The sequence below is a fragment of the Lactuca sativa genome, chromosome 4 (assembly GCF_002870075.4).
Source record: "Lactuca sativa cultivar Salinas chromosome 4, Lsat_Salinas_v11, whole genome shotgun sequence".
Classification (NCBI taxonomy): Eukaryota; Viridiplantae; Streptophyta; class Magnoliopsida; order Asterales; family Asteraceae; genus Lactuca; species Lactuca sativa.
In genome coordinates, this window is record NC_056626.2 from 170,377,612 (window position 1) to 170,449,700 (window position 72,089).

Sequence of the window (72,089 nt, forward strand, 5' to 3'; positions counted from 1 at the left end):
AACCACTGAACAACTTGCTGATATTTTTACTAAACCTCTTGATGAAAAATCATTTGTGAGAATTTTAGCAGGTTTAGGGATGATCGATGCGAATTCAGTGCCAAAATCAATCACTCAAGAATGAAAGGTCCATTCAACAGCTCTGAATCAGAATCATTCAGAAGTTACTGTGCGTTAAGCGGCTTCGCATTCGCACATTTGGTAACTGAGGTTCAATTTAATTTTATTCTTTTTTGCTTTGCGAAAAACACGAAAAACCAAAAATATTTTCATTTGTTTGTCTATTTTTTGAAAAAAAAAAATTCAAAAACAACAAAAAGATTTTCTTTTATTTTGTCTTTCATTTTCGAAAAATATAAACTCAAAAATATTTTCTTAAGATTGTTAAAATTAGATTTCGTTTTTGTTCTTTTATATTTGAAAAATACAAAATCACAAAAATATTTTTCTTTTAACTTTGTTCTTTAAGTTTTGTGTGTTTTTAGTATTAGTCAAGAGCAAAATGCGAAGAGGTCATGCTTATGTTTCTATGGGAAGGTATCATTTCTTTCAACTATGTACTAGTTAGGATGTCCCTAGAAACATGTTGCAGCATGATGACCCAAGCCTCATATGACTCTATGTGTGAGAAACGAAAGCCTTAATGAAATTATCTTATGAAAATTTCTTCTAAATCAGGCTTATATTCACATTAGTCAAAAGAGCTACCTTAGTCTTCTCAAATGAGTAAAGAGTTTTCTGTTTGGTCCACAAATAACAGAGGTACATTTGATCTTATAACCAATCTTTTTCATCACAAAATTTCTTAACACGATACACACACAAAAACACATGTCCATGAGGTCACTTGATCAAACCAATCGTGATTTAGACATGTCATCATTATGTGTTAATGATATTGTTTCATGAGTCCGTGAAATAAGTGAAACCTACAAACTTCACAAATTAAGGAATTGACGGGGAACTATGTTCCATATTTTTACGAAACACTTGTTTCTGTACCTAATATTTCATATACTCCAAATTATATTCATTCTTATGAGTGATCCTAATCAAATTTTCGAAGTCCACGAAGTTTGTTTCCCAACAGGGTCCAACACTTAAATTTTTTTTGAATATAATTTCCGTGTGAGTATATATCTGAAATCCTTGTCACTTTTCAAAAATAATCCAAAGCAATCTTGTTCCTGAACACAATGTTCAAACAAGTAATTTCGGTTACAATTACTCACCTTATGTTTAGGATGATATGTAACGAAATTCGCAAACCACCATATTAAGCCTATAAAAGAAGCCCTTCGATACTTCTCTATAAGTATTCGATTGTATGTCACGGGAAAATGTGAAAGCAATTGATTACCTCTCTTGGTAATTAATGAAGTAACCTTTGCCCGGGGTTTTACTGCTTTGTGTCAATAAATTTTGACATCACAGAATCCTAAATTTTTTTTAACTTGCTTCTTATCTCATTTATTTGAATCACATGCACTCACGAAATCCTTGAGGTTCTAAGTAATACCAACTTAGGCTGAAGATTTCGCAAGACTGGTAAATGACTTTGTTTAAAATCCCATGAACAAAGAGCCCAACCTCGATACCGAAGGGTCTTCTTTTACATAGTTGTACTCACGAACAGTTTCCAGTAACCGTTGGCCCAAGTTTCAAGGCACTTTATGGGGCATGATCATTACAACGGCTATTGATTTCACGTTTCCAGGAACACGTAGCCTACTCTATTTTTGGAAACGATTCATCTTTGAGATTAACATATAAAGGGATAATATTTTCTGAGAATCATTACGCGATTCAAAATTCTCAAACGAACAAAAAGCCCTAATCTTTCTTTCAAGAAATTTCTCAGATTAACAATGGCTGCTACTCAATCAAACACAGAAGAAGTTATTTCACAGTCCCTCATGAAGATTCAAAGCATAAATTTCCAAGTTGATCCGAATGTCTCATCTTACCTAGAAGAATTGAATATGTTGATCGTTGCACTGAAAAGATCAGCATTGTCAACTGTTATGTTCAGTTCATTCCCAGTTCCTATGACTTGGTTGTTAACGACGGCATCAACTGCGTCATACAACTATGCAACAGATGTGATAACCTTCAACCTGGTGAATAACAAGAGGGTTCGTCTTACTAAGAACATGTTCACCGACTTCTTGAACATTCCTCATCACCCACCGTTCTTTAAGCCAACCAAATCACATATTATCTTCATGTTCAATGAGATGGGACATCAACCCACTCTTGAAAAGATAAGTGATTTCAGGAAATCAAGCTTACCATGTATTTGGAACTTCTTGTTTGGTATCTTTCTACGATGCTTGACCGGAAGGAGTGTCGGTCTAGACAGGGGAAGAATGGAGGTTTATGCAATGGTTATGGGACTTTACTACGATCTAAGTGTCGATTATGGAACTCAACTTTGGAAAGAGTTCAACAAAAGCTTAGAAAACACCAGTGTTGATAAGGGGATTTCTTGTGCAAGGTACTGAAGTTTGATTTTGGAAAAAGTATATGCGAAAGAAGGAATTCAAGTTCCTGAAGGAGGAGATGTCGCAAAGTTCTCTTTGTATCAATTTCCCAAAGCTGTTGAAGATGATGCGAATATCTTCACAAGTGTTGCAAGAATTCCTGATGCAATGCTTCGCAAAGTGTCCTCTACTCACAAGGTGTTAGTTTGATATATGAAGACTTTTGATCCTAATGTGCAAACTGGAGTGCTACTTGAAGTCAGTGGTGAGTCATCCAAGAAGAAGAAGAAGACTCAAAAGGAGGAAAAACACGAATCTCCAAAAGTATCAAAGGCTGAATAGGTTGAGAAAGTTGAGCCTTCTACCAAACCTGCGAAGGAGATCATACCGACTAAGTCAGGGGTCTTAAAGAAGCTTCACAAGTTGTCACATAAGAAGACTGCCTCTCCTACTATTCGCAAAACTGAAGTGAGTAGTAAGGGGGCTATTTTTAGAGAAATTTCGGCTCCTATTTCTCCTATGTCAAAGAAAAGAGTTGCTCAAGATGTTGCGAAGCACATTACTAAGAAGCTGTACAAGAAAAGGAAGATGATTATTCGCAATGAGTCATCAGAAGATGAAGTGGTTCCTGAGACTCCACCTGTATCAACTGCACCAATGGTAAACATCTCTCTTCCCATTACTTCGCAAATATCCACTACAACAACCATTCCACTCGAAGTAGTCATTACCAAATCAGTTCATGAGGAGGTACCTACTTCTGATATGGTTGTTAACGTATCTGATATGGGGACACCTATCACGAGTGTCGAAACTACAATGTCAATCATTTTATCTACTTCATTACCCATCTCATCTGAAAACCTATCTACTTCATTACCACCATTCATTCTCCCGAATACAAATATAACCACATCATCCTTCTTTGATCATCCTTTACAACATCCCTTCACTACATTGTTTCCATCACAATCCCCTGAAACACCACAACCTATACCTTCGCAAGCTCAGTCTGATGAAGAAACCGAAGGAGGAGGTTTTGGAGGAACATTTGAAGCTTTACACTTTGATTCAGAGGAGGAGTAAATCCCTGATCATATGCTTATGTCAGGTAAGCAATTTAAAATCCTGAATCGAAAGTTAAATGCAATCCTTCAATCACAAGCTGATTCTGATACAAAGTCTTCTATATCGGGTTTGGAGGTTGAAACAATGATCAAAGCTGTAGAGAAAAGAATAGCTGCGAAAGTTGACGACTCTGATAAGAATAATGAGCTTCGCATTCAAGCTCAAGGGAAATCTTTTGATGGTGTTGTAAAAGATCTGACAATTGCTACAAAAGAACGATATGTTCTTTTTGTACAAGACGTGAAGAAGGTCAGGGAAGATGTCAACTTCAAGGTTGAGGAGTTAAAGAAGGAGATTGCAAAAGAGCTTCAAGATCTTAATTCGCAAAACTTGGAAGTGCAAAAACGTGTTGATGTTGTTGCTGAAGAACTTACCAAGATTGTCACTGATTATCAGTCACTTGCTCCAGTTATCGAAGCCAAGCACAAAGAAGATAAGGAGCAGTTCGCAAAACTAATTCAGTTGGTGACTGAATTAAAAAGTTGTGTTTCGAAGCCTTCTCAACAATCAATTCTGACTCCGAAATTCTTAACGCTTAAAGTCAATACTTTGGAGCAAGCTATTCAGAAGGCATTGGCCCCAATAACAAATTTTACTTCCGTTTTACCGAAGAATGCCCCACCTGCTTTCACAGTGGTGCAAGGGGGAGAAAGAAAAGGAAGTAAAGGGGATGATGCAAAAACCGTTGGAAAGCTACATTCGAATCAACTTAAAATAACTTTTCCTGTACTCACGAAACCAATTCCTTCAACAATAGTAACAACAAAGCCATTTACAAAGCCAATTCCTAAGAGAATTATAATTGGTTCAACAGAAGGAGGGAGTTCGAGTGCGAAACCTCAAACAGTGAATACTGGAAAAGGTAAAGAGGTGGCCTATGAAAAGTCGAAAGAAGAAAAGGAAGCAAAGGCTGAAGCTGAAATGGAAAAACAAAGACAGATTCAGAGCATTCTAAGGCAAAGAGCAAATGATCCACCAACTTTGAATAAGGGTGATCCTGCGAAGTTGTACTCATTCGAAACCATTGAATCCAAAGTCTTGGGAAATCACTTGTACGATTTTGAGAAAAAGCCTAGAAGAAGTTATGATGTTGCGAATTCAGACAGATGCCAACTTGACTTCCCGATAAACGAAATGATGTTTATCACAGCGCAGTACAAGATCAGTGAAAAGTTTGAAAATGTTGATGAATACACCTACATGAAAATCAGATTTCATGTTGTACTTGCGAAGGATCAAGAGGAAGTTTGGTCTCTGATGAAGATAAAGAAAGTGCTAACTATCAAGAAGGATGAAATGTTCGAGAACATGCTTCAAAATTTTCGATATTTCGTTGTCCGAGCAGATAACAAGCCTTTCGATTTTACCATTGCTGACTTTCCCTTAATGAATCTAAATGATCTCATTCAAGTGGCTCTTATCCTGAAGGACATGGAAGAAAACAAGCTCAAAGGATATGATACTGATGTGTTCAGATTTGGTTTCGCACATATCAAAATATTCATAGATAACTACTATGATTGTTTGGCGTTAACTGATGAAGAACTCGCATCAGGCCTTGGAAGAAAAGTCACAGATCCTTGGGAATCAACATTGCCTCAACCAGAATTGAAGAAGTTTGCAGACGGGGAGATATGCCTTAAACCTTTTGGCATGGTTTTCGCAGGCAAAGACACCAAGGGGAAGCCTAAAAGATTTTTGTTTCAAGTCTCAGAGATTGAAAGATACACCACTTCGCAAATATACAAATTTCATTGTTCGTATGAATAATTGCACAAATAATAATGAAGGAGACAGGAAGGAGCTTAAAAAGATCATCACTTGGTATTCAGAAATCCGTAGAACAATGCACTCAGTTGTTCAGAATCTCACAAACTGAATAGCTTCGACTGTTTACAAAGGGGGAGAATATAGAGTCTAGAAATTGTAAAAGTCGAAGTGTCTGTTCTTAGTTTCGCATGTTAATTATTTTACTAAGTCTTCATTTGTGCAAAGCGTATTGTTAAGGACTTAGTATATTTTTTGTACACTCATGTTTCCTATAAATAGGGACTGAGGTTAGAAGTAGAGAAAGGATTGATTCAACGAGTGATTCACTAGTCATTCGCATATTTCTCTACTTAAGTCTGTAATCAGTTTCTTCATCAATATAAGATCTGATTAATATTTACTCCTTGTGTTCATACTTTTCATTCATATAATCATGATTGCTTTCTAAATCTCGATTACAATTCTCATCATAAAGTGTTTATCAAACACAAATAGTTGAGCGACTCAGCCAAAATGGTCTGAGTTGACTCAGTCAGACCAATATCAAACACAACCTTAGAAAATGATGACCATAAGATAGATAGTTCCCGAGACAGTATAGTTATGCCATGATATTGAGGGATATTAAATTTTAGGTTTAGTGAGATCCCATACAAATTATGTAATATAGTTTTAACTGTCACATGTTTTTGTTTATGATGATTCTTATACTTTTTCATGTTTAGGATGATTTGGTTGCAACCAAAACATGCTTCATCCTATATTTAGGATATCCCGATCGTGGATAAAAATAAATGTGGTGTTACAGATTACGCTTGTAGTAGTGCACGTAGAAAATTGAATGGGTTAGTTTATTTATGGAACCCTTCAGTTTTTCGTAAGCCAGATGTCATGTGTATTAACAATATGATCATTGTTGAAGGAGAATGTGTATTTTGTAAATTCATATGCTACATGATAAACATTCATGCTTTGAGATGATTTTGCTAAATGTTTGGTGACTTCAATGTAGTAAGGGAGCCGGTTGAGAGACTTGGTTTTGCGTTCTCTCAAAATTCAGCTAATCATTGTAATGATTTTATTATGCAAGCGGTTTTACACGATATAAAAATGAGGAGGGGGAGGGGGGTTCTTTTATGAGAATTAGAAAAAAAAAAAAAAAACTAAGTAAACTTGACAAAGTTTTGGTGTCTGATGGTCACTTGAAATTTTCCATAATATTATTTGTCGAAGCAATTACTAGTTTTGTATCAGATCATCGACTGACTCTCTTGATGAACATGATTAGTGACTATAGAGTTATTCCATTCAAGATCTATAACTCTTCGATAAATATTGAATGCTTTGATGGGATCGTAATATATATATATATATATATATATATATATATATATATATATATATATATATATATATATATATATATATATATATATATATATATATTATAAATTACTATTAAAAAAATTATTGTACGGACCATTCATATAGAATGTTTTAAAATCACCTTAATGTATTCATTATAAACCACTTATCAGAATTAATTAGTATTGTTAACTAAATTTAAATAATATTATTTTATGTTTAAATATATATTTTATTTTTATTTTTACGTTTATTTAACATTAATTAATTAATTTATAATCATTATTAAAAATACAACTAAAAAATCTTAAGAATTTCAAATACATGTCGTGAAAAGAAAAATGTCTTTTACAAAATAGTATATAGTATAGTTATAGATAGATATATAGATTTATTTATTTATTTATTTTCATTTAAGTTTCTTTTAAATCCTTGTAATTAATTAAAGTTATAATTAATCCCATTTTAATTAATTTAATCGCTTAAATACTATTATGCTTTCATCATTTTGTTCATTTTTTTCATCAAAATAATTATTTGTAACATGTTTACTTTTCCTAATTTCCGAAACTCCTAGCTCTAAAGTGTGGGTGTCACATTAGGTATACAAGTTGGTGAAAAATATGGCTAGTTCAAGATTGGAGAAAATTGGTGGATTAGTATTAGAAAAAAAAAAATTATAAATGGAAACTTAATATGCTCTCTACATGTTGTCGATCCATGCTCATGTCTTAGTTCTTGGATAAATAGGAACTTATATATATATATATATATATATATATATATATATATATATATATATATATATATATATATATATATATATATATATATATATATATATATATATATATATATATATATATATATATTGATTTTCCGTGTAGATAAAAAACATATTCCTGGAAGCGCTTAGAGTCATTTTTTTGGGATTAGATGATGAGTCTTGAGTCTTGACAAATGTGTTGGGCTAAATGAGATCTCGTCTTGGCTGGAAAACGAAATAAAGGGATTGATATTTGTGGGATTAAGTCGTTCAATTTGACATTGATTCATAATCTAAATGAAGATTCATTACAAAAGAAGGTGTGTTATGGGTTAATGTTGTGCAAGCTTTACACAATAAGGATGGTGGTTTTCGGTCTGGTGAGTCTTGGGTTCGAGGATCCAGAGTTTGGCATCAGATTGTTACGTCAATTCGCAAAATGAATTCTTTTCTTGTTTACCCTAAGAAAACTGAGTATCGGTGATAAAACAAAATTATGGATCGATCGGTGGGTTGGAGATATCACTTTAAAAAATCGATTTCATAGAACTTTAGCATTAGAGACTAATAAGGAGTGTTTGATTAGAGATAGAAAGGATAATAACTTGTGGAATTGTAGATGGAGGCGTAGTGTTCACGGTGGTATTGAGAAGATACAACTACATGACTTGTTGGAGCTTATTTACGACTTTGTCAAGATTAGGGTAGATGATAGATGGGTTGGGGTTTAGACAGGTCAACTGATTTCATGGTTAAAGATACTAGAAAGTTTATTAGAATATACTAATGGTGAAACAAGGTGGAATTGTTTCATGTAGCAAAAAATAAACATTATAGTTTGGAGGGGTTTGGCGAACTGACTTCCTGCATAACAAAACTTGGTTGATAAAACAGTTGATGTGGCTTCAATCTTATATCTTGTATGTTCTGAGCATGTGGAAAATTTATTGCATTTGTTTGTCAAGTGTGAAGTCGCAACTCACACGTGGACTGCTATTACTCGGTAGATAGATTTTGGGTTACCTTATTGAGATTCGATCTCGGCCATTTTTGAGTGGGTGGATTTGTTGCATTTATTGAGTACAAAAAAGTTACAGTGGTTGCTATTATGATGACTACTTTGTGTGATATGGAAGTTTTGAAATGACATTATCAATCTATTGTTGATTATGTGTGTGTGATTTGCTAATTAGAATCGTAAACTAGTCATAAAGTTCATTGTAATCCCCCACCACCCTCTAACTCATTGATAGTGTGGTATATACTATAAAATTAAATTCTAAGTAGAAGAATATTTATTCCACAAAAGTTAAAATACAAAAGTAACATCAATTATTTGTATTAAGTGAATAACAAAAAGTTTTTCATTATAATAATAAAAATAATACCAATAATTGCATTACACTACATAAACAACATACGTATACATCTACACATATATGAGATATTCATAGCTGCCATATAATTATTTGAGTTGTATTTTTATTATAATAATAAGATCGATAATTTTTATATAAAAAACGCTAATAATTGTCAATATTAATAGTTTTTGTTAAGTAAAAATGCAACCAAATTAGTTTTATCTCAATATGTTATGTTTCATGCTTTCTCCATTCGTGGACTTATAAAAATGTATGAATAAAGATATTTGTATCAATATAGATTGTATTCTTTTATAGAAGGCAAATAAAAATATATTTTAATTATTAATATGTGAATGTTTTCATGTAATTTTATTATTTTAACATGATAAACAGTTAAACACCATAAGAAAAATAACAAATAATTTGATTCGATAAATTATCTAATTTTATATGTTTTTCTGACTTGGCAAAAAGACATGGCTTGATGAGAAAATCTAAGATATTCTCCAATTTCTTACCTGCGCCTAAAATTTACATATTTATTCCTTGTCTTATTTATACACCTCATTTATCTGAATACAAATTTTGTAAATATTATTTAAAAGAAAATTTTAATATCCTCCTTTAAAATTCTGTAAATCCCCAATTGACATTTGACTTTGTAATAAGTTTTTAGGGCAAGTGAACTGAATATCATGTGTTTTTGATGAAAGTAAACCATTCATCTTCAGTTTTCACATATATCCCCATTTCTTTCTACTTCTTTTTTACTACTTCCATATTCTTTCTTCTACTTCGTCCTTCTATTTTCAGCTCTGTTTCCTTGTATAACCCCACTTTCTACTTTCTTCCATAACCCAATAGATCATCACACAACAACAAGTTGCCATCTTTCTTTTCAATTTTCATACATTATCTAGGGTTCATGTATCTTTTAGTTCGTACACATGCTTATACCTCTCAATTTCTTATGATCGAAGCCGAAGAAAATGTATGATCAAGGTCCTAAATACGCAGTTCACCCTTTTCATTAGGTACACATACAGCACTCATGAAGTCAAACCATAGTAAGGTAAGTCCCCAAATTCGGTTTCTTCGTATAAGTTAATTTGTTTGCAATACTAGTTGTTAATTGGAAGGAAGTGAGAATCGATTGGGTATGAATCCTGAATTGGGTGGATATTGAAATTGTACCTGAAGATATGATTAGGGTTTATGCAATTGTTTGTTTTGATTCATAATATTTTCTATGTGAGAGTTTACCTGGACTGAAATTGTCTCTGGATGTTTCGATTTTGAAATATGATTAAGAAAAGTTAGAAGAATGGGGATCAATTATAAGATGGATCAATGATATGCGTTGCCAATTAATGTAAAACCATATGATATGGTTACATAAATGAAAAGTTCAGTTTTTTATTCTATAAGGTATATTACTCTACTGTGTGATGATCTGTTTTACAGCAGCTAGTCAAATTGATTACTTGACTCCTAAATAATTTGATTATCATAGGCAGAAGTAGGTTACCAAACACTAAAAACTAATACCTTAATTCATACAAATGATAGGTTCAATGGATTAGCTTTGGCACCTGATTTTTCTAATTGAAAAGGTGGATAACATAGAAATAAGGGATATCAAATAATCACTTTCAAAACACATTCATAGCTTACAATCAGTGAATACATCCATTCAGTTTTGTATTCATTAAGTCAATGTTGATGTAGCTTGATTATGAAAATTTTCTCCATGATTAATTCCTTATGCATATAAAATGTTTCCAGATCTTCATTTAGCTAAAAAGATTGTATCTTTGATTCTTTTCACTTCTCCAGAGGTAAGAAAACCGAGTGTGGATCACAATTGTGATGCTGAATGTTGCTTCCAGTTGTTGGGTTAGAGATGAATTCTGCAATGGATGACATCAGCATGATTCAACAACGACATCATCTTGTGGTTCGTGAACTCGGTGGAGAAATTGATTTAGAAATTGGGCCTGGTGATGATGACCCTTCATTTTCCCACACCCCTTTAATTACAGTTCCACCACAAGAATCTTCAGCTGATGATCATGAAGAGAACAAGAACATGGCAATTGTGTCCCACCTTCAAAGTGAAGATCAAGAGCTATTGAAATCACTTCCAGCTAAAAGAAAGAAGAAAGTGGTGAAAAGATGGAGAGAGGAATGGGCTGATACGTATAAATGGGCTTATGTTGATGTGAAAGAAGGGACAACAAGGATATTTTGCTCGATTTGTAGGGAGTATGGTAGGAAACATAGAAGAAATCCTTACGGAAATGAAGGAAGTAGAAATATGCAAATGAGTGCTTTAGAAGAACATAACAACAGTTTGCTTCATAAAGAGGCTCTTCGTCTGCAAATGGCTTCTAAAGATAAGATCATTGCTGATAAGCCCATATATGTAAAAGGTTGGTGTCTCTTAAATGAAAAAAAAATAGCAACATTCTACTTTGAAAAGTCTACCAATTATATTAATTTCATCCAAATACAAACCAATTCTCATTGTTGTAAATGGATATACATTATTTACAATTGGTTAAAAATTATACCTTAATAAGAGAAAAATCGAAAGTAGATTGCTATTTCTTGATGGTTTAACTTTTATGACAGCTCTCATGTCAAAATCAGCTGGATCGATTGTTGAAGCTGCACTAAAAAGAGATCCAAATGAGCTTGAGTTCATACAGTCTGTGCAAGAAGTTATTCATGCTCTTGAAAGAGTTATTTCAAAAAACTCCGGGTGAGTTTGAGTTTTCTCATTTGATATTTAGAGAATTAAAGCTACCAATTTTGAGTTTTGACCCATATAACTAAAACGGGTCGATTTGGGTTTAAAATCCAATCCCTAAGAGGCCACATGCGTACAATTACAAAAAAGAATCGTTAAAAGGGAAATAAACTAAATGCCTATAGTGTATTCAAATGCTTACACGCTCGTAAATTGTGTACAAAATTGAAAAAGGTGAATTACCCATTTTGACCTTGACCAATTACAACAGTTATGTGAACACAATGGAGCGATTATTAGAGCCTGAACGCACGATTATCTTCCGAGTTCCATGGGTTGATGATAGAGGTGAAATGCATGTTAATCGAGGTTTTAGGGTTCAATTTAATCAGACATTGGGTCCATGTAGGGGAGGCCTTCGTTTCCACCCTTCTATGAACTTAAGTATTGCCAAGTTTCTCGGTTTTCAACAGGTACTAAACCCTAAACCCTAAACCCAAAACCCTAAACATCTGATGATTTGACATTTTCTTTCTTTTATGTTTCATTTGAAAGACATTAAGAACTGCATTATCTCCTTATCGACTTGGAGGAGCATCAGGGGGAAGTGATTTTGATCCAAAAGGGAAAAGTGACAATGAGGTAGGTTATAGCTCTTGTCTTTAATCTTTACACAAAACTATAATTTTTATTAATAATTTTATTAACTTCTTTTGTAATTTATATATGTAAGATTATGCATTTCTGCCAGAGCTATATGGATGAGCTCTATCGTTACATGGGTCCCGATAAGGTTCTTTTTCTATTAATAAATCAATTATGTTTTCTAAATTTCATTTATTCTAAAAAAATGTAATCTTTTTTTTTTTTTGTTAAAATATCAGGATCTTCCTTCAGAGGAGATGGGTGTTGGTACCCGTGAAATGGGCTTTCTTTATGGTCAATATAGACGCCTAGCTGGACATTCTCAGGTGATGATTTGTTATTTTTATTTTATTGTTTTTGTTTATTATATCTATAATTGGTTAAACTTATGTCTTAATACAAAATGTATTCTTTTTTTTTTTTTTTTTTTTATATATATGATTACACAGGGAAGTTTCACGGGCCCACGTCTTAATTGGTCAGGCTCTAGCTTGCGTACTGAAGCTATGGGTTATGGACTCGTAATCCTTCTCTTTCTCTCTCTCTCTCTCTAATTATGAGATTATGCAATTTGTTGCATTTATGAAGAAAACGGTTTGAGTTTGACTAGTCAACTTGTGTGTGTGTGTGTTTTTTTATAGGTTTTTTTTGCACAACTTATACTAGCAGACATGAATAAAGAACTCAAAGGACTAAGGTTTGACACCTAACTATACTAGGATGATTTAAATTATAATATTATAATAAATAAATAAATACATGAAAGTACGTTGCTATTTCTTGCATTTGATTATAATTTTGTTTTATTTTGTGTTTCCAGATGTGTGGTTAGTGGGTCCGGAAAGATAGCAATGCATGTATTGGAGAAGCTCATTGCATATGGTGCTCTTCCTATAACTGTGTCAGGTAATTAAGCTTCAAGTTCTTGATTTCTAAATATGAAAAAAAAAACAGGCAGGTCGGGCAGGTAGATAACAACTTAAAATGGAACTTCGGGCAGTTAGATTACAGTTAACAAGTTAAGAATTTTCTACAGATTCCAAAGGTTATTTAGTGGATGAAGATGGATTTGATTTCATGAAACTATCTTTCCTTAGAGACATCAAAGCACAACATAGAACTTTAAGGTTCGTATAATCTCGTATTCCTTTACAAAACAACTTCATTTATAATTTATTCATATTTCTTTATTAATTTTTTTTTATTTGTTATATTCAGAGATTATTCAAAAACTTATGCACGTGCTAAGTATTATGATGAAGCAAAACCTTGGAATGAAAGATGTGATGTTGCTTTTCCATGTGCTTCACAAAATGAAATTGACCATAATGATGCCATTACTTTGGTCAACTCTGGTTGTCGTATACTTATTGAAGGTAATTTTCATTTTCATTTTTTTTTAAATTCTTTTGGGCCCCACATTTGTTACGCATGACATGTCATCACGATTCATATGTGTTTTTTAGGTTCCAACATGCCATGTACACCTGAAGCCATGGATGTGTTGAAAGGGGCCAATGTTTTGATTGCTCCTTCCATAGCTGCTGGAACAGGAGGGGTATGCCTGTAATTTTACGTGTTATGATCTTATCTAAAATGGCATTTTACTTTCTTTGAATTGAATCTTTATTTATTTATTTTTTTTGTATAAAAATTGTTCAGGTTGTTGCTGGTGAGCTTGAGCTAAAAGAATATAATTTGAACTGGGCACCCGAGGACTTTGAGTCTAAACTACAGGCAAGAAACAATTTCTCACTCTATTTTTTTTTCTTTATAGGGGCAATTTCGTCCAACTTATGCGAAAGTATAGGTCAACCTTTTAATATGCGAAATGACAAACAACCATTCGTTTCCCATTTTATGAGAAAACTCGAAATGAAAATTGTTGGATTTATTTTGAGATGTATGAAGTTTAAGTTTTTATTTATTTATTTATTTTTGTTAAAATGTTGTTGAAAACAAAAATGGCAGGAAGCAATTAAACAGACGTACCAACGAGCTCTAAAAACAGCAGCCGAATTTGGTTATCAGAAAGAAAGTCCCGAGTAAGATATTTTATCTGTCAGTTCTGACTCAGTCAGCAACTATCAAACAACCTCTAATTTTGTCCTATTGTATCAGTGTCAGTGTCAGTGTCGGTTTCAGTGTCACTGATGGCTGTTTAATTTGTGTGTGTGTTAGGGCATTGATACATGGTGCAGTGATATCTGCATTTTTGACAATTGCGAGTGGGATGTCAGAGCAAGGGTGTGTGTAGGTGACCCAACACAACGCAACAGATATTGAATTATTGATGTGTACATAAAGAGAGTTGTAGGTGAAGATGAAGGTGAGGTTTGTTGTTTGTAGATGACATATTGTGTGTTTAAATTAAATTTAGTATTGGGTGAAAATGGTGGGCATAGTGAGAACTGATAAGATAACTAATAAATTATCATGTGTTTTATAAGCTCCCGTTTAGGGTACATTTAAGTTGAGCATTCATTTAGACGTTAAGCTTATTCCTATTCCTATTCTTACTCCTATTGTTTTGATTTGTGACTTCTCTTATTAGCCTTCTAGGACTAATGATTTGTGGCATCCAAGAGGATAGTTTTATTTTTGTCATTAGGTGGAAACAATATTATTGCAAAGACAAGACGATAGTTTTATTTTTTTGAGAAAATGACAAAAATAGTCGTATAATTTAATTATTAAACAAATAATAGCAAAAAAAAATAAATAAATAACATAATCTTAAATATAACCACATATTTGGCAGGGGATCCATTGCGATTTGTAGTGGGCATTATGAAATTCTATAAACGACGACATTTAGCACCAAGAAACTTGTAAAATGGGTCACTGTGCAGTCCCAGTATTAACCGTGAAATGAAAAAAAAAAAAAAAAAAAGTACTATTTTTTTTTAGCATTTGAAGATGTTTTTTTGTGTTACTTATATTGAAAGACTATTTTTGCATCAAAAATAATATTGCGCAAACAAAGTCTTAGGCTGAGATACATTTTACAAAAAAAAATAGTATAAAACTGAGGAAAAGTAAAAAAAAAAATATCATATATATGGAGAACCAATGATAGTGCATTATGAAGAGGTTACGGTTAGGGGTGACATCGATAGTTGTTTTGTGTTTTTAGCTGACATGACAAGATACAACAACTTTTATATAACACAAATATAACATGACACGATGTTGTGCTTTGTTTTACTAACACGGAAACAACCCAATTAAAAACTGATAAAAACGACACACAAAAAAAATAAAATAAATCTTTATTTTATTTAATTCAAAATTAATCTTACAAAATACGACAAGCACATGTTAATATCGTATCGAATCTCAAACACGAACACAACACGATATGATGTCGTGTTTGTACACTTGACACGAACACAAACAAAAATTTGAATTTGAATTTGAATTTCTTCCAATGCTTTGTTTTATATCATGTATTGTTGTCGTATCGTGCCATGGATTGTACCCCTAGTTACAAATTTTATAGACTAAATTACAAGCGCCATGATGAGAGCCTAGTGGTTGAGAAGTGAAATTTCACACAAGTCCATGATTCAAACTATGACACAAAATATAGCTAATATTCCGCAATTGACCTTCCAAATAGGCTACTCAAATAAGATATGATTTACCAATTTTATAGACTCAATTACAAATAGAGATGAAAGAGGCTACATTCTTTATAATTTAGTCATCTTAATATTAACGGTTTGAACTTTGAACATGGAATGCCAAAAATTCAAAAGGAGTATTTTATAATCCATATAACAAGAATTTGGGCCTCATTCTCAAGTCCAAAAGTTAGCCCAGTCCAAAATTGGTCGTCTGAGTTTAAAAAAGCAGAGGGGTTTAATTGTAAATAATCAAAGTATGAGGATCTAAATTAAAACCAAGCTAGGGTTTTGATGGAGGCATATATAGAAGAATTACGTCTCCATGATCCGTCTTCAAGAACTCTCACAAGGGAAATCGCCGCCTTAGCAAAACCCTAACGGTATGTAATCTCAGCTTTAGCTACGGCGAATTATGTTCGTACATTTTGGTTTGTTAGGTCGTTTGTATGTTGAATGTTATCGACTCTGATTTGCAGTGAAGTAGGAGCAATGGCGACAGTACCAGGGCAGCTGATATGGGAGATCGTAAAGAAGAACAACTCTTTTCTCGTGAAGGAGTTCGGCAATGGAAATCAAAGCGTTCAGTTTAGCAAAGAGCCTAATAATCTCTACAATCTCAACTCATACAAACACTCTGGTAATCATTTCATCAATCAATACTTTCTTTTTCGTTTGCGATTTCCGCGCTAGCGTTTGCTCTCCATGATTTTTGTACACAGCTTCCTTCTAGAAACTGATATTTTCTACCACTCACAACCAATCAAAATCGATTTGCTTTTTGTCGCAACAATTTGGGGTTATTGATTTGAATGATAGATTTTTACAGTATGTTTGTTTGAAATATACTTGTAGGACTAGCCAACAAGAAGACAGTCACTATCCAGCCAGCTGGTAAAGATCAATCTGTGTTGCTTGCAACGACTAAAACCAAGAAACAGGGAAAACCTGCAAGTTTGCTTAACAAATCCATTATGAAAAAGGAGTTCTACCGCATGGCAAAGGCAGTTTCAAACCAGGTAAACCCCATTTTTGGAAAAAAAAAAACAGTCTGTATGTAGCTCTTAACTGATTCTGCAGTTTATATGATCTGAGAGTTGTATGATGCTGGTTTATTTTGAATAGGTGGGAGATAACTATTACAGGCCAGATTTGAAGAAGGCTGCACTTGCTAGGTTGAGTGCTGTGAGCAGGAGTCTTAAGGTCTCAAAATCTGGTGTGAAGAAGAAGAACAGACAGGCTTACAAGGTTGGTGGTAGGAAATGAAGCTCTGATCTGATATTTTTATCATAATTATCTTGTTATTCAATCATATTAATGTTTGGTTTGCATGAGGATAGTTAAATGTGCAACTCGTTTTGGTTTACACCAATTTTCAGAATACAATTTTGATGGTTTTTGGCCTGGTTATGAAAGTCTTTAACTATTGCTTATTATTTGTGAGGCATATGCCTGTCTTTTTTAAGCAGTTTTGTGTGTTGGTGTTGATTAGGGTTGTAAAAGAATTGAACAAAACACAAATTAGGGTTGTTCCTGTGTGTTTATTTGAGTTTTTAACTGAACATGCCATTGAACATAAACACACAAATGAATGAATGTTTTGTTAATATTTATTAGCTTAACAAATTACCTTGTATATGTTTGTTTGTTGTTAGTCTAAGACGATGAATGTATAGGATCATAAACACATGAACATGAATATGCAAATGAACCACATGTTAATTATATACATGGCCTACAATACAAAACATCTACACACATAAATGTTATGTTGGGGTAAAGCTGGTATTTTTTTCACAAACTTAAGGTGTATTTTTTTTTTGTTATTTCGCTATTATCTTAGCAAGTGTTATTGAAATGAAATAAATATCCCTTGTTATACATACGGCCATGATACTTTGGAAAAAGCGTTTGGAATAAATTATTAGCCACGGTGGCATATGGAGGGCCGTGAACAACGTTGCGCGCAGCCACGAAAATGTCATGTGCATCTCCTCACAAAGCAATATGTGATCATCTTCATGTGGAACAATGCTTGCTTGGGCCAAAATTTAACAACCTTATACTTGGAATTCGGTAGTTCTAACAAGAATCTTATTGGGGTGGAAAATTTCCAACATCTTAAATCACTCGAAATCTTTTTTTAATTATTTTTAAATGAATTATATGTTATTATTATAGCAACTAGTTTATAACGAACAATGATTATAAAATTAATTAAATTTATATATTAAAAACGAACAATGATTATAAAATTAATTAAACTTATATATTAAAGACTCAAAGTTGTTAATCAATTATTTTAAATAAATTTATTAAAATATATTTTTTTAGTTATATAAAATTATAATCGTTGATTTAAATAAATACATGAAGTTATATTTTCTTATAATTTGTATTAACTTTATTTTAGTTTTTATTTTAATGTTATTAATTTAATATAATTAAAATAAAAATTTTAAACTTTGAAATTTAAAATGAAGAAGAATCAATAGGTGAGAAGTGACATAATATTAATTATGTCACTTCAGGTCCATAATTTAACAACCTTATACTTGGAATCTCTAGTTCTAGCAAGAATCTTAATTGGGGGTGAAAATTTCCAACCGTCTTATATCATTCAAAATCTTTTCTTAATTATTTTTAAATGAATTATGTCATTATTATAGCAATTACTTTATAACATGGGAGAACAACAGTTACAAAATTAATTAAACTTTCATATTAAAGAATGAAAGTTATTAATCAATTATTTTAAATAAATTATTAATTAAGAGATTTTTTTTAGTTATATAAAATTATAATCGTTGATTTAATTAAATACATGACATTATATCAACTTATAATTTGTATTAACTTTATTTTAATTTTTATTCTAATGTTATTAACTTAATGTAATTAGAGTGAAAAATTTAAACTTTGAAATTTAAAATGGAGAAGAATCAATATGTGAGAAGTGACATAATATTAGTTATGTCACTTCAGGTCCATAATTTAACAACCTTATACTTGGAATCCCTGGTTCTAGCAAGAATCTTAATTGGGGGTGAAAATTTCCAACGTCTTAAATCATTCAAAATCTTTTCTTAATTATTTTTAAATGAATTATGTTATTATTATAGCAATTACTTTATAACCTGGGAGAACAATGGTTACAAAATTAATTAAACTTTCATATTAAAGAATGAAAGTTATTAATCAATTTTTTTAAATAAATTATTAATTAAAAGATTTTTTTAGTTATATAAAATTATAATCGTTGATTTAATTAAATACATGAAAGTATATCAACTTATAATTTGTATTAACTTTATTTTAATTTTTATTCTAATGTTATTAACTTAATGTAATTAGAGTGAAAAATTAAACTTTGAAATTTAAAATGGAGAAGAATCAAGGTGAGAAGTGACATAATATTCCATAATTTAACAACCTTATACTTGGAATCCCTAGTTCTAGCAAGAATCTTAATTGGGGGTGAAAATTTCCAACGTCTTAAATCATTCAAAATCTTTTCTTAATTATTTTTAAATGAATTATGTCATTATTATAGCAATTACTTTATAACATGGGAGAACAATCGTTACAAAATTAATTAAACTTTCATATTAAAGAATGAAAGTTATTAATCAATTATTTTAAATAAATTATTAATTAAGAGATTTTTTTAGTTATATAAAATTATAATCGTTGATTTAATTAAATACATGAAATTATATCAACTTATAATTTGTATTAACTTTATTTCAATTTTTATTTTAATGTTATTAACTTAATGTAATTAGAGTGAAAAATTTAAACTTTGAAATTTAAAATGGAAAAGAATCAATAGGTGAGAAGTGACATAATATTAATTAGGAGACTTAATAGTGTGACACATGGCAAAATGAGAATAAATCTATTCTTTTACTAGGTTATAACCTATGGAAACCACAGTTAACAAATTAAATGAATATTGATAGTTAAAATTAATAATAATTAATCAAAAAATTTATAAATACTTGTTTGTATACAACTTTAAAATTAGCAAAGTACAACAAATAAAAATCCGCTTTCAAAACAAGCCATATTTTATAAAATAAAACCTCGTTTAAGTTCAAATGACCATCTTGCCCTTTCTTTATTCCTTGCAATACAAAAAAAATTTATTTATATGATGTATTCATCATTTCATCAACCAAACTTTCAGATTACACTTCCATAATCCTTATATTCTTTTCTTTTACCATCTGGCTTTCCCTTTCATAGCCAAATGGCTTGTAATCAGCAATGTCTTGTATCAAAACAAAAAAAATGGAATAAAGTGTTTTATTTAACTTAAATGGACCTAAAAATTACATAACAGAAACTCAATTGTAGCAACCATGATCTTGTTCAAGACAATACAAGTTTGAATGTGAACGACAGTTCCCTAACTTCTTTCTGATTGTGAGTTTCCTATTCTCTGCAGTTTACATAACTTAAAAATTAAAAACTTTAAACAAAGAAGACAAAAAATGAACGTATTTTCAGTTTACAATACCTTTTGAACCGTTTATGGCGGACATGCCTGTTGATGAAGGAGAGGATATTGCATAAAAGATACATGGTGTAAACCATTGTCTCGTTTAGTGTATATCATATAACGTAATAGTTAAAATCATCTAATCATCCAATAAATCCCGATTCTATTTAAGAACTCTAAAATAAAAAACTACCCATTAATTCATAATAGTAGCTTAAACTAAAGATGCAACTTATTACTACTTAATCCCGCCACGATTCCAAGGTTAACTTATCGTAAGAAAATCCTTTTTCATGTGAACCCCTCCCCTATTCCCATTGATATTAATCTCTGCTGATTGACTGTTCAATTTACTCCTTCAATCAAGCAATAAGTACATTAGATAACCATAAACACAACAAACACTAAATCATGGACATTACAATAAGAAAGAAAGACTAAACTATCAATATTTTATATGGGAGTTGGTTAAGAACATAGATGTAATAAGTAAGACCAAACCCACGAAGAAAAACAAAAAAAATAAGATAAAAGTGAAAAGATTTTACTAATAAAACCAGTTAACTGATATGCGACAATAACAAAGAACTGCCCGTTTTGCTTGTGGTTTTAATGGGGATAAAAGAAGAACGAAAGAAACGCAATTGGATTCAAGCTTACTCGAGTGTTTCTATGTCCTTTGATAACATTCGGTTTGTGCTGCTATGACTGTATAAATAGTAGAGATCTTCAGATATTTTTTATAAAATCGGATTAATAGCTTGCACCAGTTGTTTTAGGGTGCCAATTACTATTACCATCCTATCATTTAATCAAATATAGTTGTGATCCTGATGTGAGATCTTAATGTTAGCTTCAGAATCTTCAGTGAAGTCCTTGTAATAAGATATCAAAAATGGAAGTTTTAAGCTGTCACGACTTTTATATGTCAAAAGTAATAGCTCATATTGAAACATTCTTACCTAATCATTTCTTACCTAGTCATGGATCTGCCCTTCCCAATGATTCCACCACATGAGCTATCGTGTACAATTTTCTAACTTTTGATATTGGCTCACCCTCATCACCATCTTCAACATATAACTAATAAAGCATATGTAATATTTGGTAATTTGAGTTACATGGTGTATAAACCATAAAATTTAGGGCTGACAAAATTGTACCACGGAAAACCAACCAACATGTTACCAACCGAACCAATAAACTTGGTAGCCAATATATTTGGTAGCCAACATGTTTGGTTGGTAGTACCGTACCAATTGATCAATGTTGGTACGGTAATGATACAAAAATTTGAATACCATGGTAATACCGTACCAACCAATTTATTATATATATATATATATATATATATATATATATATATATATATATATATATATATATATATATATATATATATATATATATATATATAAATGAAATCGTATATTTCAACTATTAATTGTGTTTAGTGTTTACAGTTTTAATAATATTATATTAGTCATTTGATTGTATTAGTCGATAGTTATTACCACGTTAAAGCACAAAGTTAAAACGTTATTTTAGCGTTATTTAGTATAATTCTTTTGTAAATAAAAAGAACTACGTAACTAATTTCTATACTAAACATTAAAATCTCGATGTCTTTATTTTAATAGAGTTCTTTTGTAAACAAAAAGAACAACGTAACTAATTTCTATACTAAACATCAAAATCTCGATGTCTTTGCTTATTTTTAAATGTTACAATAAAAAATTAAAAGAAGTTGGTATATACCATTACCAATTTGTACCAACCAAACATGTTGGTAACCAAATAAATTGGTACCAAGTATACTTGGTACGGTACCGGTAGAAATTTTTTTATACCAATTATAGTTGGTACGGTACACGGTTTAGAGAAAAATGAATTGGTACCATACCAATTCCACCCCTAATAAAATTTATATCGTGTTAGGTTTAGAAAAAATGAGGTGTACAAAACTTGACAGAATAATGTCATGAAATTACAATTTGGCAATCAATTAATGAGATGAAAGAGGCAGAGCAAAAGTGTTGAGGATCTTCGATTCAATGGAAACACATAGACAATCTGTTCAATCTAAGTAGGATGTGCATGTGGAGGAAGCAACGATTTTCAATTCAAGGGTTACTGTTGTTATTGAGTGGTGGCAGGGGAAGAAATGATGGTCAATTATAGGGTTAGGGTTGGTAGAGAGTGGTGGTTGTAGTGTGTGGGAGAGGGCTGGTGCATGGAGGTTTTCAACAGGGGTGCTGGAGAAGAAAGGTACATCGAAGCATCATGGATACAATAAGGGTAGAGATTATCATGGAAAGTATTCAAATTTCACAAATAAATCTAAATTTGTGAACTGTACATGAAAGATTTTAGGAGATTTAAATGAGAACTAATTAAATGACCAAGATCAATACATAATTGTCTACCAACAATTACAGAAAATCTGGTATTGTAATGCTAAAGAAAATGGGTGGGAAAAAGTGACGTAGACATCTATTAAAAGGACACGTGGGAGTAATATTGTGTAGAAAATTCACATGTGGATTATAAAAGATAGGTAGATTAGAATAGGGATTTGATTAATAGATATTATATAATTATAATAATAAATTAACTTTTATGATAAACCAATTTAAAAAGAGATTTAAATAATCATTCTTCATTAAATTTTATAGTTTTACTCGTTCCCCCAATTACAAATAAAACATAACTCCTATTAACATATCCATAAGATTAGAGTTGTAAGCGAAATTTGTTTATGTTCGTTTATTTAATAAACAAACGGATCTGAACAAGATATATTGTTTATTTAGTTAAACGAACGAACATAAACAATGTTCTTATTCGTTCAATTATGTTTTGTTTACATTCGTTTATTTATGTTCGTTTTTTGTTTGTTTACGTTCATTTATTTATTTGTATGCATTTGTTTGTTTAATTTCAAATCTATTTGTTTGTTTATGTTTATTTAAGTTTATTTGTTTATGTTATTTAATGTTAAGTTATGTTCGCTTAAGCTCGTTTGTGTTGGTGTTCGTTATGTTCAGTTGTGTTCGTTTAACAGTTAAATGAACGAACATAAACGAACACAAACAAACTAAATTTCTTAACAAACAAACACGAACATAGAAATTTGTTTGTTTAATTGTTCGTGTTCGTTCGTTTATCCTTTAAATTTATACGAACGAACACAAACAAACATCCATTCATGTTCGTTCGGTTTATTTCAACCCTACGTAGGATGATAAATCGAAATTTGCATCTAGTTCAACCAATTTGAAGCGCTTTCTCCAACCACATCCACAAAAGATACTATTAATATATACATTTGTTTGGGAGCAGTTTTATACGTGTTCAAACTCACTCAACCGATACTTAGTTTCAAAATACTATATTATGTGTAGACAGAATGATTTGATAATCAAATTGTACAGATTGATTTAAAATCTTTATAAAATTATTTATTTATGATTAAAAAAAATATAAAATATAAATTATAAATTATACATTGATGATTTAACAATACTTACTAACGTTATAAATTATAATAACTGATGTTATTCTTTTTTATCGGCATAATTTATTAGATATAAGGATTTCAGAATAACAGTAATACTTGGATATTACTTGGATCGTGATTATATCATTTTCCGAAATCTATAAGTCACCCCACCCCTTATAGTCAGAAGTGGGATAATATCAAAAATATGATGTGGATAATATTAAAAGTGGGATAATATCAGGACCGGTCCTGAGGATTCAAATGCCCGGGACGAGGTGGAAAAAAAAGGCCCTTAAGCATTAACGTGTAACGAATTAAATTACATAAACTATTTTTTTTTAAACATTGATAAACATTATAGCAATAAACGTAGCAAAATCTTAGTATTTTAATGAGTAATTCAAAATCCGGGACAATATAGAACCAGGGGTATTTTGGGAAAACATTTCAATTTTAAGTTTTTTGAGTTTGTTTAGGATTCCAACTAGTAATTTTCCAGAAAACTTTTTTCTCCCTTGTTCTGTTTCTATCTAGGTAATTTTTTCCGTTAAGTTGTGTTTAGTTCTTCTAGAATCAAGAGAATTGATTCTCAAGTTTTTTGTCCTGTTAAGCCAAGCCCTGTTTAGATTTCCTTCTTTGGTTGTGACATTCTATTAGAATCAAATTATTCCATTCCAACAATGACAACATTCATTCATGAATCATGATTCAACATTCAAGATTTCAAGTATTCAAGAATCAAAATTTCAAGGAAAATTGTTAAACTGATAATGATAAAACATTAAAACTAATAAAACTAAATCTAATAAAATTATGAATTTGTGATAATGATAATTGTCTAAAACTCTAATTAATAAACTGTAAAACTAATTATGTAATTCATAAATCTGATCATAATCGTTTATTCCTTTACCTGATTTTGTGATTCCAAGCATTTGACTGATTGAGTCATGATTACTGTTTCTCACTTCCTGTGGCTGAGTGCTTCAGTTGTTGAATTGTTACCCTTGAATGTTGTTGTCGTTGTTTGCTTGTTTCGCTGCCTAAGTTGTTGACTTGTTGTCGATGTGATGCTCAATTGCTCACGCGGTCTTGTGCCTACGTACGTGAACTAATACTTGAATTTTTTGCATTGACTTTGGGCCTGCCCAAAATTGAATATAGTAGTATTAAAAAAAATAGGCCCCTAAAAAATAAAGGCCCTATGCATGTGCACAGGTTGCACAGCCTCATCACCGGGCCTGGATAATATCAAAAAATCAGTTTTGTGTTCTTGAGAGACAGATAATAGGAAAAGATCAATTTTGTATCTATAAATGATCATCCATTTTCCTGTAACAATTACCTTGCTTTTATACAAGAAAAGAAACGTAATTAAATGTTGGTTACACTAAATTGACACTAAAAGGGGTAGTTTCTGGACACAAGTGAGGCATACATCACCATGATGTCATCAACAGGTTTTGGTGGGAAAATTTATGGTTGGACTTTTTTCTTATATATAAATCCGTTTAGGTTTCAGGGCGATGCCTTTAGACCCCGCCAGGGGTGTAACAACGTAAAATTTCCAATTTAATTTTTAATTTTTAAACCACAAAATGTATATCATATCATAATCTCAAATCCAAAACAACAGTGTTTTCAAAACAAATCTCAAGATCTCTCTAATGTGAACTCCATCGGTGTGGGTGTGTACGAGTCAAGCCGTCGCCTTCCCACGGTCCTCGCTGGTACCTGAGACATCAAACACAACAATTGTAAGCATAAATGCTTAGTGAGTTCCCCAAAATACCACATACCACAAATACGCCACTCGAGGCTAAACCCGACCCTCCGGTCAAGATGTCTCAGCGGGACCCTCCAGTCCCGCAGCTCGTCGGACCCTCCGGTCCAGTCATAGCTCATTGGGCCCTCTGGCCCGGTCTGAATCGTTGGACCCTCCGGTCCGGTCTATATAATCATACAGCATACAAATAACACATAGCATGTAATCTCTAATATAACACATATTCTCATACATAGCACATAATACCCTCTGGTCAACTTAGAATACCACTCAAGGTAACGTATAGTGAGAAGACTCACCTCGCGTAACTCGGTAACTTGGAAAACCTTAAACTCGGTGAATAGGACCTAGCCTCCGCCTAATCATATGAAATACACACTCGTCATCAACATAATTTCCCAAGGCTAGACCAAACTCTCTAAACACTCTTAGGAAGGGTAAAAGACCATTTTACCCCCTGCTAGGCTCAAATACACTAGAGTTGACCAAACCCTAAAAGTCAACAAAAGTCAACCCTCTCTGGGTTACGTTGCGCGTACCAACATGTACGTTGGGCGTACCCGGAGCTTCCACAGAATCAGGGTACGCGACACTCTACGCCGCGCGTACTGGGATTACACCCAGCGTAACACCCAGTTCCCTTATCCCACTCATTCAGACCTTAATCTGTTAAGACTTTCGTCCAAACTCCAGATCCGACTCCTTTTATACGACTTAACCCATAAAGTCGAGACTTTTATGCCTTTGCATGGCTGTAGAGGTCACTTTGTGTTCAAAACACCATTTCTCTTTCCATAATAGGACTATAACTCATGCATGATACTAGATCCACGACCAAGACTGGATTTTTATGAACCCTTAACATCAAACACACTAGAAGAGGCCAGAATCATGCTCATGGAGACTATTTGCACATAAAGTCTCAAACTTTGGACCCAAAAACCCTAAAATGGTCCCAAAAAGCAAAACTTAAGAAGAACAAGGAAAGCTCTGAGCTTTTTACCTCAAAAGAGATCTCCAACCACTGTAGAGCACGGATCTACACTTGTTCTTCCACTTCTAGCACCAACAATGGCTCCTCCTTCCCTTCTTCACCTTGAAAAGTTAGCTCCAACCTCAAAACATACACACACAGGCTAAGGCACGGATCTCAGCTCTCAAGGGACTCACTCAAGGAATATGGTGGCTAGGGCAAAGGGCCACATGTTCCTTTTATAGTGCACAAGCCAGAAATTAGGGTTTGCATCTGCGCTCACTACGCCCAGCGTACCCCTGAGTACGCCCAGCGTACTCGGTCAAGTCCGCGTCCAAATTAAGCGCGTGAGTACGCGCGGCGCACACCCCAGTACGTCCAGCGTACTCGCCAATTCAACATACAACTCAAAGGACTAAATTTGCCAACTTTCAAAATAGAAGGACCATAAAGCTTACCTGGATTTTGGGCTGTTACAAGGGGGTTGCCCCCGGACCCTCGTATACTTAAGTTCACATTTAACAGTGCACTCATCACCTCGAGTCTTGGATAGTAAATTGAACTCAAATTGTCTCGACGGCAATAATAATCACATTAAAATATGTTGATAATACTAAAATTACCAACATAAATTAGCTTTAGTCATTTCATTAATTAAATATGTAACAACTCAAATTTTTCAAACAAATTTTTCATTTTGAAAACATAATATTTTCCATTAAAATTAAGGCATAAAAAGTATAATTATTCAGTCAATACAATTATTCAACTCCCAAGATCCTAAAACAATCTTCAGTGTGTATCGATCATGCCGGCGCCTTCCCACGGTCCTCGCTGGTACCTGAAATACATACATACACAACAACTGTAAGCATAAATGCTTAGTGAGTTCCCCAATATACACTTACACACATACGCCTTTCCAGGCCCTGACCTTCTGGTCCTCATTACAACGCCTTCCGGCCCATAACATAATCGCCTTCCGGCCCGTAACATATTGCCTTCCGGCCCACATATCATACATAGCACATATAATACTTAACTTACCACATACAGCATACATATCCATATAACACTTAGCTTACCACATATAGCATACATATCACATATCATATCCGACCTTCCGGTCACACAGTCAAACCCTTCCGGGTACGGTATAGTGAGAAGACTCACCTCGAAAATGCTGAAAGCTAGCAACTCCTGAAATCACTCGCGCACAACCAACGAGCTACAACCCTCCTATAACATTACATAACTCATTAACACTCATAACAGCTAGGTGTGACTATCCCTAAGAAGTCAGACTTAGGTCAACTCTGGTCAACGGTCAACTCGACTGGACTCGGCGAGTCCCATGGCGACTCGGCGAGTCTAGACGTCTTTCAACTTTCTGAGATTCCTTATCTGCTCGTCGAGTACCCACCTCGACCCGACGAGTTACTCCTGGAAGAATCGCGGGGCCACCCCGACTCCACTCGCCGAGTCTGAAGAACAACTCGGCGAGTCCCAGTACATCTTCAAGCTACTCGCCGAGTCTGAAGAACAACTCGGCGAGTCCATGCCATGCAGACGAGTAACTGCTTCCTGAATCACGTATGGCCCCAAGGTATACAACCATGGGACCCTCTGGACATCTAAACATCTCATTACTGGGGGTAAAAGCGTTTGGGTAACAACATAATAACCCATCTACTCCCTAAATGGGTTTCATAAACCCTAAACTCATAGACACATCAAGATAACAGATTTTGGTCCGAATATTACCTGAGAACGTTCCTTCTGTGTTCTCCAAACCTCAGAACTTGATCCCCCTTGATATTCCTTTGGCCAATTTCTTCTTCTTCTTGCCTAGCAAGTTCCTCCAAGTTCCAATAGCTTTCTCTCTTGCCCTAGCCGTCCACAACAATTAGGGTCCCTTTCAATCGATCAAAAGACTGCAAATGACGGCCTAAGAGGCGTTATATACGATCAAACTGAACGGTTAGGGTTTCTGCTGAACAGCGTCGACTCGCCGAGTCCATGCCTGGACTCGTCGAGTCCCGTCGCGATCCCGCGACCAAGTCTGCGATCCTACTCGGCGAGTCTAGGCTCCAACTCGCCGAGTCCCCCTTTTAAATCACCCTAAAAACATAATTTAATAATACCTGAGGTTCCGGGCTGTTACAACTCTCCCCCACTTGGATTAGACTTCGCCCTCGAAGTCTCACTCTGCAAATAGTTCCGGATGCTGCTCCCGCATCTCACGTTCCGGCTCCCAAGTCAATTCCGATCCCCTACGGTGTTGCCATTGAACTAGCACCAGAGGTACTTCCTTGTTCCTCAGAACCTTGATCTTCCGATCCTTGATCGCCACTGGTCTCTCCGCGTAATTCAGGCTCGCATCCACCTGAATATCTTCCAGTGGAACCACTGCCGACTCATCGGCTATGCATTTCCTCAACTGCGACACATGAAAAGTGTCATGGATCTGACCCAACTCCGCTGGTAACTCCAACCGGTAGGCTACCCGGCCTATCCTTGCAATCACACGAAATGGCCCAATATACCGGGGTCCCAATTTGCCTCTCTTCCTGAATCGAATCACTCCTTTCCAAGGAGAGACCTTCAGGAGAACGTAGTCGCCGACTTGAAATTCAAGCTCGGATCGGCGCCTGTCTGCATAACTCTTCTGTCGGCTCTGGGCAGTCAATAACCTTTGTCTCACTCGCTGAATCTGTTCTGACGTCTGGAGCACGATCTCCGTGCTGCCCATTACTCTCTGTCCCACTTCTCCCCAGCAAATGGGAGTCCGGCACCTCCTACCATACAACAGCTCGAAAGGCGGCATACCTATGCTCGAATGATGGCTGTTGTTGTAGGAGAACTCCGCCAATGGTAAGTACGCATCCCAACTACCCCCGAAGTCTAACACACACGCTCGGAGCATGTCCTCCAGCGTCTGAATCGTCCGCTCGCTCTGACCGTCTGTCTGGGGATGGTATGCGGTACTAAAGTGCAACTTAGTACCCAGCTCCTCGTGGAATTTCTTCCAGAACCTGGAAGTGAAGCGCACATCGCGGTCCGACACAATCGAGATCGGCACTCCGTGCCGAGATACCACCTCTTTCACGTATATCTCCGCTAACTTTTCCGCCGAAGAACTCTCACTGATGGCAAGGAAGTGTGCACTCTTTGTCAACCTATCCACGATCACCCAAATTGCGTCTACTCCCCTAGTAGTCCTTGGCAATTTGGTGATAAAATCCATGGCGATCTGTTCCCACTTCCACTCGGGGATCTCCAATGGCTGTAACTTGCCATGCGGTCTCTGGTGCTCAGCCTTAACCCTACGACAGGTCAAGCACCTCTCAACGAACCATGCCACGTCCCTCTTCATACAGGGCCACCAATATTCCTTCCTTAGATCCAAATACATCTTTGTAGCACCGGGATGAATCGAGAATTTCGATTTATGAGCCTCTTCCATCAACGTAATACGCGTACCGCCCACGAACGGCACCCAAATCCGACCCCGAAACGTCATAAGGCCTCGACCATCCTTAACAAACTCTGAGATTAACCCCACAACCCGCTCTTTCTTCTGCATTTCTGGTCGCACAGCCTCAGCCTGTGCCCTACGAATATCGTCCAATACAGGAGTCATCACGGTCAGTCTCAAGCACACATCTCGCAATGGAGTGCTCTCCGCCCTGCGGCTCAATGCATCGGCTACCACATTAGCCTTGCCTGGGTGGTACAGGATCTCACAATCATAATCCTTGACCACATCCCACCACCTCCTTTGACGCATATTTAGGTTGGGTTGATCCATCAGATACTTCAAACTCTTATGGTCCGTGTATATCGTACATCGAACCCCATACAAGTAGTGACGCCAAATCTTGAGAGCGAACACTACTGCTCCCAGCTCTAAATCATGCGTGGGATATCTCGCCTCATGAGGCTTCAGCTGCCTCGAGGCATAAGCTATCACATGACCCCTCTGCATCAACACTGCACCCAATCCCGAAATCGATGCGTCGCAATATACCACGAAATCTTCCATCCCTTCTGGGAGAGCTAATACCGGGGCTTCGCACAATCTCTGGCGAAGTGTCTCAAAGGAGGTCTGCTGCTCGGGCCCCCATGAGAACGTAACACCCTTTCGGGTCAATCTGGTGAGTGGCATTGCGATCTTGGAGAAATCCTTGATGAATCTCCGATAATACCCTGCCAACCCAAGGAAACTTCTGATCTCAGAGGGTGACTTCGGCACCTCCCAACTCATCACCGCCTCAACCTTGGCCGGATCGACCAATATCCCTTTCTGATTAACTACATGTCCTAGAAACTGGACCTCCCGCAACCAGAAGTCACATTTGGAGAACTTTGCATAAAGCTTCTCCGACCTCAATACCTCAAGGACCTCCCTCAAATGCTCCTCATGCTGCTCTCTCGATCTCGAATACACCAGAATGTCGTCGATAAATACGATCACCGACCGATCCAACATCGGCCTGCATACCCTGTTCATGAGATCCATGAACACAGCCGGGGCATTGGTGAGTCCAAAAGGCATCACCACAAACTCATAATGCCCATATCGCGTCCTAAACGCTGTCTTCTGGACATCTTCATCCCGTACTCTCACCTGATGGTAACCCGACCTCAGATCGATCTTGGAAAACCAAGACGCTCCCTGCAACTGATCGAATAAATCATCGATCCTCGGCAACGGGTAACGGTTCTTGACCGTTAGCTTCTTCAACTCCCGGTAATCAATGCACATCCGGTGTGAACCATCCTTCTTTTTGACGAACAGAATAGGTGCTCCCCATGGCGAGCTGCTCGGCCGAATGAATCCCTTTCCCAGCAATTCCTGGAGTTGCGAAGACAACTCTTGCATCTCTGGAGGTGCAAGACGATAGGGCACTTTAGCAATAGGCGCTGCCCCCGGAACCAGATCAATACTAAACTCTACTTGCCTCACAGGCGGTACTCCCGGCAACTCCTCGGGAAAGACATCTGAAAATTCGCGCACCACCGGAACTTCCTCAACTGACTTCGGTTTCTCGGAAACCTCCCGCGTATCCATCACATACGCCACAAAACCTTTACAGCCCTGCCGTAGACACTGCCTCGCCCTAGCGGCCGAACAAAAAGCTGATCCTGAACGAGTACCCTCACCGTACACCGAAAGGACTCCCCCATTATGGTCTCGAATGGTCACCAACTGGCGCTCGCAGTCGATGACAGCGCCGAATCGGCCCAACCAGTCCATGCCCACGATAACACAGACATCCCCCATCGCAATAGGAATCAGGTCAATCGGAAATTCAACCCCGAAAATCTCTAGTACACATCCCCGAAGAACCTCCGTAGCACGAATCACCTTCTCATCAGCTATAGAAACCCGCAAAGGTTGACTCAACGACTCACGACTCACGCCGATCTGCTGACTAAAGGTTAAGGACACAAAGGACCTACTCGCACCCGAGTCAAATAACACTAAGGCAGGCACAGAATTCACAAGGAAAGTACCTACGCGCATAATAATATAAGCATAACATATCGATATTAAAATAATTACATGAATGACAACATACCTGCCACAACATCGGGCGCAGCGCGGACCTCCTCCGCAGTCAGCTGAAAGGCTCTCCCACGAGCCCTCGGGGCCTCGACCTTCACCGGTCGAGTCTCAATAGTCCTGGCAACAGGTGCAGATCCCTGACGAAGCTGAGGGCACTCGGCCTTCCGATGGCCGGTCTGGTTGCAATGAAAGCAAACCATAAATCCCTTGGGACACTCCCTAGCAATGTGTCCCTCCTTGCCACACTTGTAGCAAGCACCGGCTCGACACGCCCCATCATGACCCTTACCGCACTTTACGCAAGTGCGGTTCTTCGAACCTCCCGTCCTCGAATCGGCGGACTTGATCCGCTTGGCTGCCGGCTGAGACTGAGCCGGTCGCCGGTCTGCCTGCTGAGACTCGGCCTCCTCCCTGGCCTGAGTCTCTAACTCGATCTCACGCTTCCTGGCATTCGCCTGAAGCTCAGTAAAAGTATGATAGGTGGAGTTTGACACAAACTCCCGGATCTCCCGCCTCAGAATACCCAAGTACCGGCTCATCCGAGCCTGCTCTGTGGCCACTAGCTCGGGGCAAAACATCGCCCTCTCGTGGAACTTCCGCGTGATCACCGCCACCGAATCAGTACCCTGCTTGAGGGTTAAGAACTCCTGAACCAATCGTTCCCGCTCTACCGGGGGAACGTACTCATCCCTGAACATGGTAGTGAACCCCTCCCATGTCACCGCCGCAGTCTCTGCTAAAGTGAAGTTTGCCGTCACGAACTTCCACCAGTCCTTGGCTCCCAGACGGAGCTGGTTCAAAGCGAACCGTACTCTCAGGTGCTCCGGGCATGAACAAGTGTAGAAGCACCCCTCTATATCTGCGATCCACCTCATCGCAGCAATCGGATCCTGCGTCCCATCGAACTCTGGTGGCTTCGTGTTGCTGAACTCTCGGAACAGCAATGAATCACCCCCCTGTGGTCTAGCAGCGGCCACAGCTGCGGTGGCTGCAGCGGTTGCAGCCTCAGTCAATGCGGCGTACCGCTCGTCGAACGTCTCCATCAGAGTGGTCTTGATGGACCCAAACATCTCCGGGATCTCAGCCCGGATCGCCGCCGCCACCTCCTCGTGGATCATCTGACGAATATCCTCGTCACTCACACCGCTCGTACTCGCCCCGTGCCGCGGTCTAACCATGATATCTCTGAAATACAACATAAAACTATCAGAGATTCCACCGAGCATAATCATACTCGACACGCAACCCTACTCAGACCCAGATATCCAGGGATTCTTACTTGGGCCTCCCACTGACCCGGTGTCCTCGGTAGTACGGGCCCAATACTACCGACCACACCGCATCAATGTTCATCCCAAGTCCTCCTCCCCAAACTCCAGATAGTGAGTACTCTACTTCTGATACGCTCTATTTACCCGCATACTAGCAAAGCATCTCATATAAGCAACTTTCCTAGACTAAGGCATCACAAATCAGGCCACTCTAGTCCTATCATGAATACCTAGTCTTTTAGCATGCATAACAATTCATATCATATAATATCGTAAGGTATTTTGGGGATCTTTTACCGTTCGGGCGCTGACTGATCGTACACACTGCTTCTTTCTTGCTTACTACAAAACCATTTACAAAATTTATGCCTTTATTTGAAAAGTTTCCTCAAATCCTCGGTTTGAGTTCAGTTACCCCCGAAGGTGCACCCGAATCCCTCAAACCAAGGCTCTGATACCAATTGTAACAACTCAAATTTTTCAAACAAAATTTTCATTTTGAAAACATAATATTTTCCATTAAAATTAAGGCATAAAAAGTATAATTATTCAGTCAATACAATTATTCAACTCCCAAGATCCTAAAACAATCTTCAGTGTGTATCGATCATGCCGGCGCCTTCCCACGGTCCTCGCTGGTACCTGAAATACATACATACACAACAACTGTAAGCATAAATGCTTAGTGAGTTCCCCAATATACACTTACACACATACGCCTTTCCAGGCCCTGACCTTCTGGTCCTCATTACAACGCCTTCCGGACCATAACATAATCGCCTTCCGGCCCGTAACATATTGCCTTCCGGCCCACATATCATACATAGCACATATAATACTTAACTTACCACATACAGCATACATATCCATATAACACTTAGCTTACCACATATAGCATACATATCACATATCATATCCGACCTTCCGGTCACACAGTCAAACCCTTCCGGGTACGGTATAGTGAGAAGACTCACCTCGAAAATGCTGAAAGCTAGCAACTCCTGAAATCACTCGCGCACAACCAACGAGCTACAACCCTCCTATAACATTACATAACTCATTAACACTCATAACAGCTAGGTGTGACTATCCCTAAGAAGTCAGACTTAGGTCAACTCTGGTCAACGGTCAACTCGACTGGACTCGGCGAGTCCCATGGCGACTCGGCGAGTCTAGACGTCTTTCAACTTTCTGAGATTCCTTATCTGCTCGTCGAGTACCCACCTCGACCCGACGAGTTACTCCTGGAAGAATCGCGGGGCCACCCCGACTCCACTCGCCGAGTCTGAAGAACAACTCGGCGAGTCCCAGTACATCTTCAAGCTACTCGCCGAGTCTGAAGAACAACTCGGCGAGTCCATGCCATGCAGACGAGTAACTGCTTCCTGAATCACGTATGGCCCCAAGGTATACAACCATGGGACCCTCTGGACATCTAAACATCTCATTACTGGGGGTAAAAGCGTTTGGGTAACAACATAATAACCCATCTACTCCCTAAATGGGTTTCATAAACCCTAAACTCATAGACACATCAAGATAACAGATTTTGGTCCGAATATTACCTGAGAACGTTCCTTCTGTGTTCTCCAAACCTCAGAACTTGATCCCCCTTGATATTCCTTTGGCCAATTTCTTCTTCTTCTTGCCTAGCAAGTTCCTCCAAGTTCCAATAGCTTTCTCTCTTGCCCTAGCCGTCCACAACAATTAGGGTCCCTTTCAATCGATCAAAAGACTGCAAATGACGGCCTAAGAGGCGTTATATACGATCAAACTGAACGGTTAGGGTTTCTGCTGAACAGCGTCGACTCGCCGAGTCCATGCCTGGACTCGTCGAGTCCCGTCGCGATCCCGCGACCAAGTCTGCGATCCTACTCGGCGAGTCTAGGCTCCAACTCGCCGAGTCCCCCTTTTAAATCACCCCAAAAACATAATTTAATAATACCTGAGGTTCCGGGCTGTTACAAAATAACAAATTATTATATTAGTATTAATATTTATACAAGGCTAAGACCTAATCCTCAAGTAATTTAAGGATGGACTAAATATGTAAAAAAAAGAAACACCTATGAAAATATGTTATATGGTGTGAAAATTCAAAATATGTTACTTGGTCTGGAAATATGTTCCTATTTATAAAATTCATATGTTATGTATGTATGTACATGGACCTATCATATTAGGTTGCTTTAATATCATTTAGAAAATTAATAAATCCAAAGTGACTTAGGTTCTGTTTTCTTTTTTTTTTTTTTTCTAAAAAACCACTCCTGACCATTTATTGATGTGTCGTGCAGCACACGTGCAACATTTGGCCCTTCGCAAATGTTTGTTTTTTCAGAAGACTTCTGACTTAAAAACTATAGCGCATGTGCTGCGTGGCGTAGCACTTGATCCTCTGTTTTAAACCACTTCACACCTTACTTTAGCTTATTACAACAGTCTGCATATGTTAAAAAACAGACTTATTATTATATGTTGCAGTCGTTTGGTTCCCCTTATCTGCTACAAAAGGTTGTAGAGGTGGTCCGCATATTCCATGCATTTTCGCTTCAAAAAAACAAACGACACCTTAACCACGGTAGACAAATAGTCTAGTAGGCCTTTTTTGTGGATTTGTTAGGTGGTTGGATATAAATATTTAGTGTTTTAATCTGAAACTTTGATCAATGTTAATATCTTTTATTTATCATTGATATTTAATGAGCTTGAATCTTGATAGGTTACATGTGGAAGAACATTATGACCCTATCTTTCCCAAAGTAAAAAAAAAAAACATTGATGACGCTAGGCTTCTTATTTGAATATTTGATGCAGGAGCAACTCTTACACTTGAAAGCACCGCAAAAAGGACCTTTTTCTACATCACATATGTTTCTCTTTATTTTTATTTTTTTGTTATATCATTCAACTTTCATGTTATAGTCCATTACATTCATCTTAATGATAAGTAAAACATTTTAATGCCACTTATAGTATTTTTTTAATGTGAATCATATCATTTTACTTTTATCATAATGTTATTTATAGCATTTAACTTTCATTACTTCCATATTAATCTTGGCTTCAACGTTTTTTTTTTCAAATATAGCATTCAACTTATAGTTACGAATTTCTCCAACAAGCTAAGGTGATGTTTGTTTTTTGTAAAAAAAATCTCTTCTTACAACTTATTGCTTTGTGGCGCAACACACGCGCAACACTTTCCATCCTGCAACAGTTTGTTTTTTGAAAGTTTTTAGCCTAAAAAACTCATGCGCGTGTTCTGCGCCATGCAACACTTGCTTTACCTCTTTAAACCACTTCTAGCCTAAAACCTAAAAAAACGGACCCGACATAAAAAAAAAAAAAGAACGCCGCTTTCTTGTTTCCCCCCATCGAATCCGTCACATTTTCCTTCTCCATCCAACCTTCGATTTAAAACTTCCTTCCCCATTCAGCCTTTGATTCGCTGCCTCACATTGGCACATCAGCACATCGCCGTTATCGGTCAGCCCAACCTTCTCAGTTACCGCCTCAGCCTCCCTTCGTCGTCGTCATCCTCGTGAACAAGTATGTTTCCTTTCCTGAAATCAAAAACTTTTAAAATCTATTGTATCCTCCTCAAATCAATTTTTCTTATTAATCTTTGCTGAAATCAATGCTTCTTTTCCTAAAATTGATTGTTCATGAACTATCATACACCCACATAGATGTCGATTGCTAGATTCTGATTAATCTATTCCTAAAATTGATCGTTCATGAACTATCATTTGAGTTGTGTTTTGGTGGGATGTGGATACTAATCAGAAGATGAAATCGATTGTTTTGTTTTTTTTCCTATTTGTTAAAATTGCAGTTGGGTATGTATGTGAATTTCATATATAATTTTGTATTCAACATAGAGTAATAAGTCTCATTAGCAATGCTAAAGGCTAACAAGTTTGTATTGAAAGGTATGTTTTTTTCTTTTTTGATTTCTGATGTAGCTGTTGCAATAATCAAATTTGTGCTCCTGATTTTTTATTTATGTTTGCTCAATTTGTTTTTATTATCTTTTTGCTGAAATTGTTTTTGTTATGCAATTGTTGAAATTGCAATTGTTATGAAATCATTTTTTGTTTATATTTTCTAATTCATGACAGTTTAAGTTTTACATTTCAGGTACTTCAGATGACCGGGAAAAAACAAATGCATGATCGTGCACGTCCTTCCAATTTATGATATTTGACTGTGGGACACTCTATTACCTTTGGAAACAATATTTTGTAAACAATTATGGTTTTTGGTTGGATTTTAAAAACAAAAAATTTTATCTTGATTTTTGGGATGTTACATTGCATAATTTATCATGCTACAATTAATTAAAATAAAAAGGATGTCATAATTCTGGAAGGACTGGAATCCATTGTTAGACATCTTTAGTCACAATTTGAAATAGTGATCCTTCATCCTTGTTATAAGCATTAATATAATGAAAATTCCTTCCCAACCTAACCTTGTCCCACAAGTACTTACTCAGAGTTGATAAATACATAAGTCATGATTATTTGTGAGTAGATATTTGTAAAAACAAAAAACCAAATGTGAATTCTTGAAAGCCACGCATTTGACTCCTTTATACCATCTATTGATCCAATATGGGAAATGGGTGTTACATTTTCGGTGTTGTAAGTGACCAAATTTGTAATTTACTATATATAACGTTGAATCATGGTCCTTACAATGAATCTATAGATGGGGGTGATTTTAGGTATAAAGGTAAGGCTATTGATATGTTTCTCCAGCATTTAATGTTGACGAATCTTCAAATGATCAGTCAAAACTAATGTTGTTGGTTAATGATGACAATATAACTCCAAATGGAGATCCAACTAAACAGTTCAAGAGTTTCACTAAATTTGTTGGGGATTAGACTGAATCTGAAAAGGATGAAACTAAGCCCTTAAAATCCCGAGAGAAAAGCATCCTTATTATTTTTTTGATTACAAAAAAACATGAACCACTCATTAGGGATGTTTGAACCTTTACCATTGCACAAATTAGCTCAACAAAAACGTAAAATATTGAACACTTTAATAACGTCAACAACTTTCACTGACTGTGAACCCAAGACAAATGGAAAAACATGTTGTCTGAACCATGTTAAAGATGAAGTAGCCTGAAAATACTCCTTCAACCGTAACCTAATAATAAGTCTGAAAGCTCTCTTTTCAAAGAAAACTCGATAATCACATATCGGGAATACAACCTTCTCCAGGTTAAGTGGCACCCTCTTTACACATAAGGTAATCAGATAATAACGGGCGACATTTTATACCCATTGGCATTATAACATATGCACCATAAAAAAAATCCCTAAACATGGCCTCACATTCAAGGGCATGTAAATAGGCCATGATTTCCCTGCCGAGTTAGTCTGAAACAAACCCCTAAACTACAATATTTATAAACAATGCAATATTCATAAAGATACAATCTATCAAGTTTTGAACTAAAAGACCAAAACTGTAAATCTAACCAAAGCACAGAGACCATTTCTGTAATTTACTCAAAAAAAACCCATTTCTTTAATTTACTAAAAAAACCCACAGAAAATATTAGATTACTCAATTTCCCTACGTATATTTGTTACCTTAGAAAAATTATTATGACTCGGCCATTAACATCCGTACGACGAGGATATTTTGGAAAAAAAGCGTTTCGAATAAACTGATAGCTACAGTGGCATTTGGAGAGCCGTCAAAAGCTTTGTGCGCAGACACGAAAATGTCATGCGCAACTCCTCACAAAGCAAATATGTGATCATCTTCATCTCCAAAATTTCCAACTCCACACCTGGAATCCGTGGTTTTACTTTTTAGTTTTTAGCAACAATCTTATTACTTGTTAAATCACTCATACTTTTCTTTATTATTTTTAAAGAAATTATATGTCATTATTTACAATAATATATTAAACCAATTCCTATATTCTAACTGTTGTCAGTTTAAATGCAATTCACGACATGTGTCCAAAATATACGTTCGTTGTTTCAATTCCATTTTATCAACCATGGCATTTCTTTTTTCTTTTTGAACAATAACAAGAACTCCAAAACAAACATCATAAAAAAAAACAAAAACTTGATGTATCAAATCTAATTCCACCAATGACTATGTTGTGCAAGTATGTAAAGAACGAACCGTTGGACAAAAAAAAGATGTATTTAAATAATAATGTTTTCTCTATTAACGACACATCAAAAGTTCATGCCAAATTTTATTATATTTTAGGGGTTGTTACATGTCGTTAGTCACATCACAAAACTCGAATTCGCCAACACTTGTTTGTTTCACTCCAATTTTGGGAGCAGTTATATACGTGTTCAAACTCACTCAAAATACTATAATATATCAGATTTGATAAATCAAATTGTATAGTTTGATTTTTATATTAAACAAATATAAAATAATAAAATAATTATATCCTATCAAGCTAAAACGAAATTAAAACAGGTTAAACATGTGACCCATTCAACTTTACATAGATTGAAAATTCCAACTAAACCAACTAATTTTAGGTTGGATTAACCTCTTCTCAAGTAATTTAATTCAACTAGGGACTAAATATGCCAAAAAAAAAAAAAAAAAAAATCTTGAAAAGTCAATAGTCAACGAGGTCTTTACCTACACGTTTCAACAACTCCATCCCATGTTATGATGTTTACAAGTACTCTCCAAGAAATTCAACCATTTATAAACCAAACCACCCGTAGGCCCATCCACATACACCCACCTCCATTTCCGATCATGGAACAACAAATCACCACCACAGAAGCCTCGCCACCTCATCCACCACCTTCCACCACCACCACCACCATGGCAGTGCCACCAGAAACCCCAAAGAGACCACGATACAACCGATGCTTCTCCTCCTTCATGGAGATATCAATAGACCCAGGAATCAAATCCCTCTCAAGACTCGATTCAACAAAATTCAAATTAGGAATCCAGAAATGGGCCAAAGCAGTCGTTCGATACGCCCGCCAGGTCAGCGATCGCTTCGGTAGCCGCCACGTCACCAACTCAACTCCATAACAACATCATACTTGTGTAATTACTCCAATCGGTATATATATTTTTTCAATGGAATCAAGATTTTTTTTGTTGAGCTTTATATTGATTTTCATTAATTCATTCATAAAACAAACAAACAAAAAAACCTAATCCAAAATGGGTGTATAATAATTATATACATAAATTCTTTTTCTAGCATCAAACAAATCAATTACAATTAGCTTTCACCAACATCCCTCTACCACCAGAAATATTTCTCAAAAGTTGCTTAGAACACATGTTTTGTGCGTGAGTCGCGTTCTTCATTCGGTTTGCTTTCACCCAATCCGGTTCCTACCAAAAACATTTTCATTTTTATAAAAATACAATTCAACTAATTTAAAAAAATATATATATATCAAATAAAATAGTAAAATACCTCGGGTACAATCCTTGAAAAACCAAACTTTATAAGGAGAAGGACATGTTCCATTATTAGAATGGCTGCAAGTCCTGGAGAGATGTTCCATTTTCCTTCCCTATCATATAAACATACTAACAGCGCACAATTTGTGCATATCGATACCACTATCAGAAACTGAAAATTAAAAAATTAAATTAAATTAAAAAAACATTTTTTTGTTTATATAAAGTTTATGGAATTGTGGAAAGAATTATGACCTGAAATATGTTAAGCCAAGCGCCTATTGTGGCATCAACTCGTGGAACTGGTCTTCTAAACATGACAAGAATCTTTAAAGCATCTGCTCTGATTTCTGTAATATTGTTCTTTATGACACAAAAATATGACAAGAGTTTTTTATGTTAAATTGCCAATGAAATAATATTTTATTTGGAAGAAGAATAAGAAGAAGAAAAAGGTGTTGGATTTACCAATGCAGCAAAAGCAAATGCAGGAGGAAAAGCACAAGCAAACATCATAATCATTCCAAATTGCAAAGCCAACTCCAGAAAATCTGTGCAATATTTGTGTAGTTTTTATATTGTATTATATTTTGGAAAAATGAATAAATAAATTTATATAGTATTACCATCAAAGAGCCCATCTTCAAGTTCATCACCAATACTTGCAGCATATACAGGCTTAAAGTACTCTTTTTCTATTCTTGAATTGAAAATATGTTTTCCACCTGCATATCCTTTCTCCCGTTTTCTCTTGTGGCTTCATAAATGATGAGTCAGCGTTTATTAATTATTCGACACTCGATATAATTATTAAAAAAAAAAAAGACTTACCGAATAGCTCTGTATTTTCTATAACTGTATTTGACATAAGGCAGAGAATTTTCCATCAGATTCTCCAGCACCTAGAGAACATTTTTGGATCAAACACTTTTTAAAAATTAAAAAATATATACATTTAAGAAAATGTGACTACATTTTTATAATTTTAATACCTCTGATATGATTAAACGTTGAATTATAACTTGTCGAAGTGTCATGAAGTTTCGATGTAGAACTGCATGATAAAGTATTCCAATGTATGATTGCATAAAGTAGAGACCAAAAACCTGCATTATGATTTATCACAGATTAAATTTATATACAAAAAAAAAAAAAGTTAAATTTTTACAAATAAGAAGTTTGCTAATGACCTTATAAACCAAACTATTAGCTCTATATTCAGAACACTTGTTCTTTTCATCTTTAATTAATTTCACAGACACTTTCCCTCCAATTTGTGTAAAATACTGGATAGCAAACAGGTACCCTGCAGTCAACCCAAACCTGAAATATAAACAATTTATTATAAACTTATAATTATAATAACAAAAAAGATCATGTAATTGTAAAAAGAAAAAAAAATACTCACTTTACAACATCAGATCCGATGCTTTCATACAAATGAGCATATGCTAATTCAAATGGAAGTTGAAGGCATATGATACTGAGAATAATAATTGCATCATTTCTAAATCTCATCATTCTCCCAAACCATTCTTCTCTTTGAAATTTTTCATTTTCTTTTCCTTTATTCTCCCCCCATTTTTTAGCTGAAGCTGCTGATGAATGAAAGGAACTCCACTCTGTGTCCATGTATTTGTAAGCAGACTCTGATCCAGCTGAATAACTAATCTGCCACCTGTAAAATCAGGAAAAAAAAAAAAGATTTAAGAATTAGGTATTATTTTGTTATCTAAAAGTAAAACACAAAGATGTTATATAAATTACCTGGCTAAAAGGGTAGAGTTTTTTCGCTTCCAGAATTGGAAAAATAAAACTGCCCATGAAATTATGCATATAAAGAAAAAGGGAAGCACAAATAACTGCAATGATCTGAAAGGAAATTACAAAATAAGAAAATACGGGATTAATAAAGATTCAGATGAATGTGTTAAGCCAAAGATATTTGTTTTTTTCCCGAATGCAAGGGTAAAATGGTCTTTTAGTCTCGTTAAGACGATATATTCAGAGAGAAGAGAAGAAAAAACCACAAAAGAAAGTGACATACCCAAAATCAACCAATTGCAATATAAGCCCAAACACTGCAGGGAATAGCAACCATTTTGTGTACATTCCAAGAAAAGCAAAATATGTTGCAATCTATATATAAGATAAGCAATCAATATAAACATCAATAAAATAGGCAATATATTTAATTATATAAAACATCAACCCTTATTTACCTTTGTTCCATAGTAGGCATAGATCTCATCGATAGGTTGATTTGTAAGGTCCCATAAGTTTAGTGCCCAACGTTTCAAAAGCTGTTTTCTTTTTGTTTCATCTATGAAACAAAATCAATGGTAATTACAAAACTAGATTGTGAAAGAAAAAAAGAAAGAATTAGTTAGTCAACATACCATGAAGAGGAAAGACTTCTTTAACAATGGCTTCTGTCTCCAATTTCCACATAAGAGATTCACCAGGCTCCCAGTTAAATTTTCTGCCATTAAATTTTAAAACTACAGCAGATTCGCCATTGTTTACCTGTCAATTTCAGTGTTTGATTTCAGCGACTTATAGTGAAAATGTGAAAGAGTAGATATGAACTTACGATTCCATATATCATGTGATTGTAGCAACGAAAACGCTCACACCAACTGAATAGCGAACCATCTGATTGTTTGATAAAAGCCTCGGATTCATCCCATTCGAATTGTAAATCCACACCTGCAACAAAACTACATGAAGAAGAAGGAAGAAATATGGGAAGATAAAAGGGGGGAGTAGGATTATCGTGTGTCGTTTCACCTATATGAGTTCTCTTCTTCAAATGTAACTCAGCGGCTGCCTGACCTAAAACCTCCACCGGCGCTGCTAACTGGAAAAGAGAACATGTTGAAAGGGTTTTAATAGGGTTTTGAAATTCAATTTACAGGATGCAGGATTTGCTTGGCTTTTCTATCATAATGTATAAGAAAAGAATCATATACGTTCGATGAAAACTATGCATTTTATTGAATTGAATGTAGAGGAATGAACCTTGAGGAATTCATCGTGAAGGCCAGCAACTCTATCGACAATTAGACCAACTTTTTGAAATTCATAAACAAGAACTTCATCACAATCATAACCATAGCTGTCCCCAATATCGTCTACTACCCTCTTATGAATAACAACCCCTATTTCAAAAGCGGCTTGTTTCCCCTTTAATGTCTCCATTTCGGAATCTCCAAGAAATCCCTGAAAACAAGAAAATCCCTTCGGAAATTTGTTATTTGTGAAACAAAAACACGAATTCTTACAAAAACCTAACTCCTACAAAAAAGGATTAAAGAAAATGGAAACGATAACATCAGAATCATCGTTTTAAACATGCCGACTAGGTCATATTTAGGGGTTTTTTCGGAATTGAAAATGTGTTTCCGCTGTAACGCAATAGAAAGGGATTCGAAAAGGAGGAGAAAAGGAATAGACAAAAAATCAAAGACAGGTGTCTGTGAAATCGAGATTTGGGGGTGTGATGGCGCATTGAAATTAAGGAATGAGTCGCCACGTGGGTTTGTATGACCCAATTGGCGCCGACTTGTACTCAATGAAGATGAACTCAAAACGATGAAGTCGTCATGAATTCAGCTGAAAGACAAATGTCGCACGACTATCGATGTGCATACATCGATTGCAACGCCATTCCTTGTTTTCCATATCTGAAAATGCGAAATGTAGAGAGATGGGACCATGAAAACATTTATTCTGATCAAAATCAGATGATAGGAATACAAGGTTCCTCGGATAAAATGGCAAGTGGCCGAAAACTGTCGGGGGAATGGTTACCGGCGGCCGGCGCAGGCTGAGTGGATTTTCCGGCGAACTTGATTTTTTTGAAATTTGGATTCCTTCCTTCAGAGTTACAATCAAATATCAAAATAGCGTCAATTTAGCGGTTTTCAAATTATAGTCATAAGAATCCTGAGAGATTCTGTTTTGAATGAATTTTTAGAAAGGATTAATTATTAAGGGTAAATTACAAAACTAGTCCTAGTATACCAAAAGTAGTTTATTTTGATTTTTATATTTGGACAGAATTATATCAACGGTACGTGTTTTTGGCAATTGGTCAAGGAATTTTTTGAAAAAAATGGTCTTTAAAAGAATTTTTGTAAAAATATTCTTATGGCTAACAATGTTAAACGTAAGCATTATTTTTTAATGCATTGACTAATACACCCTTCGTGTCACGATGATCGCTTCTACGATTTGTGTGTTTTTTTAATGAAAAACTAACTAATCTATCTTTAAATAATCTATAACCTATTTTTAAATAATCTATTAGATTGTGACCCGCGTTAAACGCGAAAAAACGTATAAAAAATTATATAAAATTATAAAAAGTCGACATAATAAAAAAATCATAAAGTAACCTAAAAAAATTTATATCATTAAACAAAATAAAACATGAGTTGAGGATTAAAATATATTTCTACTTGGCACAGTCACTATCTCAAAATCTGAATGAAATAAAAATACTTCTTGAGAAACGATGTGTCGGAACAACATACTTAATTGTATTTCCTTTAAAAAAATTAAGGAGATTGTTCCGATAATCTCAGCATTCATGTGAATCGGCATTGTAATTACTAACATCCATTTTAACTCACTGCTTATGTCTGAAAACTCAAATACCCCACAAACGATCTCTATCTATAGAAAAATATCCTAATTTTCTATCAAACTTGGTAAGTCTCGATGCATTCGAGTTGATATCATTAATAATAGAAGGTGCATATATCACTAATTAATCTTCTAAATGTACATCGAATTGCAATATGTCATTGTTAGACAATAAGATGTAAACCACATATGATGGATGAGTGATCTTGTGCATCATTACTTTTATTGCATGAAGTGTACTCCATTATTGATTTGATAAATTGAAGTGATTTGATCAGTCGAATTGACAATTAGTAAGCAAAACATCATGTAATAGTTGTCTTTCAATGTGTGACAAGTAAAAAATTTTGAGATTGTATACATAAAAAGAATAAAATCACTAACCTTGTGTATTTCTCGGTATCTTGATTTCGATATTAGAGAGCTTTGATGTTCACAATGAATAACAGTAATCGTTAAGGAAGTCATATACAATATATACAACAGAAGTTTAAAGATAATTTTGGAAATTATTACCCATATATTATAGATGTCAACAAAATCGTTTCTATACTTAATTTCAAAGGATGCATAAGTAGATTATATATTATTTACTATTAAATCAACCTAAAAGTATAATAAGATCATACCAAAATATTTTAAAATCATATCAAAATTAATCCGATTCTTATAACATAATATTTAAAAAAATCATAATCATCTCTAATATATAAAAATGACATTTTCGTAATTAGTATTAAATCCAAAGATAATTAACTTCGATTTTGTTAAAATTAATTAAAATTATAATTTAATATACATCTAAAAAATTATACCAAAAATATTCAACATCATACCAAAATTAATAAAGATTTTATAATATTTTCATTAAAATAAATATTGATATCATACCATATTTAAATAGAATCTTAACATATCTTTCAAATTATAATTAAATAATATCGATAAAATAAAAGTTATATCATTTAAAAATTCGTTTTTTTAAATGTTAATAAAATTTTAAAATAAACAATAGATTAAATGTAATTTCATCTTTAGTTGTAACTAATTGTAATAACTAAGTTTATACCAAAATTCTAATTTGACACTATGTTTATTTTTATCTCAAATTTGACACTGCGTTTTTCAATTTTTTTACAATTCTGACCACTTGACCGTTGAACCCGATTGACTGCTGACATGACATGATGACGTGACAAGCTGACATGACATGTCAAAATTGAATTTATTTCCCACAAAAGACACTAAGTTTTTTTTTCTTTTTTTTTTGGATTTTGACACTAAGTGTAATTTTTTTTTTCCAGTTTTGACAATCTGTGTTTTTGTTCCAAATCGAACATCATTTTATCCAATTTTATTCAATATTGACCATTTTCCATTTGAAATCATATAAATATATTTTTTTGTTTAAAACCCACATTTTTATTTAAATAAAAGTTTTTTTTTTATTATTTTTACATTCAAAGCATAATGTTATGCATAAATATGCATTAGTTATATCATGAGAACCAAACTAACCACAAGCTTCGAATAAGATGCAAAAATTTCACAGGTTGCAAACCTGACATATGGGCCTTGATCGAATAGCCAAATAGCTAAAAATATCTCTAATCATATTTTTATAATTTTAGATTAAAACCTTTTGCCAGATTAACAAAAATAATTACTTGAAGATCGAATCTCGCACAAACCAAAAAATAAAACTTTTTTGTTTTATAAAGACGTATACACATATAGCAAAGTACTTTGCTATAAATAAATAAAAATGAAAAAAAAACTATAAACCATACACTTGCATCAAAAGCCAAGAAAAACACCAAATTTTCACAAAGCAATCTGAAACTAACCAAATCAGTCAGCAAAAATAACCCAAAACAAAGGATTAATGTGTGTTATTGTATAAAAATTAACGAAAATGCCCTTATACTGTTTCCTAATAGATCGATATACTCCATCACAATCAGTTTATGCCACAATTCTATTGCAAATTGAATTACAAGAAACAAATAAATGTTCCTAGTTCTCAATTTATGTCTAATTTTAAAAAATTCCTTCCTCATATTGACAATGATTGTTGCTGGCATAAATCTTGTTTTTAGTGAAGGAAAATGTTTATCTCTCCCTTCCCGCCCACCAAATAAAAAATAGTTTGCAAATTCATACAACCTGAAACCAAATAGCACTGGCCAAACAAAGTTGGATGCCATATTATGAAGGAAGAGGAGATATAATTCAGAAAAAAAATTAACAACCCCCCCCCCCCCCCCCAAAAAAAAAAAGGTAAAAAGGCAAACCCTTTGCAAATTCAATAATCAACTGATTTACAATCGAAAGAAACTTTATAAAACAACATCACATAAAACACACATACATACATACATGTAATTGAACACATTAACAGCCAACAAAAGAAAATCAATAGGTAAAATCAGTTTGCTAACCTTATGTAAATGTTGGTGTCGTCGGTGATGATTATGTAGAAGAAAGGATTTAAAAAACAACCAAAGTAATTTAGTAACTGATATGAATAATAAAATAAATAGGAAATCACATCTATATATATATATATATATATATATATATATATACACACACACACACATTATACTGAAATTTGAATATGGAAATGATTACAATGATTTAAGATTTATTGGTAGGAGACTAAATCATATGCAAATCATCTAAAAGGTGCAGAGATACGAATTATTAGATGGTAGGTTATGATTTTAAGTTAATTACGGATTATTAATTGAAAAATGTTATTTATTTTTTGAAATTTGAATACCTTGTTTAACAAAAATTGTGTTTAAAATTTCACAAACCCTAAGGCTTTACGGAGGCATGATTTTAAATTAAATTCAAATAATTGTCAAAAATAGATGTATTAGATGCATAATTAATGAGATTTGATTAAATCATGGTTTTAAACTTTATAAGGGTCAACGATTTTGAAAGGAATTAAATATATTAGTTCCTTAATTAACATTTAAATCACAACTGTCAGATTAGAATATTCTAATTGATTTTGGTACGGATAACATCATCAAATTTATCGGGTGGAAACATATAAAGGAAACACAATCAATGACACTAATTGTTTAGTCAAAAGATTTTTGTTTTTAGAAAAATAAACGAAAACTTTGATGATAATATCCTTAAATGTAAGAATTGAAAGTTGGATGGAATCGTGTAGTCTTAAGTCCTCAATTTTATTTTCAGTGACACATTATAATTTAACTAATCAAATCCATTCTTAAAATAAATTAGAATAAATTTCATGCATTGAGTAGTTGTTTACATGTAATTTCCTTCGTTTCTAGCTATGCCAATTTTAGTGATTTCCCTAACAGCTCCTTCATCGAACCGAGCTTGAAATGAATTGATGAGATTTTTTTTATTGTTGTCTGTATTTTAGTGCCCTGTAGGTGATAACCAATGTTGTTTTCTTGAAAACAAAAATTATAATATAACATTATTTTAATTTAGTAAAATCACACCTGTTGGTCCATTAAAATCATGTTCAAGCTTCTCACCATGTTTGTGTTCTTTTTGTAAGTCTGCTTCCAACCCATGACTACTTGAACATGGATATTCTATGATTACTTCGAGGCATCTATGTAGCAAGACTATCTAAGACGACTTCTATAACATCCCAAGGTTCAGGTGCAACTATTCAACCCCCTTATTTTCTCTTGTGGTCAAGTTTAGCCCTTTATTGGAAAATGTGGCAAATGAGTACGCTGGGCGTACTCATGCGCTTAATTTGGACGCGGAGTCGCCAAGGTACGCTGGGCGTACCTGACCCAGGTGCAAAACCCTAATCTGGCTTGTGCACTATTTAAAGGGTGCTAAGGCTCATTTCTCAGCCTCCATATCAGTGAGTGAAACCCTAAGAGAGAGCCTCCCATCGTTCTTAGTGTGTGTGAGTGTTGTTGGAGCTAATTGTGCATTGGTGGCTTAGTGAAGAAGAAGGAAAGGAGCTTTTGGAGGCTAAAGCTTGAAGTGCAAGTTTGGATCTGAGATCTACAGAGAAAGGGGCTACACTTAGAGGTATAAAGTTCAAAACTTTCCTCTCCTTTTTGGTTTGTTGTTGCATGTGTCATTTCTAGGGCTAAAACCCCGAAGGTGGAGACTTTATGAGTGTAAGGTGCTCCATGGTCCGAGATCTGTCCCTTTTCAGTGGTATTAGTGGTTTAGATCCATAAAGTTTCCATCTTGGTTGTTTATATGAGGTTATTCTTGAGTAATAAGCCTTCTAGAGTTAGAGAATGGGATATTATGGGAGTTGGTGACTTGTTCAGCCATGCAAAGGCTTAAAGTCATCAACTTTATCGATTAAGAGGCTTAGAAGTGGTCAGATCTAGAAGTTGGACGTGGGTCTTAACTGTTTAAGACCTTAAGAGCTAAAGGGCTAAAGCAGGAGAGTACGCCGGGCGTAATCCCAGTACGTGCTGCGTATTGGGTGGTATTCCCCGATTTTGAGAGGCAGCCGGGTACGCTCAGCGTACACATCTGGTACGCGCAGCGTAACCCGGAAAGTTGACTCTTGGTTGACTTTTAGGGTATGGTCTATAATGGGGCCTTTTGAGTTATGAGAGGGGTAAAATGGTCTTTTACCCTTCTGAGAGTGTCATAAGAGGACATAGTCTAGCCTTTGAAAGTTATATTAAATAAGGTACTTATTTCATGTGATTAGGCGGAGGCTAGACCAGAGTTTACCGAGTTACCAGAGGTGAGTCTTCTCACTATACTTTACCTAGAGTGGTAACAGAGTTATGTGTTAGAGATATTATATGCTATCTATGTGAAGTGTGGCACTGCATTATTTCTATGTGATTTATGCTGTGTGTATATCAGAGTTAGGACCGGAAGGTCCACAGAGCTAGGACCAGAGGGTCCGCAGAGTTAGGGCCCAAGGACCCACAGAGTTATAGCCTCGAGTGGCTAATATGTGCTATATGTGGTATTTTTAGGATTACGTGCCAGTGAATTTGTATGCTATTTATGTGTTGAGATTTATTGTGATATGTGATATGCATGATTCAGAGTTATCAGAGTTAGGGCCTTTGGGTCCATAGAGTCAGGGCCAGAGGGCCCACAGAGAGTTGGGACTAGAGGGTCCCACCGAGACACACTGACCAGAGGGTCAACAGAGATTATAGCCCCGAGTGGCTAATATGTATTAGAGTGGTATTTTGGGGAACTCACTAAGCTCCGTGCTTACAGTGTTTGTGTTATGTGTTTCAGGTTTTCTCAGGATCACGGGACGGCACCGGCTCGATTGTACACACCAGAGGAAGCGTTTGTTTTGAGGATCCTGGTTTATTAATTGAATGAACAAAATAGTCATGTATTGTAATTTAAACAAAAATGGGATTTTTATGAAAAATGTTAAAGAGATAAGCGATTTTAAATGAAAATTTTGTTTTGAAAATTTCGGTGTTTCAACTTCATTGACACTGTTATGTGCCATTTCGCCTTTTGTAAAGAGAAACACAAAACTATTAGAGATAATTATGAGACTAAGCAAAAACAAATACTATTTAAATAAAATCTGAGGTAAGTTGTTTTCTTAATAACTATTTGATAAGCAGATAAAATACAACTTTTATGGTCGTGAGATTCTATTGCTGTCATGACACGGTGTAAAACAATAAATTCCAACATTCCATTATTAAAATTAGAAAATAACAAAAAGAATAATTATTCAAAGTAAATTAAAAAACCTCAGACTTTGGTTGCTAAGTTTGCATGCAAAAGTATCAAAGTGAATAACCCATGTTGTTAACAATATATATTTTTAATTTATTTGAATTTATGCAGTGGGCAATGAACGGATTCACCGAGAATATTTACAAATAGTTAGTTAACATATATAAGAGGTACAAACAAAGAGAAACACAACACATACACATGTTAATTTGAATTTGCATGATGTAGATTAACTATTTTTGCTTGATCTATATCAGGTTTGAGAGATTATAAAATTCATAGATGGATCTCATAACATAACAAATGATTATATGAATTCCAAATGTTTATAGAAATCTAAATATATTCATGTACTTATGATTTTCTATATTTCACTTATATTAGGTCTGACCCTATCTATAAGATTCAATATAAATGTGTTTAGATGCAGAAATTCGACACTTTGATTTATATAAAGAAGATGAAGTTGTTAATATTTTTATGAAGTTGTAAATCTTTTTATGCAGGTTTCCCTGAGAACATTTACAAATAGTTAGTTAACACATATAAGAGGTACCAATAAAGGGAAACACAACACATACACATCTTAAAAAGCACACGCGGATAAGGACATACCTTGAAGATTCGTAATAAAATTGATGTGAAGGTTGATGTATTGTTTTGTTCAATTTATGTAGTGCATTGATATAAGAACGAACATGTGAAGGAGATAATGAAAAATGTGAGAACTATTTATAATTTTCAAAACACGAACAATGAGAAACTAAATCTTTTAAAATCTACTTTAAATTGGAGACAATATGCTTATCTATTATTTAGTATCTTCAAAGATTAGAATTAAAGGAAATTGATGAAGATAATAAGGAATGAGAGCTGATTAACGATTTTCAATAGATAATTAGAAAACAGGAGGTGTGATTTTATATTAAATTCAAATAATTGTCAAAAATAGATGAATTAGATGCATATTTAATGGGATTTGATTAAATGATGATTTTGAACATTATAAGGGTCAACGATTTTGAATGATTTAAAGATATTATTTCCTTAATTAACATTTTAATCATAAATGTCGGAATCCAAAAAAATATTTATTTCCTTAAGCAAAATTTGAAAGGATTTAAAAAATATCCTATTAACATTGATGACATCATCAAATTGATCTAAGGGAGGAAAACTATAAGGAAAAACCAATCAATAGACCTGATTTTTGAAGATGATGTAATCAGGTTTCTCTTTTAATATATATAGAGAAGAGATTAAAGATAACATAATTATTGATATGCTTATTTAATGAGTTTTTTTAAAAAAGAAAAAACTAATCAGGTTTAAATTTTGAAGCCAAAAACTATAAATAATGAAATTAAATTATGAACAATATTAATTAGGGTTAATGATGACATAGATCGTCAAAAGATGTCTTGAAGGAGATGCTTGCTTCAGTTTGTAGAGATTTGTGTGAAGCCAAAACAGAGGTGTGATAATTGGAGATGCAAGGAAGAGGCAATACACAAATTCTAAGAATACATAAGAAAAAGGAATCACCTTATGGTGCTACATTCTGTTATGAACACGCAAAACATCAATTGAAGCACAACCATTGACATGAGGAAGAAGAGAATTAGGGAATTTTGGTTTAAGAGAAAAAATAGAGGAGAAAGATGGGGGCGGTTATTCATGTTTTTGGCCAGATTTATGGAGAAACCGATGTCTCATATATAAATAGAATGATATGCTTTAATTGATAACATAATTGCTGATTTTAAAGATTCTATAATTAAATGTAATTATGCCCGAATTGTGAAATATATTTTCGAAAGTATGAATAGATTCTATAATTAAATATGAATAGATTCTATAATTAAAGATTCTATAATTTAATGTAATTGTGTTTGAAATGTAATTGCAAATTTAAAGATTCTATAATTAAACGTTTGAATTCTATTTTGAGAAGATGATGTCATCAATTTGATCTAATGGTGAAAATCATATGATTGAAATACAATCAAGGGCCTTGATTGCTTCATTAGTGAATTAATGGTTCTCTTTTAATAATATTTAGAGATGTCTCCATCAAGACTTGAACCCATGACCTCTTATATGAGAGAGTCACTTCTTACCGCTAGTCCTTTAAAAATGTTACGTGCTCGCCATCCCTTTGTTTCACATGATTCCTAGGGAATTAGAAGGAATTGAAAACTAAAATCCCGAAGAAAACGTATTTTGCTTACCAATGTGTTTGACTTACCAAAATGAATGGAATCGGATTTTTATAATTACCATTTAATTATGTATTTGAATGATTTCTAATTCTTTAATAAGAATCTATATTAAATTCCATATATTTTTTTTAATGACAAAATTGCCGTATGGAGATATTGAAATAAAAAACAATCATTTACGTGATTTTCATTATCAATCATCGTTGTTGTGCTATTGTATTTCATATGTGATTAACCATTCTTGTAGTGATCTGTTGTATTGTCTCTATAAAAATCTTGAATTTTATTTATATTTTTTTTGATTTTTTTTGCAGTTAACTGTGTTTCATCATTATTTTATATATTTTTCATTTCTGCTTCATCTTTGCATCGTAGACAATAACATAATATTTTCATATTTGTGCTACTATATTTCATCGTTGGTTTCTTTGTATTAATTGTGTTCACCATTGTTTTATACATTTTTCATTTGTGCTTCATCTTTGCGTCATAGACAATAACATAATGTTTTTACATTTGTGTTATTGTACTTCATGGTTGGTTACTTTGTATGAACTATTAGTAATTATGTTTACATGTATACATACTTGTAAAATATATTTTGTAGCTCGAACTTATTGTTGAGGCCATGCAATCACACCCTTTATAAGTTTGCATACAAAGTGTTTGTGTTTTTGACTTTGTGTTATTTTTATTTGCTTGTGTGGATCTTTTTGGTTTCACTCCTTTTGCGGCTTTTTTTTTATTTTATTTTATTTATTTTTAGAAGATGAGACAAAAGTACATAAATTATTTAAAAACCATATTTATCAACCATTAAATTCACAAAAGTCAGATTGTTGAGTTTTTCATCTTTCATTTAGATTTGTATTTGATAAGATTGTTTTTTCAAATGACCAATTAATTCCTTTTATACTAACAACCTTGTACCAACTAATTGCAAATGATTTTGCAACTTATAACCACTTGAATTTCCTTTTGTTAGTGGTGTTAGCTTTCGTTACTCAAATAAGTTTTTTTTTTTTTTGCTAATAATTCTAGTTTTGTGATATTAAATAGAATGAATTAAATAAAAAAGGTGTTATTTAATGTCTAAATAAATCAAATAATATTTAAAGGGTATATAAATTTAATAAGTTGGTTTTATGGAAAATTGATAGAATTTTGGTGGGTTCTAATTTTATGGACAAATGGCCCAATGCTTCTCTCATTGCTCTCCTACGTGAATTGTCCGATCATTGCCCACTTATTATCCTCACAATGATTTGTGAATTTGGCCCTCCTTCATTTAGGTTTTTCAATAGTTGGTTTTTGGATCCGGAATTTGGCAATTTGGTGCGTGAGGTGGTCACCTCTTTTCAGTTCAATGGTCCTCCAGATAAATTTCTGTCGGTGTAAATTTCAGGTGATAAAGAATGCAATCAAACATTGGAAAATTAAGAAAAATGAGAAAGAAAATGGTGAGATGAACGTACTAAAGCAATGGATAAATACACTGGAAATCATTACAGAATCTAGAGGACTTTCAAGTGTGGAATTGGAGAACCTTTTAGAATGGAAGAAAAAATTATTGGGTATTGAACACAAAAAAAACCTTCAACTGAAACAAAAGCGAGAATACATTGGGCTGTTGAGCAGGGCCGGTCCGAGCAGTTTTTAGGCCCGGGGCAAATGCAAAAAAAAAAAGGGCCCTTCAAGTTAGCAAAATTTATAATCACATTACTACATGTACAAAATGCAACCAATAGCAAATAACTATTTGATGTTACAAGAATCTCCTTTTTTCATAACTTGTTTATAGATCTTTTTTCAGATTCTATTAACTGTTGAATGTTTTTTTTCTTCACGTCTAATAAATATTTTCTAATAAATGTTTTAAAAATTCTATTAACATAATATTAACCTCTACATTTATAATGAAAATAACTATATTCCATATTTCCGATACGTCAACATATCCGAGACTAAATGCTCAATTAGTTTTTTTTTTTTTTTTTTTTTTTTTTTTTTGTAGCCATACAACCCCCCACCCACCCCCCATTTACATATATTCCAGTGTTAAATACTCAAATACTATATTCACTGAGACTTTAAGAAATTAGAAATTTAAAGAATGAGAGGAGCAAATCAGCAAACGTACAATTATTTTATTTAGTGCGAACAAGCAAGTGGCAATTTAGGTTTGAGATTGTTGTGCCAAAAAACTATCATATAGTGATTAAAAGGGAAAAAATTACCGGGCGGCTGAGGTTAGAGAGAAAGAACAGAGAGAAACACTGACATACGAGGTAATTTGATTGCCGTTGGGAAGATCGGCGCTTAAGCCACATACGTGATATCCCTAACTCCTCGTTTTCTGTGAGATAATTCTGGGTCCAATTTTGATTTATATTTCCATCCTAAATCCTAATTTAACGAAACAGGCCAATTTTTTAATTTTTCAGATCATGGGCCTTTTTTACTGGATTGTGGGCCTTTTTTACCGGGACGCATAAAAAAAGTGTAAATTACTTTGTAAAAGGTTCGAACGTGGGTCATCTATTGCGTCGCTCAATACAATCAACGCCTTAACCATCTGAACTACAAATACACTACAAATGCAGTTGATTATATTTTGCATATTTATATTTATATTACCTAAAACCATATATATACATTAATCGTAGCTTGAAGAGGCCCCGAGATTTGGCAATGCCCGGGGCGGTCGCCCAGCTTGCCCACCCCCTAGGGCCGGCTTGAGGGGGAGGAAAACTCATGTTTCTTTCATGGGATTATAAACAACAATAGATCAAATAATCGGATCAATGGTCTCTCAATTAATGGTGTTTGGTCTACTGATCTCGCATCAATTAAAAAAGAGGTTTTCTCATTCTTCGAAGAAAAATTCATTGAGGAGATGACTTCTCAACCTACATTGATGTATGATTATGACATCCTCATTTTCACGGCCAGAAAAGATCGTTTTGTTTATGCTTCATTTTTTAAATCAGAGTAAACTCTTAAAGAAAAATGTTATGGAATTTTTGTTCCCAGAAAATCATGATAAATATGTTATCAAAGCATTTCTGAAGAAATGTATTTTATTCATTTTAAAACTTTGCGATGTCAATGTTAATACAGAAACATAAGCATAAACAGAACTTACAATCATTTACACTAGTGATCTACATCTCTTTAATCTATCAGTGTAGTGTAACTTTATATCGATACCTGTTATACAAATAAACTGAGTGGGTCAAGTTGGGAAACCTAGTGAGTACATAGGGTTTTTAACCCACAATAATATAGTTATTATGTTTAAACATCAAACAATCAACCCAATTACCCTTCCCCAATATCACCTTTACTCTTAAGGATATATCTTAAGAATCATCCATCATTCACCTTTTCATTCTTAAGGATTCTCCTAAGGAATAGACATGAAGTCCATTTTTGCCTATGGTATTGAAACATCCCAAAAATACAGTCTGAAAATTTCATTTGAAATTAGTAATAAAACCATATTCATCAATTGTCATATAAGAATCATAAAGAATGTATCTCAAAATATCTTAACAACTGTCAAATATATCAGAGTATAGATATCCCAGGCTGAACAAATGGTGTGTGCATTACAATCTTCCCGAGCTCCTCTTTTGAAAACTGAGTACCTGAAACCAAAACTGAAAACCGTAAGCACGAAACTTAGTGAGCTCCCCCAAACTACCACATACCATACAATAACATATAAAGCATCTACTGGGCCTTGCCCACTACATTGGACCGAAGTCCGGAAACTAACCAGGGCCTTGCCCTCTGCATCGGACTAGAGTCCGGAACTAACCAGGGCTTTGCCCTCTGCATCGGACCGAAGTCCGGAACTAACTGCATCGGACTGAAGTCCGGAATTGACTGCATCAGATTGAAGTCCGGAACTAATTGGGACCTTGTCCCCTGCATCGGATCGAAGTCCGGAACTGATTGGGACCTTGTCCCCTGCATCAGACCGAAGTCCGGAACTGACTGAACATAACATGGCATAAACATATCAACTAAAATGAATACATATACTGCATACTGCATCAGAATAGAGTCCGGAACACATAACACAAAACATGCTTGAATCACAAAGACATCAAGCACTCTAACTACTGCATTAGACCGAGGTCCAGAACTAACTGAACATAGCATAACATAATCGTAGCATATAATATAAACACGTATACTGCATATTGCATCAGACCATAGTCCGGAACACATAACTCATTTGTATCACAAAGACACCAAGCATATACTGAACTACTGCATCGGACTGAAGTCCGGAACTACTACTAACTAAACGGGCCGACATTGTGGCCGTAGACCCGTTCCTACTGGAAGGAAACTCACCTCACACTGCTGAAGTCCCGTAGACACAACCCCACACTGCTAAAGTCCCGCAGACTCAACCCCAGCTGCTAGATGACAGATTCCCGAACCGTCAACACCAAAATAACACCCAATTAATAATTGGGTTCTAACACATACTATAAATACATACTTTGGATAATTACTACATTACCCCTAACTTGGCTTACCCAAGCCCAAGGCCCAATCCATAGGCCCAAAGTCAACTAGGGATCAAAGCCCAACATATGGCCCAATTTTCCAAATTGGGCCCAATCCTTCATATGGGCCTTACCCTAGAGCCCAAACAATTGCTCTAGTCCATTTGATTATTCTTGGATGACCCAACACAAAGCCCAAGTGAAATTAGGGTTTCTCATAAAATAATAATTAGGGTTAAGTGTTTCTCACTTAACCCATTAAGGGCTTAACCCACTAAGGCCTTAATCCATTAAGTCCATTATTTCTTAGATTAATTTCTGCCAATGATTATTATATAATATTTTACTTATTAAATAATTCTCGTGTGTGTCTTGATAATTTCTCAAATATTAGTATTTTCTCAATTAGCCCATTAAGGACTTAGTCTATTAAGTCATTTATTCTACTAGATAAATGACATGAAATAGTTTGTGCTTAATTCACAATCCAAACCCAATGGCCCAAAAGTGGGTCCAAATAAGTCCAAGGCCCAAATACTTATAATTAGGGTTTTCCACCCAAACATGGTCCAATAGGCCCAAAACTAATCTCTAAGCCCATTAGGGTTTGCTAGCGAGACACCACCCACTACCACCTCGGGTAGTGGTGGTCAATGGCGGCTCACGGCGGCGGCCACCACCTTACGGTGGTGGTTTGAGTTTCTTTTCATTAATCTTTGATAATTACAATTACAATGCTTAAACCACAACTAAACACACACACACACATTACTAACACAAATACACACACAATAAAATATGTCTCTTGCTTGGGAATGCACACGACCACCCACTTCACGGTGGCGTACGGAGGTCCGATAGCAACAATAGCGGCAAAGCGGCGGCAACCACCATTTCCAATGGTGGTGGTGGTTCCTGTTCATAATTCACACATACTACATCATAATTAATAAACACACACACACACACAGCCACCTCCTACAGTAGCTGGTGGTGGCAAATGGGCAGTAAACGATGGCAGGGGGCGGCAGCCACCATGGTTGGCTGCCATGGTGGTTGCTTGCGATTTCCGGCGGCCTAAACACACTCCCACTTGAGTAGACATGCGATCCTTCGTCACTCTAAGCTGAGCATGCGCCGAAACATACCTCGACACACATACTAAGCCTCCATCCTTATGGCGGAAGATGGCAGCCAAAGGATTCAACAGAAGGGAAACTGTTCAGAGCAACAATGGAGACGGGGCTCGAGAAAATGACGAGGGAGAAGAGGAGAATGCATTACCGGCGGAAGAGATGCAGCAGCTACACGAGCTCGTCGGTCTTCTTAGCCACCGATGGCGGCAGCGCATGAGATTTGGCTCCGAAATCTGGCTTCTCCCTGCATCTCCGGCAGCAAAGCATGTGGTGGTGGTGCTCAACGGCGTGGCAACCGACGACCCTATCATGACCGGAATAATGAACAACAGAGAGGTGGTGGCGGCTGGAGAGAGAGGGAGTCATAAGGTTGGCGGGTGCATCATTTAGGGTTAGGGTTCGCATGGGTGGAGTAGGGTGACGGGTTTAATACCCGATCACACAACTTTGAAATCAAATAACATCTTTGGTCCCTCTAATTCGATTTCTTTTCAATCTTGCTCCTTTATTTACACTTTAGACCCCAGCTCCTAAATTCTTTTCAATATAATCCCAAAAGTTACTAAAAAGCCCCTCCTCCACAATTTATTCTCAATTTGAATCGCACACTTACACCTTTAGTCCATGACTCCATAAAATCTTTTCAATTTAAATCTATTAATTACTAAACGTACCCTTGCTTCTAGAATTCTTCCCGAAACAACTCCGGAACTTACTAAACAACCCTCCACTATTAAAATTCTTCACAAATTAATTTGGGGATTACATTTATTAATTTATTTAAATAAACGGGGCGTTACAGGTATAGCTGCCAATGTTATTTATTAGGCACAACTGCCAATATTATCATGTAGGCGCAACTCTCGGGATTATGACGTTCTCTATTATGCACAGATACCGATGTTATCCTTTTGCGCAACTACTAGGATGTTTAGAGTGCATAATAGTTCGAAAACATTTACATGTTGTGGCGTAGCTACCAATATTCATCTATGTCATCTTTCCTCCCCCATCATTTATCTACCCATGTTCTACCCAACATATTTGTAGATATAAAATACATCTATAGTTTTATATTTTAAGAAAATGTTCAGATCTGAAAACAAGATACATCTATAGTCTACATATGAAGAAAATGTTCAGATCTGAAAACAAAATACATCTACAATCTAGATCTGAAAAAATGTTCAGATCTGACAACAAAATACATCTACAGTCTAGATCTTAAGAAACTGTTCAGATCTGAAAACAAAATACATCTACGGTCTAGATCTGAAGAAAATGTTCAGATCTGAAAACAAAATACATCTACGGTCTAGATCTGAAGAAAATGTTAAAATCTTAAAACAAAATACATATACGGTTGTTAACACGCTGTCGCGCACGTATTAAGCAAATAAATTATCACTGCTGGTTGCACTAAAAATATAGCACATGGAAGCAGGGTCGAATCCTCAGGGACACAGCCTAATGGTCAATGCCTTTTTGCATCAGACACATTTAGTCAAGAAACAGAATATAAAGGGGGGGGGGGGGGGGTTTGATTAAAACTAATAACTAGAAATGCAGTGATAATAAAGTAAATGAAAATCAATAATAAAAATAGTTTCAGCTCTGCTGTGACTTTCCTAATCATGCAACTGATCCATATCTGATTACTTGAGATGCGTTATATTTAAGCTGATACTGAGAAAAACTAACAAGCTCTAGTAAATTCTCTTTTACCTAAATTAGTTAATCAAAACAGGCTCTTCAATTAACCCTAACTTTTTACTATTCAATTAAACAAGCTCTTAATTAAATCAGAAAAATTGCTTTAAGTTCTTTGTAAAATTCCCAGCAATACCTAATACTTCTCACAAGTTCGGAAGCGTAAAGATATGATTTTTACAGTTTATACCAGAGTTAAATCCCAAAACGGAACCAATCTGATACTTGTTACTTTTACCAATTAATTAGAACAATTACGTATTCTATAACTGATTAACTGGAATGATAAAACCCTAGCTAGGTGATCAGACTAACAAGAATTCAAATCAAACATTCATTAAGCTCAAAACTGAAGAATCTAGATAGGAACACAAATCAAAAACCAGATATAATGATCAATCACATGAAAAGTACTTGTATTTGCAGAACTGAAAACTAGGGTTTAGCCAGACATGGCCAAAATCTGATAAAAACAACTGAAAAGAGACATCAAACAACTAATCTTACTAAACTAAACGTAGGAGATGATCCACAGTCTTCAGATCTTCAGAAATTGATGAAGTCGGAGAAGAAACACCTCCAAAATTGTATTTTCGCCGTCTGGAACCTCAGGAATCGTCAACTTAGGTTACTGGAAGGCTATCAGGATCTTTTTATACGTCTAGCAGCAAAAACGACGCACCTGCGATCACAAGGGGACAACCTGCGATCGCAGGTTTTGAAATAAACACATCAGATGCCGTTTTAATGAAGTAGGATGCTATTTTGACATTTTTTGGCCAAACTGCGATCGCGAGGAGACAACCTGCGATCGCAGGTTTTGAGTTTTCACTTCCGGATGAATTTTGGGCACAAAAGAACCTCGAAGGCAACCTGCGACCAAACTTGCGATCGCAAAAAGGTCACCTGTAATCGCAAGGAGACAACCTGCAATCACAGGTTGTGCCTATGACGTCCGAAATTTCGTCTACTTTCTAGATAATTTTGAATCGCGTCAATCGGAGTTACGGTTCTCAAGATATGGTCAAGATACTGACAGGGGGTCAAAGCTGCCAGCAACATCCTTTAACTTTAGATTGTATATTCTATCTTCGTGTGATCAATTCAATTGAATGTTTCTTGACCAAAGCATCTTCCAAACATTCCTCAACATACTCCATAAGTTTCAAGCTCCATTTTAAGCTCCAAACGCGCATCCAATTGCTCCCAAATCACTGCTCCACTCGAACTATCTGAAATCAACATAAAAACATGAGCAGTATGGGAATTCTAACGAAATACATGAGCTGAACATTATTTAAATAAATGACATGCAAATGTACAAAATATGATCCTAAATGCTAATGAAAACTACCCTATAAGATGCATAAAATGGCATCTAACAACGGTTTAGATCTGGAAAAACAAATTAGAAGTTTAAATCTTTCATCTAGCACAGGTCTCAAGTAAATATGCACACATAACTCGTAATTCATATAAAATATTTCATATCTATGTGTAAGATGAAAGTAACTATACACTAACTTGATAAGGTGGTGATTCAGACAACACTTTGCTTCCTAAAATAGTCTTCTTTGATGAAACCGGGAGGTTTGTTTGAAAACCGGGCTCTACGGGTGTAGAGTTTTTAAACCGAAAAACTCTTTTTCTCGGAGCCTTCGGGCGCTTCGGGGATTTCTTCTAGTGCTAGGGAGGTTCCCTAGGCTTCGGGGGTGTTTGGGGAGGCTAGAGAGAGTAGATAGAGAAAAAGATGGCAAAAGGTGTGAGAAAAATGGCAAGCTTCAGACCTTATTTATAGAGGTGAGTTTGCGGTCTACGATGCACGTACTTCAGAGGTACGCTAGGTGTACTTCTGTGCACGGGGCATACCTACGTACGTTGGGAATTCTGAGGAGACGTGTCCGAAAGCTGTTGGGGCTAAGTGGTCAATCCGAGGCCATGCAATACAAGTATGCGAGGCGCACTCCTCTCCTATGCGGGGTGTAAATGAGCAGCCTCGCAAATGACACCCTCAACTTCTAAAATTCTTAACTTCCGCATATGAGCTCTGTTTTTGACATTCCTTATATCCACGCGTAGGTAGAGACATACTCTATAACTTTTGTTTAGAATCCGTCGTTTAATTATGACTTTATTTTTAAAGTTATATTTTTAACAGGCTGGGGCAAGAAAGTCCGTTAAAAATTCATAACTTCTTCATTCGACGTCCGTTTTTGTCTATCTTTTTACCGTTTATCTACTATTAACGATACCTTCGATTCCCGTTTAGGTTGTGTCGAACGAAAACCGTTCGATCTACTATTCGAACTCCGGGTTGTGTACTATAAATCTGAAACTTGGAAAAATCATAATTTTCTCATACGAAGTCAGATTTGGGCGTTCTTTTTATGCACACTCTCGGTTTAGCGAACACTACGACTTTAGTTTAGATTTCTAAGGCTAAAAAGCACTTTATTGTAAACTCACTTTTTACGTCACGTAGCGTCGTGCCGGTTTTGTCGCGAAACTTCGACAAGTCATAACTTCTTCGTTATAACTTGGATTTTGACGTTCTTTATATGTCCGAAATCCTTGTCACGACCACTAAAACTTTCTTGATAGATACCAGGTTTATCTAACATTTTATTTTTGACACTTATTTTCGTTCTTAATTTATTATATCATTATAAACAAGTGTAAAACACATAAAATCACATAATTCACATAATATTCAAGTAATTCCTCCTTATTACTTAGAAATTAGTTACAATGGTTGACCTTGACTATTTCATTCTTATACTAATGCGTAGCCCAGAAACACGGGCGTTACAATGATTTTCCTAATACACTATCGGAGGCGGATGCTTCCCTTCTCATTGAACCTTTCAACTTATCGGAAGTGTAGGTTGCAGTTTGGAGCTGTGGATTCTCATTTAATTTTCTCAAATCATTATGGGATCTCTTCGAGAATGATTTCATAGGCATTTCCCACCATTTTCACTGCACATGTATTTTTAAACATTGGTTGCAATTCATCGTTTACTTCTCTGGTCCCGAAAGTTAGCGATCCTCTCTCACTCTCATATTACAGGCCAATTAATTTAATTGGTTGTATCTATAAAGTAATTGAAAAAGTTTTAGCAAATCACCTAAAAATGGTCATCGATTATGTTGTGGGAGAAGAGCAAATGCTTTCATTATGGGTCGCAACATTTTGGATGGACCATTAATGATAAATAAAGCACTCCCTTTGCTTAAGCGGAACAACAAGGAGGCAATCCTCTTCATGGTTGATTTCAATAAAGATTTTGAATCACTGAGTTGGAGCTTTCTTAATTCAATTATGTATCAATTGGGCTGTGCTCATGTTGGAGACTTTGGATTTCTGGATGTCCTTCCTTGTCTAAAACATTAGTATTGGTTAATGGAATGCCAACATATGTATTCTCGGTTAACAAAGGAGTGAGACAAGGTGATCCATTGGCACCATTTTTATTCATTCTAGCAATGTAATCACTGAATTTGGTCATGAATATAGCTGGCGATCTTTGTATTTTTCGTGGAATTTCATTTCCAAATGGGGATCCGGATATCACATTTGTTTTATGCAGACGATGCTCTGTTTATCGGGGAATGGTCAAGTATCAATCTTCATAACCTTGCTTGAATTCCCTGATGTTTTCATCTCACATCTGGGATCAAGGTTAATTTCTCGAAAAGTAAAGTATTCGGAGTCGGTATTGATCAGAATGAAAATGGAACTTTTGCTCAATTTCTCCATTGTCAAGCATCTTCATTCCTATTCACCTATTTGGGATTACCGGTGGGTGCCAATATGTCACTCTGTTAAATTTGGGATTCTATTATTGAAAAGATTTCAATGCAATCTGTCATCATGGAAAGCTAACACCTTGTCATTTGAAGGAAGGACTACATTAATTAATTTGGTGGTTGGAAGTCTACCAAATTTTTATTTCTCAATGTTCAAAGAACCTCTTAAGGTGATTGAGGATCTCGAAACAGTTAGGAGAGAGAGTTCTTATGGGGTGGATGTAACATCTTGATATTATTTATGCCCTTGATATGAAAAACTGATAGCAAATTGGTCCCTTGTAGCATTTTAGAGGGGAAACATGTTTCATCATGTACGTTAGGCATACTTCTCGTATGTTGGGCGTATGTGGCCTGGACCAAAACCCTAATATTTAGGGTTTGTGCACTACTTAAACACCTTTATAGCCTCAATACCCTTTCTTTCATCAACCTCCATCCCTTGTATCGACATTTTCAAACCTTAATCTATTTTGAGAGCATCTTTGATCAATTAATGTGTGTTTTGTTATTCTAGAGGAAGAAGAAGGAAAGGAAAGCATCTTCGAAGCTTTAAGAACTTTAGATCCAGAAGCACATCATCATTTTGCACCACTTGGAAGTAAAAAGATCTGATCTTGATGAAGTTTTGCTTAGATCTTGTTTAGCCTTGGATTGTGTTCATTTTTTTCCCATAAGCTTGATGTATTTGAGTATGGGTTACTCTAACTCATTTGAGTTGTCCTTTCAGAAGTTTTAGAGTGTTTAGAATCATAAAAATGTAATCTTGGTCCTTACTTTTCCTCCATGCATGGACTTATTGAGCACTTAATAGCCATGCAAGATCATAAAGTGGGAAACTTTATGATTAAGGACATCATTTGAAGACTAGATCTGTATTTTGGACTAAAGATATTAAGGGATTAAGCTCTTAATAGAAGGATAAGGTGGCAGGTGCGTACGTTGGGCGTACGTAAGAGTACATTGCTCGTATATGGTCAAAGGCCTGTTTTTGGGCCAATACGCTAGTACGCCGTGCATACAAGCTGAGTACGTTGGGCGTACTCAGCTGAGTTAACTCAATTGCCTTTTGACCAGGATTTGACCAAGTATGACCTAAGGGTATTTTGGGTATTTTGAGTTGTAGTTGAGATTGGTCACTATTTGAAGTATAGGTGAGTGGTAGAGTTGATATTCAGAGCAGTGTCCTATCCAACTATCTGTTCAGACCGTGATAAAAGTCTCCTCACTGTATCCATGGGTAGAAGGCACCAATGTTGGCCCATTATTCCCTTATGTAGAATGCTAGCTGTTATGTGACTATTACATATATGTTTGTATGATCAGGTTAAAATATGTCACACCCCCAAACCGGAACGACGGAAACGTTCGGGGGCGGATGACTTCATGTGGTATCGTAACAAATGAATACATAGTAAAGAAAGGAATACAACCATCATATATATATAATTGAAAGTTTACATTGTTAAAAGGTACATGTTCAAAAACCAATTACAATATGATGCCAAAATATGAATTTAAACTGGCGCCGCAACGTCCCTTCTTCAAAAGCTGTTTGTTACTTGTAATTACTGAATCCCTGGGACATACAAGTAGTTTTGAAAGAGTAGATCAGCATTTAAGCTAGTGAGTTTCATAAGTATTAAATGACAATGTTTGTATGAAAAGAAATGTTTTGTTTTTGTTTGTTTGTTCCTAGAAAATCCCATATTTTCTACTAGCATAAATGTAGCCTTTTATCAAGACCAATGTTTGTTTCTAGAAAATGTATGTACGTATAAAATTTCCAATACGTTTGAAAAACCCCATAAATCAATGTATTTTTAATACCCCATGTGAGTTTTATAACCATACTATTGACTAGAAATGCCTATACGCAACGTTCTTCAGGCGTTGGAATGTTCTGACGTTTGTCGCCCCAAATGGTGTACTGTAGCTAACAGTCAGGGCGCGGGGTTGTCAAGCCCGTATAGTTCTATACACAAACACCATGCTCCCCCTCCAAGGGATTCTGGTATATAATACAGGACTTGAAATGTGTACTCGAACGTACGTGAAGTTAATGTCTCACAAAACTTAGTATAAAAATAGATTCACGTGTAAAAATGTTCGTTTGTTCTTGTATGTGAAAGTGACTTCTTGAAAATAGTGTTTCTAGTATGTAAAAGTTCGTAATGTTCTCGTAAAACTATACCTATTATAGTTTTCTTTAAGTGTGTCTCGTTTGTATAGTAATCCCTAGTAAAATGCTCATTTGTTATGAAAAGTATAATTTTTATAGTGTCTAAGATGGACACATATACATACAGTATAAGCAGAGTGTTTGATTTATACTTATATAACTACATTTTTCATTTCAAAAGATATGATGTTATCGTGATATATTTTGCATATGAAAATCTCCCTATAATAGTTATATCACATATGATTCCGTTAATAAAAAGCGTAATACGAAACTTTATATAACACACGATAATAATCGTGTGTTTTACTTGTATTCCCCCCTTAAAAGCATATAAAAGTATTTATAAAACATTTAAAAGTGTAGATTATAGGGGTATGAACTCACTTGAAAGATCGGAAAAAGGCGAGATGAAAACCGAGCAGAACTTCTACTTGAGAAAGTGGATTTTCTCGGGATTCTCGGGAGCACAAACAACCTTCGGGTCTTGAGCAAGGAAACCAGGGCTTCGGGATAGTTCGTGCATGGAAAACGAGGCAAAACGCAAGAAAGTTGAGAGAAAAATGAGCAATTTCTTCGGAACCCTCGCATCCCTTTTATAGGGGGTGGGAACCGCCTCGGTACGCTGGGCGTACGCGTGCGTCACGCATAAGCGCATCCTCGACTGCTTCGGACTCCGGATGGGACTGGACATAGGCTCGCATAGGGCGTGACATGGACGATCCGAGGCCTAGTCCTCGAGTACGCTGGGCGTAACTCGGCCTGACCTGGTGACTCCTCCTTCGGATAATACCAAGGTTAATTAATAAAATTTATATTTTAATTATTTAATAAACTTCAAAAATTCATATCTTCTTCATACAAACTCTGTTTTCGACGTTCTTTATATCCACGCGTAGGTGAGACTACGCTCTACAACTTTCATTTAGATTCCGTCGGCAAATTTTGAAATTATTTTTATTATTTATTTTTAAAAGGTCGCGGTAAGAAAATTTCGTTAGAAATTCATAACTTCTTTATCTGACGTCTGTTTTTGTCAGACTTTTTACTGTTGAAATACCATTGTCGAGACCTTCGATTCTCGTTTAGGTCATTCCGGCCAAAAGTCTCTCGATCTCCGATTCGAGTTTTTAGCTGTCTGTCGCTAAGCCGAACTTGGAAAATTCTTAACTTCAGTATACGAAGTCAGATTTGGGCGTTCTTTTTAACGTACGATCACGGTTTAATGACATCAAACATAGTAGGTAATTATTTAGAGACTTTTTTTTGGACTTTTTATTGTCGAAGTTAATTTCATTATATCAAAAGTGGTTACAATAGTTGACTTTTTAGGTCATTACATAGAGTTGAAATATCGGGTTGTCACATCATCCCCCCGTTAGAGGGAATTTCATCCCGAAATTTAAAGTAAGAAAGATACTTGTGAATCAGAGAAAAAGATGAGGGTACTTTTGTTTCATCTGATCTTCGCGTTCCCATGTGAATTCAGGTCCTCGCTTAGCATTCCAGCGAACCTTCATGATTGGTATGCGACTTTGTTTCGTTTGTTTGACCTCTTGGTCCATGATTTCTATCGGTTCTTCCACAAAGTTGAGGGTCTCGTTTATCTCGATCTCGTCGAGTGGAATAACAAGTGTCTCATCGAACAGACACTTTTTCAAGTTTGAGACATGGAAGGTTGGATGTATGTTACTAAGTTCACGTGGTAGATTAAGCTTGTAAGCTATAGGGCCGATTCTGGCGAGAATCTCGAAAGGCCCTACGTATCTTGGATTTAGCTTTCCACGCTTTCCAAAGCGTATTAAGCCCTTCCACGGCGAGACCTTCAATAGAACGCGGTCTCCTACCTGGAATTCCAAAGGTTTCATCCTTTGGTCGGCGTAGCTTTTCTGTCGGTCACTAGAGGCTTTCAACCGTTCACGAATTTGAACGATTTTCTCTGTCGTTTCCCGTATGATTTCCGGACCGGTGAGAGTGCTTTCAGGAACTCGTCCTTTAGCTAAATGTGTGTTGCCAAATTCAGCCCAACACAGAGGGGACCTGCACTTACGGCCATAGAGGGTTTCAAATGGAGCAGCCTTTATGCTCGTATGATAACTATTGTTGTATGAAAATTCGACAAGGGGTAAATGGATGTCCCATGCCTTTCCAAAGTCAATCACACAGGCTCTCAGCATATCTTCTAAAGTTTGTATCGTTCTCTCACTTTGCCCATCTGTTTGTGGATGGTAGGCTGTACTCATGTCTAGTCTAGTCCTCAGGGAACTTTGTAGTGACTTCCAGAACCTTGAAGTGAATCTACTATCTCTATCGGAGATAATGGATATCGGAACACCATGCAGTCGCACTATTTCCCTTATGTATGTTCTTGTAAGCCTTTCCATTTTGTCAGTCTCCTTGATTGGTAGGAAATGCGCGGATTTGGTCAATTTGTCGATGATGACCCATATGGTATCAAGTCCACCCGTCATCTTGGGCAACTTGGTTATGAAGTCCATAGTAATCCGTTCCCATTTCCATTCCGGTATCTCCGGCTGTTGTAGTAATCCTGACGATTTCTGATACTCAACCTTAACCTTAGCGCAAGTAAGGCATTTACTTACGAAGGTAGCAATTTCCGCTTTCATGTTAGGCCACCAGTACAATTTCTTAAGATCCAGATACATTTTATCTGAACCTGGGTGAACGGAATATCTTGTGTGGTGTGCTTCGACCATGACTACGTCTCTGAAACCACCATGTTTCGGTGTCCAGATATGGTCCATGAGATAATATGCTCCGCCACCCTTGATTTCTAGATTCTTTTCCATTCTTCTCAGGGATTCACCTGCCACATTTTCAGGTTGCATAGCTTCCAGTTGAGCCTCCTTAATTTGTGTGGATAAGTGGGAATGGATAGGCATAGTCAGACATTTGACTCTCCGACCAGTCTATTCTTTTCGACTGAGGGCGTCAGCCACCACATTGGCCTTGCCAGGATGATAACGAATTTCACATTCGTAGTCATTGAGTAGCTCGACCCATCGTCGTTGTCGCATGTTGAGCTCCTTCTGATAAAAAATGTGTTGAAGGCTCTTATGGTCGGTGAAGATAGTACTCTTTGTTCCGTACAGGCAGTGTCTCCAGATCTTTAGAGCAAATACTACTGCTCCTAACTCAAGATCGTGTGTTGTATAGTTTACTTCGTGTGTCTTAAGCTGACGGGAGGCATAAGCAATAACCTTCCCTCTTTGCATAAGAACACAACCAAGTCCTTGGTTTGATGCATCACAATACACTACAAAATCTTCTATCCCTTCGGGGAGGGATAGTATCGGTGCGGTGCACAAAGCCTGTTTCAGTGTTTGGAACGCCTTCTCTTGTTTTGCTTCCCAGTCAAAGGCCATGCCTTTCTGGGTCAATGTAGTGAGAGGTTTCGCAATGCTAGAGAAGTTCTTTATGAATCTGCGATAATAGCCAGCAAGACCTAGAAATTGACGAATCTCTGTAGGTGTCTTTGGTGCCGACCAGTTCTCAATGGCCTTAATTTTGGAGGGGTCCATGTGTATCCCCTTCTCACTAACAATGTGGCCCAAAAAATTCGACTTTTCAAATCCAAAGTTCGCATTTAGAGAACTTCGCATAGAGCTTCTCCGAACGTAAGGTTTCTAATACTTTTCGTAGGTGCTGACTATGCTCTTCCTTACTTCGGGAGTAGATAAGTATATCATCGATGAAGACGATGACGAACTGATCCAAGTAAGGGCGACACACCCTATTCATTAGGTCCATGAATACTGCTGGTGCATTGGTTAATCCAAACAGCATCACTACAAATTTGTAGTGTCCATAACGGGTTCGGAAGGCTGTCATGGGAATATCCTCTTCTAGTACGCGTAATTGGTGAAATCCGGATCGTAGATCTATCTTTGAGAAGTAGTTTGCTCCTTGAAGTTGATCAAATAGGTCGTCAATGTGGGGCAGAGGGTAACGATTTTTGACAGTATGTTTGTCCAGTTCCCTGTAGTCAATGTACATACGGAACGATCCGTCTTTCTTCTTTACAAACAAGACTGGTGCTCCCTAAGGTGAGAAACTTGGTCTAATGAATCCTTTTTGATGGAGTTTGTTGAGCTGACTGGAAAGTTCTTGCATCTTTGCTGGTGCCAGGCGATAAGGCGATTTCGCTACTGGGGTAGCCCCTGGAACTAAGTCGATTCTGAACTCGACTTGGCGTTGTGGTGGTAATCCCGGTAGTTCTTCTGGAAAGATATCGGGAAAGTCGCGTACTTCTGGAATGCTCTTGATGTCTTTTAATTCCTGACTCGTATCGACGATGTGTGCAAGAAATGCTTGACACTCCTTCCGCAAACACTTTCGAGATTGGATGCACGAAATGATGCGAAGGTTTGTACTTGATTTGTGGCCGTAAATCACTAATGTTTCGTCGTTAGGGAGATTAAGATGAACTGTTTTCTCAAAGCACATGATATCGGCGCGAAGAAGACTTAACCAATCCATGCCGACTATGACGTCGAAACTTTTAATTTGGACCGGCATGAGGTTGATTGGGAAAGAATGACTGTCTAAAGTTAATGTACAACCCATGAATATGCAATTAGTGTTCTTCGTTTTTCCGTTTGCCATTTATATAGTGAATGATTTTTCTAACTTATTAGGTTTATGCTTAAGTAAGTGAATAAAGTTTTGACTCACGAAGCTTCTCTCCGCTCCACTATCGAATAGTATGCATGCATATGAATTATCGAGAAGAAACGTACCAGCAACTACTGTAGGATCAGCTACGGCTTCTTCGTGGCCTATAGCCAAAACTTGTCCCACCCCGCTGGTATTTGCTACCTTTGGGCAGTTTCTCTTGTAGTGGCCCACCTCGCCACAACCGTAACAAGCTTGGCCCACACCAACGTTGGGAACTTGAGTGATCGGCTTTATGGGGGCCTTACAAAAACGGACATTGTGTCCCTTTCTGTTGCACTTGGAGCACTGCATTTCCCGACAAGGTCCATGGTGGTGGTAAGTGCATTTGGCGCACTTTGGAAAGTTACCCGCATAAGGCTTTGTCGGATAGGGATTTGTAGGAACGGTAGTAGGTACAGTAGCAGCATTCACTGTAACTAGTTGTTGTTTCTTCGAGGATTCTTGGGAAGACCCACCCTTCCCCCTATTCCATCCTCTCTTCTTGTTATTGTTGC

General features: G+C 35.6%; 3 protein-coding genes and 1 long non-coding RNA gene across 5 annotated transcripts; 3 read left to right on the forward strand and 1 right to left on the reverse strand.

The window, feature by feature from the left end:
* The first annotated feature begins 9,579 nt into the window (after positions 1-9,579).
* On the forward strand, positions 9,580-14,780 carry LOC111906865 (uncharacterized). Of its 2 annotated transcripts, none has more exons than XM_023902645.3 (16): positions 9,580-9,948; positions 10,662-11,308; positions 11,511-11,640; positions 11,900-12,101; positions 12,184-12,270; positions 12,362-12,421; positions 12,513-12,599; positions 12,723-12,794; positions 12,915-12,970; positions 13,094-13,179; positions 13,310-13,400; positions 13,492-13,649; positions 13,740-13,831; positions 13,936-14,010; positions 14,245-14,318; positions 14,455-14,780. In XM_023902645.3, exons 2-16 carry the CDS (start codon positions 10,753-10,755, stop codon positions 14,528-14,530), a joined length of 1,902 nt encoding a protein of 633 aa, XP_023758413.1. In that variant the 5' UTR covers positions 9,580-9,948; positions 10,662-10,752; the 3' UTR covers positions 14,531-14,780. The 2 variants fall into 2 exon arrangements, with proteins under 2 accessions (XP_023758413.1, XP_023758412.1); XM_023902644.3 differs by having other exon boundaries at positions 10,713-11,308.
* A 1,373-nt stretch (positions 14,781-16,153) lies between these two features.
* Positions 16,154-17,335, forward strand: LOC111906866 (60S ribosomal protein L28-2). Its single transcript, XM_023902646.2, has 4 exons — positions 16,154-16,282; positions 16,379-16,539; positions 16,755-16,918; positions 17,025-17,335. The coding sequence occupies exons 2-4, from the start codon at positions 16,392-16,394 to the stop codon at positions 17,163-17,165; spliced, it is 453 nt and encodes a 150-aa protein (XP_023758414.1). The 5' UTR covers positions 16,154-16,282; positions 16,379-16,391; the 3' UTR covers positions 17,166-17,335.
* Positions 17,336-40,132: 22,797 nt separating this feature from the next.
* LOC122197368 (uncharacterized) lies at positions 40,133-44,732 on the forward strand. The gene is made up of 2 exons (XR_006190739.2): positions 40,133-40,596; positions 41,387-44,732. It is a non-coding gene; the product is annotated as an uncharacterized LOC122197368 (long non-coding RNA).
* On the reverse strand, positions 40,692-44,150 carry LOC111906867 (anoctamin-like protein At1g73020). The gene is made up of 16 exons (XM_023902647.3): positions 43,971-44,150; positions 43,740-43,809; positions 43,543-43,658; positions 43,349-43,475; positions 43,172-43,272; positions 42,997-43,088; positions 42,717-42,821; positions 42,358-42,627; positions 42,140-42,272; positions 41,942-42,055; positions 41,781-41,851; positions 41,576-41,706; positions 41,418-41,500; positions 41,205-41,312; positions 40,963-41,121; positions 40,692-40,877 (listed from the first exon to the last, which is right to left on the reverse strand). Exons 1-16 carry the CDS (start codon positions 44,148-44,150, stop codon positions 40,752-40,754), a joined length of 1,986 nt encoding a protein of 661 aa, XP_023758415.1. The 3' UTR covers positions 40,692-40,751.
* Positions 44,733-72,089: the final 27,357 nt, after the last annotated feature.

Coding starts and splice junctions, on each gene's coding strand:
- LOC111906865 (XM_023902645.3), top strand. CDS start 10,753: ATGTTGCTTCCAGTTGTTGGGTTAGAGATGAATTCTGCAATGGATGAC. Junction 13,650..13,739: donor TTGTCGTATACTTATTGAAG/GTAATTTTCATT, acceptor TGTGTTTTTTAG/GTTCCAACATGCCATGTACA. Junction 13,832..13,935: donor TAGCTGCTGGAACAGGAGGG/GTATGCCTGTAA, acceptor AAAATTGTTCAG/GTTGTTGCTGGTGAGCTTGA.
- LOC111906866 (XM_023902646.2), top strand. CDS start 16,392: ATGGCGACAGTACCAGGGCAGCTGATATGGGAGATCGTAAAGAAGAAC. Junction 16,540..16,754: donor CAACTCATACAAACACTCTG/GTAATCATTTCA, acceptor ATATACTTGTAG/GACTAGCCAACAAGAAGACA. Junction 16,919..17,024: donor CAAAGGCAGTTTCAAACCAG/GTAAACCCCATT, acceptor TATTTTGAATAG/GTGGGAGATAACTATTACAG.
- LOC111906867 (XM_023902647.3), bottom strand. CDS start 44,150: ATGGAGACATTAAAGGGGAAACAAGCCGCTTTTGAAATAGGGGTTGTT. Junction 42,628..42,716: donor AACTCTACCCTTTTAGCCAG/GTAATTTATATA, acceptor CTGATTTTACAG/GTGGCAGATTAGTTATTCAG. Junction 41,852..41,941: donor AACGTTTAATCATATCAGAG/GTATTAAAATTA, acceptor AATGTTCTCTAG/GTGCTGGAGAATCTGATGGA.